Raw genomic sequence first — 72,089 nt, 5'->3', positions numbered from 1 at the left:
ACATTCAAACAACGAGTGCTTATGTTAATAAACTAACAACCAAATGAATCAGTGCTGTTCTGAATGTTAGAACTGCTTTTGATAGCCAGTATAAAAGGAGGAGGAAATATCCCACTTAAGAGTGAAGCTTTCTATTTGTACTACACTGAATTTGAAGTGTTGCCAGGCTGAGCCTATGCCAAATAAAGGCTATTTCCACGTGGGCTCTGTTGTGCTTCCAGCCCTCTACGGGAAATGGCCCTTAAATGTCTGTGTGAGTGACGATTTACTGCTGACCCCGTCTACAGAGTGAAGTCTTCTGCATACCAGTGGAAAATACAGATAGTTAAATAAGCAGTACTGGATGGAGGTCTGGATGTTCTCAGGAACTAGAGAGGTCATAGTGTCACAATGCAATGTGGTTTAGGAAACCTTTGGCCTTTTTCTCAGTAATGAGGGGGTGTGAGGTGAGAGTTTACAGGGACATGGAATGATAGGACAAGGGGTAATGGCTTTAAACTAAAAGAAGGTAGGTTTAGATTAGAAATTAGAAAGAAATTCTTCACTCAGAAGGTTGTGAGACACTGGAACACACTGCTCAGAGAGATCGTGGATGCCCCATCCCTGGAGGTGTTCAAGGCCAGGCTGGATGGGGTTTTGTGCAGCCTGGTCTGGTGGGAGGTGTCCTTGCCCATGGCAGGAGGTTGGAATGAAGTGAGCCTTAAGGTCCCTTCCAACCCAACCCAACCCATTCTCTGATTTTCTGATTCTGTAAGACTCAGAAACACTAACATCATGTCAAAAAGTGACAGATAATATCTGCTTTATGAGTCCAGATATTTTCTATAAGAACTGATGGATATATATGGCTCGAGACAAAAAGAGACCGATTTTCAGTTGTAGGCATGGTCCTTCACAATAACAGAAAACATTATTACCCATTATTATATTTAAATAAGAACCATAACTGCCTTCCTGGGACAAAGATGCTGACTTTACTGAAAGTAATATGAAAAGTTTTTCCCCTGCAAGTAAATAAACTAAAAAATGGATATGTTCACAGAAGCTATTGATTAATTGACGTCTATGGCAACTGAAAAGAAACTTGAAGGATACAGGGAAGTGCTGCTCTCAGAGAGGAAGACACTCAGGAAAAGAGACTGGCAAAGTAGTGATGTATGTCTTTACAACTTGTCTACATCTATTAGACAGGACCCCTCAAACCTCTCACCATAGTTTAAAACTAAAGTGACAGACCTGCCTTGTCCAACAAACTTCTAGCATTGTCTTGCCTGTATGCTTAAACCATCAAGCTAAACAGCATAACTGCTCCATGTTAAAAATTTTCATAATTCATGAAATTTAAGTGGTAGAGTGCAGATTAGGAAAATGTGTTCCTTTACAACAAGAATCATAGAGCACTAAGTATATTGTTAGCTGCCATGACTGGGGTTGCTGTAGGAAATCTGTGATGTAAGACAAGCTTCCATACACATCTGGAGGAAAAGCCACTCCTGTGGTGGCAGGCTGGTACCTTCCAGAGCTGACATCTCTCACTTGGGCAGAGAAGGTGGAAGCATAACAGTTGACACAGTGGTCAACTGTCAAAAAAGGCCTTCCAGCTCATCCTGAGAAGTAAGTTAATTATTTTAAGTTCAAAATCCACCACCATTTAAAATTTTCTTCAGTACTAATTAAGTTTAGATTTGCCTATTATATATATACTATATATACTATATATATACTATAAAAAAAGAAAAAGAAAAAGAAAAAGAGAAAGAGAAAGAGAAAAATGAAGAGAAAGAAAGAGAAAGAGAAAGAAAACGAAAAAGAAAATGAAAAAGAAAAAGAAAACGAAAACAAAAAAGAAAAAGGAAAAGGAAAAGAAAAAGAAAAAGAAAAAGAAAAAGAAAAAGAAAAAGAAAAAGAAAAAGAAAAGGAAAAAGAATTAAACCCTCTATGTTCTTCCTTCATCCCTTATTGTTGGCCTCTCTTACTCCCTTGCACAAGAAACAATCCTCTTCAGCAGCATTCAGCTCTCACAGTTAACATTTTTCATTCTGAAAGCTTTAAAACTATGCTTTTATTTTAATAATTTATATTTAGTGGGTAAGACAAATCCCTGACTTCAGAAATCTAGTGGAAAAACTGGTTGCATAATTGCTGGTTAATGTTTGATAAGCATCAGAGCAGTGAATAATGTTGCAAGCTTAGAATCACAGGACTGTAAGGTTTTTGTCCACATTATCATTTAGCTTTCACTTTATCCTTTAGAAACTGAGTGCTAAAAAGCACAAGCTGAAAACATCGCTAAAAGAGTTATTTACATATCTGAACTCTTCATTTTTTTCTGTTCAAAAACTGTATTTTTGTATTTCATCTTTGATATTTTTGTGGAAGTTCATTGCTTGCTGAATACAACATAGCTCCAATGAAAGTCTGCAATTTCTAGATACATGAGCACTCTAGAGAAGGTTAGATAATCTGTTCCTTTCTCTTGATCTCTAGGCATTAAAGAAAGTTTAAAGTCTGACTTCACAAAATGCACACTGCAGCAGATAACATTTCACCATACCAAAATGACTGACAGAGTAGGAAACCATGAGAAGAAGTGGAGTCAGAATAACCTGGATCACTTGATAACTTGTGTTCATGTAAACAGAACATGTTGTAAGGCAGCCCGATAAAAAAAATATGCCTCTGAAGCATGGTCTATACTTTTAACTTCACGCCCCGTCTTTTGACTTACAGTGTCACTGCACCTGAATAGTAGCACTGACATCTCTCTGTGAGTCTGATTATCTTCCACAGCATTTCTTTCCTGTCACAAAACTATTGTTTTCCAGACAGACTCCATAGATGCTCATGCCATGTGCACGTGTTTTCCCAGACAGTAATTTTTATTAATTATGTAGTAGTCCTAAAAAGGTATGCAACCTTTTACGGCATGACTGGGGTCCAAAAGATGTTGTGCAGCTCTCTAATGCAGAGATTACCTCATGAATGTTCATGACTGGGAGACTGGGAGTGCTTCAGTGCCTCAACCAGCATGTATTAGCACTGCAGTTGTGAAATGACACCCTCTGATCTGCTTTTCACCTTCCCTCTCAGTTCTTGGAGAGCCAAAGGTGACATAAATGTGCCACAGGCTTCAAGAGCAGGATACTGCCCCTGAAGAATTAGGAAGGGCCATGCCAGTGCCAAGGGTTGGGCTGGAGAAGGCGAAATGTAACAGACGGCACAGAAGACAGTTTTCAGTCTTGTGTGAAATTTCATTTTGTAAACAGTTTCACTGAGCTAAATTCAATGGTAGTTGCTAATGATGTCTCTTTTACTGTATGTCACTTCAAAAAATACAACTGCAAGAGTTATATCATGTCTGCAACCAGTTTTTGTATGGTATAGAAGCAGTAATGCTAACACCACATACCAATGACCTTAATTGTTGATATGTCTTCATCATTAGTCTCAGAAAACGATGTAAGAGAGAATTAATGTCAAGTTTATTTGCCAGTTGGCAGAAATACTTCCCAGTCTTTCTTAGGAAATGTTATGCTATCTTATATATTCCCTCCACATTTTTTAGACTATGATCTGTCCATGCCAGTAATTGTCCCATTCGATGGAAATGCTACGCTCCAGCAGTTCTGCAGCTTCTCCCATGCCAAGAGCTGTCCTTGCTTGGAGCTGGAGCTGGTGTCAGCATCTCTGCCACCTGAGTCAGGCTTCTGGGAAAACAGCTCAGCTGCAAGGAAGAGCCAAGTAAGAAATGTCTTGGAGAAGCCTTGCCTGGATCTTCCGCCCTTTGCCTCAGGGGGCTGCACTGCAGCATGGTCTCTTGCTCTGAGAGAGCTAGTTCTCAATCCCCATCTCCTAAAGTGGAACATTGAAAAACCTGATATTGACCAATCTCTTTAAAATTCATGGCAGTAGTCACTGCCCAGCACCAGAAGAAAATAGGCATCTTCAAGTGCCAAGTACAGAAAGTTTTAGCAAGTGGCTCTGTAGAAGATCTTTGTCAATTCAGATAGCTGAAATGGAGTATTGTATTTTATGTAACTTGATATTTGTCTTTTACAGCTATTCCACTCAAGCGGCAAAATTCCAGTGTTTCTCCAGTTTTCTCTGTAGATCTGCTCTTGATTTACAGCATAACTGGGAATGTTGCTTAGCCAAAGCTTGCTTTAAGAGTGCTCTTAGTATCAAAGAAACCTGTACTAATAGCTGAAATCATGACTATAAAAAGGGCTTGATTTCATTTGCTTTCATTTTATCTGAAAAGTCATAAATGTTCCATTTATTTCATCTGGAGCAATTAGTTTACTTATTAAATAGCTGATTTGAAATTCTCCCACACATAGCAGAAGAGTAGCAACTGCAAGACTATTAGAAAGAACTTTAAATTTTCTCTTCTGTAAACTAAGCTAATAATCAAAGTATTCAATAAACGATGTTCGTGAAAAACTTCAAAATAATTGTGCACAAATGGCTAAAAAGTGTAATTAATTAGGAGTGTCTGCCCCCCTGAATGGACCCAGAAAGAGCATTAATTCCATTGTTCTTTCAGAAGATCATTGAAGGAAAAATTCCGTATTACAGAACAATGTTTTTAGAAGCCATGAAAATAAGTATAAAGTTTTTTTTTTCTTTTTTATTTATTTATTTATTTTTTTTAAAATAAAAATAGGCTGTTTATAAAACCCTCGCTAATTCCAATGAACTAGGTTTCAATAAAAGTCATGTGAACTTCAGAGGAAAGACACCGAAGCATGCACATAGCACACCACAACCTTGTCCGATAACAAACCCAAATCAACTCTGAGCTGGCAGCAGACTACAAATGAAAAACAGCCCAGACAAAGGGAAAAAAGTTGTAATGGAACAACAGCTGTGTCTCTTGGTCAGGCAATTGGACTCATTGATCTTTCTAAGTCCCTTCCAACTATTCTATCTTGTCCTGTCCTGTCCTGTCCTGTCTAGTCCTGTCCTGTCCTGTCCTGTCCTACCCTATCCTATCATGAAGGACTGACTAGCTGACTATAGATACATTTAGGACTGTGATCAGGCTGTACCCAATGTGAATGTGCTCTTTCAAACCTTTGTATTGCTTATGATGAGGGTCCCTCAGAACCTGGTTGAGACACTGCATGCACATTGCAGGAAAGAATTTCTTTGTAATTCTATACTTAGGAGTGTCCATGTCCCCTTCCTTGGTCGGCTATAAAGGATCCCATGTACAGTACTTCTGCACAACCAAGACAAATTTCCCCATAGTTTTTGCATGAGGAATTTCGGGGAGCTATGGGACTGCATTCAAGATGATTCTTCCAATAACAGAGAGGAAGAGAAGCAAGAAGCACCACACCAGTGCTGCTTTGTGCCCCTGCTGGGGCTGTATCCATCTGACAGGACTGGAGTTAGCAAGCTGTCCAGAGAGGTAAAGAAGCTGAGGGACGCTCTTCTGAAGATCACAGCAAGCAGGTAGCTGTTAAAACAAACAAACAAACAAACAAAACACCTAACCAAATATTTCTGAAGCCCTATCAGTCACAAGAGAGCACAAGTCTCTAAGAGGCTTGTTCAGGAGGACATGCTCAACATATTGTATTTATTTCACTGCTACTTGTAAGTGTAAAGTTCATTGATCAGTTACATTTCTTTTACATTATTTTTTTTTTCATTCAGCTGTCTTGGAAAGTGATACTTACCATTGATTTTCAGGCATTAACACAAATATGTAGATTATATCTTGTTCCTCCCACTGACAGAACTAAATTTTTTCCATTTATCAAATCCAATTGACTTGGCTTTTAGTTAGATTTTAAATATGTGAATTTCAAGAAAAGGATCACCCAGCATTGTCCTCATGCCTAAGTCTTTACAGTAAACAATACCAGTAGGAGTAATACTGTTGGAGAAGATCAGGTTCAAGACCATCTAAGGAACCTGAAGGTGCACAAGTCCATGGGACCTGATGAGATACATCCATGGGTCCTGATGGAACTGGCAGATTAAGTTGCTAAGCCACTCTCTATCACATTTGAGAAGTCGTGGCAGTCTGGTGAAGTTCCCACTGACAGAAAGAGAGGAACCGTAACCTCCACTTTTAAAAAGGGAGAAAAGGAAGACCCAGGGAACTACAGGCTGGTCAGTCTCACCTCTCTGCCTGGCAAGATAATGGCACAGATCCTCCTGGAAACTAAACTAAGGCACATGGAAAATAATGAGGTGACTGGTGACAGCCAACAAGGCTTCACTAAGGGCAGATCGTGCCTGACAGATCTGGACAGATCTTCTACGATGGGGTTACAGCATTGGTGGCTAGGGGAAGAGCAACTGACATAATCTACCTGGACTTGTGCAAAGCATTTGACACTGTCCCCCATGACATCCTTGTCTCTAAATTGGAGAGATGTGGATTTGACAGATGGACCACTAGGTGGGCAAGGAATTGGCTGGATGGTCACACTCAAAGAGTTGCAGTCAACAGTTCAATGCCCAGGTAGAGATCAGTGATGAATGATGTTCCTCAGGGGTTGGTATTGAGTCCAGTGCTGTTTAACATCTTTGTTGGTGACATGGACAGTGGGGTCGAGTGCAACCTCAGCAACTCTGCTGATGACACCAAGCTATGTTGTGCAGTCGACACGCAGGAGGGAAGGGATACCATCCAGAGGTACCAGGGCAGGCTTGAGTTGGGCCTGTGTGAACCTCATGAGGTTCAGCAAGGCCAAGGGCAACGTCCTGCATGTGGGTCGGAGCAATCCCAAGCACAGGTACAGGCTGGGCAAAGAATAGATTGAGAGCAGCCCTGAGGGGAAGGACGTGGGGATGTTGGTTGACAAGCTCAACATGAGCCAGCAATGTGTGCTTGCAGCCCATAGAAAACCAACTGTGTCCTGGGCTGCATCACAAGCAGTGTGGCCAGCAGGGCAAGAGACGGGATTCTCCCTCTCTGTTCTGCTCCCATGAGACCCCACCTGGACAACAGTGTTCAGCTCTGGGGGGCCATGAATGACACGGACCTATTGGAGAGAGTCCAGAGGAGGCCACAAGGATGCTCAGAGGGCTGGAGCTCCTCTCCTATGAGGACAACCTGAGGGAGTGTGGGTTGTTGAGCCTGGAGAAGAGAAGACTGTGGGGAGATCTTATAGTGGTCTTCCAGTAGCTAAAGGGGCTACAGAAAGCTGGGGAGGGACTCTTGTTCAGGCAGTAGAGTGAGGGGAATGGGAAAGACAGGAAAAAATGGCTGATGACCAGAATAATATAACTCCTCTCCAGAAAAGGGAAAGGGCAGAGATGAACTCTGGTCAAGAAATAATGAATAAAATAAAATAAAATAAAATTTATTGCAAAATATTTGAAATTAGTTGCAAAATATTTGAATTAGAACTTGCTAGCAAGTCCTTGTTATTGTGCAAGTGATTCCTTTGAACCAAAGCAAAGCCTACAATTTTAAATGGTAATGTAAAATTTTAAGGGAAGCTGACATTTTTCTGTATTCAGGGTTGGTCATTTTTGTATATAGAATATCTGTAATTATTTCATTTTATTTCTTCAGTAGGACACATTTTGTACATGATTTTTATTGCTGTTTTTTTCCAGTGTATTGTTGTGGGGTGTTTTTTTCTTCCTTTTTTTTTTTTTTTTTTTTTTTTTCTTTCTTTCCAAAGAAGCATAAAAAAGCTGCTGCTAGAAGTATTCTTGTCATTTCTAGTGAAATGAGTTCAAGCCTTCTACTAATCCTTTCAGCGTTACTCTTTGGAAGCAAGTTTTCCCAAAGAGAGAATCAGTGCCTTCATTCCTGAAAATGATCAAACTCAAAGCAGCTGTGTTCTTAAATCCCCTTTTGTAGATGCCCATGGTTAGTTCTTATTTCTTCTCCTCAACAGCATACCACTCCGTGTGGCACTGCTCTGCTGTGCAGATTTACCAGGTTTATCAGCACATCATTATGGAAATGGATCCAATCTCAGAGGAGGCTGACAACCCTTCGCTTCTGCCACTGACACCATGCAGCCAATAACCCAGCATACCCCCAGCAGATTCCTGCTGCCTTAAGGGAAAGCTAAGGTTTGTCACGGTGCTGGTGGCATTCCCTCAACAAGCACAGACTGCAAGGGCTGCACAGCTAAAGTCACAGTCACAGACTTTGTTTTGGCTGCCAACACAGTATAGGAAGAGATCAGACTGTCTCTCCTCCTTTTCAGGGAAGGGTGTAGCTCCACACATCTGCCAGCTAATCTTCCATCTGCAGCTAAGCTGCCTTCTCCCAGGAGTTCTGTGTATGGGGTCGTTCACGTCCCTCCACTGCCATCTCTGAGTTTGGGCTGTCATGCTGTATTAAAATCTTGCAGCCTCATGGACTTTGTGATGTGTCCAGCTTCTGCCCATTCAGTTACAGAAAGTTCTGCTAAAACTAGTTGATTTGGCAATGTGTGCAGAACATTTCTTGAGTGAAGAGGAAACAAGTAATTTAAATTCTTTGCTGGCTATCGTTAAAACTTCTTATTTAACAAGAAAATTATACATTTCTTTTATGGCAGTGGGTGAATGCCAGAACATAGAGTTGCTGCTGGAAGCTTGTTTTCCAGCTGGATTCACTCACACAACCTGACTACAGGCAGCAGAGTTATTCAGGAGCATCCAAGGGCAGGGTTGGCTAGGAAAATTTATGTTTGAAATTGTATATATATGCATGTATATACATGTGACCTCTTAAAAAGCAAGAGTGAAGGGTTGCTTTGCACATCCTACTTTGCAAATAACAAAATCACTTAATGGTTTTGAAAGCAAATACAGCTCCCACCAGGCCCTCGGTGTGCTTTAGAAGGCCAAGCAGTTCATTCCAAGCAGCCTCTTGCAGACCTGGCCTCATTCAGCCACAATTCCACGTAACTTCACATGTTATGGGAGAATTGAAGGTCCTACAATGACACAGGAAACTCTTCCGGGTCTCAGAATTCAGCTATTCTTGATTACAAAATTTAGACAAAATATTTGGATTGACATATGACAGTAGCAGTATTAGATTTAGTATATCCATATTCTTGCACTTTTAAATGACAGGCCCTCACCAGCACCAACGTCACACACAGGTTTACTGTAGCAAAACTAAATTGCTCCCTATGTAGATTTGCAAGTGTGTGGCTTGACTCTCTAACCATGACCTCTGGCAACATCCATAAAGAAGACGCTTCTTTGTTAGTTCTGAGATTCATGTGTTTTCTTTTATACTTTGGGAGGAATGTGGGATTGAGCAGGGAGAGGTTGTCCTTAATTCATGCAACTGAGTAGTAGGTACATCTTCAGAATACTTTAATCCTTAGAGGACAGGATGTTATCTCAGGACAAACAGCTATATCCCAGTACAAATAGTCACACCTCAGTTTTTATTCTGTTAATGGGCAGCTATTCCTATATTAATTATTCTTCTTTAAAATGCTGAGTTTATTACCATGCACAGAAAGGCCTTAAGCTGCAGTGTTTAATCTGCTTTCAAATTGAAGCCAGCTGTAGGTGCAAGCATATGGCTTACATATGCAAGCATAGCTGCAGAAAGGCAGCTGGGGAACAGGGTGGCAGGAAGGCTGATCTCTGACTCAAGATCTCCACAAGCAACACAGACCACCAGCAATCCTTTTACAATTCCACCCTTTGTTTACACCACAGCAATTCAAAAGAATGCCAAGGGTTTAAAAATGTAGGTGCTCCATTACCTAGAATGTTTTGAAGTTTAAGCACCCAGAACACCAAAACAAACAAACAAACAAAAAAAAACTCACAGTGTAAATTCGGACAATGTATGACATTCAGCATCTAGATTGCTCACAAAAGCTTGTTAAGTGCCTAGAAGTAGCAACAGAACTAGAACTAGAACTCAGTGCTTTACAGAAACATTTCACTGTCTGCTGAACACTGAAATTCATTCCTCAGTGATATGCAGCAGCCAGAGAATTCTGGTCAGTTGCCTACAAAATAATCCTTTTCATAGTTTACTTTGTGTAGCTGCTCCAAATTCCTAGAGTATTCCATGTGTTTGAAAAGGAAAAAAAAGGAAAAAAAAGAAAAAAAAAGTCAGCAAATGCTACTTGCTGACACAACCAGCAGGATGAGACAGCTGTTGGACATCTAAGCATCCTGTGGTAGCTAGCATATTCCTCTTTTCAGGGAAAAGTCATGGGGTTTTTGCCAGGGGAAAAAAAAAAAAAAAAAAAAAAAAAAAAAAAAAAAAAGGATTACGAGGCTTTGAGAGTCATTCTTTGAGGAGGGACAGCTGGTTAGTTTTATCTTGCATTGCTCTGGAAGGAGGTTCATCAACCTGCCTGTCTGAGGTAATGAGATGGAAGATGTATGTGTGTAAAGCAGGAGCAGTTCAGTCCACACAGGCATACACATTTCCTTATCAAGGAGCAAGGATCCTACACACTAAGACTCTTCCCTTGCTGAAAAAACAAGAAGTTTGAGCCAGCATCAAGACTAACTAGCCACAGACAGCAAGCAAGAGCCAGCTGAAAGGAAGAGGTGGATTGCAGGCAGCTGAGATCCCCCAGGGGACTCCATGTCTCCTGGAGAGAACCTGAAGTAACAGAACCAGCCTCTGCTACAAAGAATAGATGTTTGACTTTTGACTTCTGTCTTCCAAGAAAAATAATCATTTACTTGCCTGAACAAAATGAAAACATTAGAGTTCTAAGTATATTAGGAGATCAGATTGCAAAACTGCCCTGTCTTAGAGGCAGAATTTATGTCAGTCTCTCATAAAAAAAACTGAACCAGCTTTCCAAACAAGGTGAATTACATTCTTCGTGTATACCTTGAGGAGAGGAAACCATTCATTTTGGAAGAGGAGTGAAACCACTGCCAGCTGGTAGTGTATGTAAAGAAATACCCATTACACAGAGAGGCAATTTCGATGTAATTTATTAATCACTTCAGAATTAAAACACTGTTCATACTGTGGCAAAAAAAAAAAAAAAAAAAAAACAGTTTGATCTATTGTTCCAAAATAGCTAGCCCAGGTCAGTGTTGGGGCCCATCCTCTTTAATTAATATCTTTATTGATGATTTGAGTGAGGGAACTGAGTACACTCTCATTTGTCTGCAGACAAGACCAAGCTGGGGGGAAGTGTCAACCTGCCGGAGGGTAGGAAGGCCCTGCAGAGGGACCTGTACAGGATGGCCGATGGGCAGTGGCCAATGGGATGAGGTTCAACATGGCTCTGTGCTGGGTCCTGCACTTTGGTCACAGCAATCCCATGCAGCGCTACAGGCTCGGGGCAGAGTGGCTGGAAAGCTGTGCAGAGGAAAGGATCTGGGGGTGCTGGCTGATGATCACTTGAACGTGAACTGGCAGTGTGCCCAGGTGGCCAAGAAGGCCAACGGCATCCTGGATTGTATCAGGAATAGTGTGGGCAGCAGGATCAGGGAGGTGATCGTCCCCTTGTATTCTGCTCTGGTGAGGCCACACCTTGAGTCCTGTGTTCAGTTTTGTGCCCTCACTACAAGAAGGACACCGAGGCCCTGGGGCATGTCCAGAGAAGGGCTATGAAGCTGGTGAAGGGCCTGGAACACAAGTCCTGTGAGGAGAGGCTGAGGGAACTGGGGCTGTTTAGTCTGGAGAAAAGGAGGCTCAGGGGAGACCTCATTGCTCTCTACAGCTACCTGAAAGGAAGGTGTGGGGAGCAGAGGGTTGGCCTCTTCTCACAGGTGACTAGTGATAGGGCTGGAGGGAATGGCCTCAAGTTGCACCAGGGGAGGTTTGGGTTGAATATTAGGAAGAAATCTTCTCTGAAAGTGTTGTGGGGGGCATTGGAGTAGGCTGCCCAAGGAAGTAGTTGAGTCATCAACCCTGGAGGTATTCAAAAGATGTGTAGATGTGGTGTACAGGGACATGGTTTAGTGGTAGATTTGTCACTGCTAGGTTAATGGTTGGACTTGATGAACTTAGAGCTTTTTTCTGACCTAAGTGATTCAAAGAATTAATGGCAGAAGTGAAATATTTGAGAAAGAATGATTTTATTCATATATTGGATTATTCAGAAAAAAAAAAGAAAAAAAAAAAAAGCTGAAAATGATTCAATGTTAGAAAATCCTCCACATCAAAGTGAAGTAAGTTCTAGTAATTCAATGACTGCAGGAAAAGTTAACACCATCCCAGCCAGACCCAGCACACCCTGGAAAGCTAAATGCTTTTTGGTATTTTTCTATACATAAGACAAATACAAACCAATGAACTAAAACATTTTGACATTAGTGTCTCAGATATGACATCATTTCATCAAAATATCTGAAGAGTTTATTTTATTCATTATATTTTAAAAGTGCACATGTTGGTGTTTTAGAAGAACGTTGTTGGAATACTTTAAACAATATGGTGTTGGCTAACAGAAGTGTCTCAGTTCTCAATATCTCAGATCAACTGAGCAATAATTTTCATTTTCTTTTCACTATTAAGTCACAAGATAAGAACATCACTAACAAGTATTTCATTCCGCTGAAATCTGGGAGCTGAGATGCTGTGTAAACCTTTCCCTTCAATCTCTTTTGCTCTTCATCTTGATAGCGTAACCAAAGATATAAAGTAATTTAAGTTTCTCTGCACTAAAAAGACTTTATACATGAGAACTCACATTCCTCTTTTGTTTCAAATCTGTTTTTGTTGCCTCCACAACCCCCATACCAGAACCAACTGCACATTTTCTGCTCTTTGTTGTAGTACCACTTCAGATCATAATTCTGACATTCTCCACTATCTCGAGCCAGGTCGCATGCATCTGGAAAAAGGAAATAAGAGAGAGTTTTAATGAAAGATTCCACACTGGCATTGGAATTTCAGGGAAAATAGCGTTCAGCACAAATTAGCAGTTGAGAGAGGTAGCCAGTGTTCAAAGTCTTAAAAGGAGTTGCTAAGTATCTACACACAAACCTACAATGTCCGTGAGGCCAGAGTCCCCTCTTATGATTGATTTGATTAGAAGGAATGTCTGAAACTAGATTTTCAGAGGCATAAACAGAAGAACTGCTAGAAGGTGTTCAGTCTTTTAACATGGATATTTTACCAACATTATTGTAAAATGATTATACCTCTTCTATAAAGCAGAGGCAAAGTTAGCACAAACTACTCTTCAAACTTTTCTGAATGTCCCTCTGCTTTACACCAGTATCCTTCAGTACATTTTCACAGTTGAACATACACAGATGGTTAAATTATCCGTAAGAGTCTCTTAGCCAAATCACAGAGCAATATAGAGTTAAACTGTATAAATGAGCCAAAAAGTAGGTGAAAGTTGCACACTTTGTAGCAATCTGGCATTAAGTAACTACAGATCACTACAAAGCACATTTCTCAAAAGGCAAATTCTCACACTGTGCTATATATTTTTAGAAGTAAATTGTTGGGTCACTAATTACAAATCAGGATTGAGAACTGCAGTCCACATATCTCCTGTAAGTGCCTTATGTCACCACCCCTGTGAGTGCAATGAGCCTGACTACTTCCTCACGGGAAACACTTCATTTGCAAAGTGAAAACAGTAACACATCTTCACTGTTAATGGAGAGCACTGATCCAAGAATGTAGACATGTAGTTAGGCCATGGGATCAATTCTATCTGTGCAGAGCAAGCCAGCCATGCACTGTGGATGTCTGGGATTTCAGAGGTATATTAGCTCTTAATTAAAAGATCCATCATTAAAACAGTTTTGCAAAAGCACTAGCCATCTCATTCGGGATGGGACTACCAGACATTCTGCAGAATCCTTTTTGACCGGAAAGATGAAAAACAGAGGGGTGGGAACTGTAGCAATGAGCAACAGCACCCAAAGTTATACAGACACCATTGCATTTTTCCAAATAAATTATCTCCAAGTATAGTCTACACAATACAAACACTTAATGGTGTTAAAAGGATGTTGGTAAGAAAACTGATCTCACAATCAGATTCACATACCTATTGAATCAAATGGCAAATCTGGAAAGAAATATGTGTAAATAGGAGGCAAAGTAAATATATATATATATTTTGACAGGATACCTCTGGTGAGGAATCCTGTTCTTCCTACAAGAACACATTGCAACAGAGGCATGTAATTAGTTGTTCCACATTGAGCTAAGTTAGCAGCATGAAGTAATTCAATAATTAAAGTGCAACTTCGGGATTTAATGTGTACAGTTGTTCTAGTAAATTGGATTATAACTTTATATTTTATTATCAATAAAAATTTATAAATCAAAGCTAAAATTTAAATGACACCTTCAGTTCAGTCTTTAATTACAATCTCTTACTGTATAGATCTGGACCAAATACAGACATGGCAACAAAAAAATTTGAAAAATGTAATTAATGGAAATGCTTCATACTGAGTAAATATTCAGCCAAGTCCTTCACAATTTAGAGTCTTTCTACAGAATTCAAAGAGATTTTTGTACTCTAAAATCATACCATAAACACTATAGTCAGCTCCAGTTTCCAGTGTTGCCTTTAGGTTTTCCTTTTTCTCCTGAGCTCCTCTATACTCTTGTGGCTTTTCTCCTTCAGCATCTTCCTCTGTGAAATACTCGTTCTCCTCAGAAGCATATCCCGTTTCTGGAAACGTGTATACAGGTTCTGTGCTAATTTCTCTACCTTTTTCCAGGACTCTACTTTCCATTGTTTCAATGTCATTTAAATAGCCACTTGAACCTGTTTCATCAATTTTGAAAAAGGGCATCCTGTGAAGGAGGGAGGGAAAAATAAAAAAATATTAAAAGAAAAAAAATAAAAAATCAAAACAGTGTTTAAGCACCAGTACGGCTATTAAAAGTACGTCTCATTCCTTCTGAACATTGCAAGATTTTTTTCTGTCAAAGCTGATTTGAATATAACTAGTAATCCAAAGGGAGATATCTTATGCCTGGAGATAAGTGTAAATATATAATTTTATCCCATACCCACACAACAAGTTTAATAGGCAGTTCCAAACCTTTCATTGATAGACACTCACTCTTGTTTGTCACCTCGATCTAAGTTTTCACATTCTTCTTGAAGTTCAGGAGGAGGATAAGTGTTAATTTTTTCTGTGGGGAAAGCATATGTGCCACAGGTAATTTTAAATTCCTCCAAACCCCAGTATGTTTAATAGAAAGCAAAAGCCAAAAACAAACAAAGAAACAAAAAAAAAATTTCTTGTGAACAGGAGATTGTATCTTTCAATAAGGAACACACCGTATCGACAAAGACTGGCACAATGTCCAGGAACACAGACATGATATTAGAGATCAGCTAGATGAGCGTGACCCTGCATCAATGGTTTATTCTTTTATCATGCTCTGTAATACACTACTTATCCTTCTATAGAAACTTTGATATCTAAGCACATGGTTATGATGGGGATTTTAAATCAGTGACAATTTCCTTCTTGATGTTCTCTTGCATATATTTCAAAGCACCTAAAAACTGCTCATCTACATGAATATGTCTTAGAAAGTTAAGAAGTACTTTCTCTGCTCTACAGAGGAGGAATAACTGCAGTAAAGAGAGGTTAAAGCTAGAACTGCTGATGTTTAACCTTTTATCTGTCCAAAAGCCTAAATAAGCATTAACAGGTCAGTAAATCTGGATCTGCCAAGGGTCTGAGGAGAAACGTAGCTGCCAAGGATCAGAGAAGAAATGGAGGCCTAAATCGGGAAAATAACTGTGCTTTCTTGGCTGAAGAATAGTCTTTCTTTAGTGACAGTTTAGTCAACATAGCCATAAAACTTAAGAAAAAACAAACAAACAAAAATACACTAGTTAAGATTTTGGCCTAAAGCACCGTTTTTGAATATATTATTCTGTAGTCACTAGCACTGACTAGTGAAAGACATTCCACTAAGAAAGACACCAAGGCTGTGGAGCATGTTCAGAGAAGGGCTATGAAGCTGTTGAAGAGCCTGGAACACAAGTCCTGTGAGGAGAGGCTGAGGGAACTGGGGCTGTTTAGTCTGGAGAAAAGGAGGCTCAGGGGAGACCTCATTGCTCTCTACAACTACCTGAAAGGAAGGTGTGGGGAGCAGAGGGTCGACCTCTTCTCACAGGTGACTAGTGATAGGACTAGAGGGAATGGCCTCAAGTTACACCAGGGGAGGTTCAGGTTAGAAATCAGGAGACATTTATTCTCAGAAAGAGCAGCCAGGCATTGGAATGGATTGCCTGGGGAGGTGGTGGTGTCACTGTCACTGCAAACTATAGATGAAAGACAGACTAGTTAGGATATGACTAGAAAGAATGATAGTGCATACACTGACTACCTTTTTCTACACAGCATTTTATCATTCTTTCTGTAATTTATGCAAACACCATTGCATACTACTTACGTTGTAGCAGATTTAGAAATGCCCGGCTAAACCTCTGCGCATATGCCATCTCAGATGTTGAAACCCTGCCCAATGTCAGTAAGTGCTGATCTGTGGGGGAGCTTGACAATTCCATCAGCTCATTGTCATTTACATTACTGCCAAGCGCAAGAGTGAATACAGTAAATCCTTGGCACTTGACTCCAAGTGAAATATCTTTCAGCTTCTGTCTGTCCCATGTGCTTGTTTTGCTTCCAGTTATTACAAATATAACCCTGTGTTTTCTTTGTCTGGGATCTTTAAAAAATACGTTTTCAACTGTCCACTGTAGTGCAGAAGCAATGGCTGATGACCCTTCCAGTTGGCGAACAGACTCCTGGATATGGTTCTTCATCAGATCTTTATTAATGTATGTTCCTAGATTAAATTCCAAGGCCACAGGGGTTTTGCTTCTGTCAGGCAGGAAGCCCCTGCGAGCCTGTTGTACCAATGCCACTCTGATGCCTGCATGTGATTCACTTGGCTGTGAGGCAATATCAAACTGATCTACCATGTCGCTCACAAAGTCTTTGACTCTCTGAAACTCTTCACTGGTGATGCTGTGAGAGCTGTCCACAATATAAGCAATATCCATATCCATCTGAAGAGGTAGAGAAACGGGCACTTCACAGTGCTTACTGGGCTTGCATTTATCTAGAGAAGAAGAGCCAATATGCAGCAAACTATTTAGCAATATAGCAAAAACAATAGTTTAGAAAAATACATTTTTGAGTCCTATTTACCTACTTTTTCTTAAATTTTTTATTTAAAAAAAAAAAAACACAATGAATTTAGCAATCAGAAATGTTGTTGTTCTTATTAGAAACAATGGATGAATTTTGTTAAACAAGGTTTCGAGATATCATGGGAAATTACTCAAGTATGAAATCAAAAAGTGTCCATAAGGTAAAAACAGATCAAAGTTCCCCAGAGAATTTTTATATCAAAAAATAAACATGGCAAAGGACACTGGAGCAAATTCTGTTTTTTACATCAGACCACTGTTCAACATGCTGAAACATTATCATCATTTAGCAATTTCTCCCCACCTCAAAATACAGAATTTATAGTAAACAAACATATTTTCCTAGAAACATGACATTATCTTAAGTGGATTTCTGTTATAATTAAATAGTAATTGGATAGCAATTAAATAGCTTTTGTGGTTTTGAGACTCTAATTCTTACTATTCATATTGCTCAGAAGAATTATTGCACTCTACAGGTAACTGAAAGGAGGCTGTAGCAAGGTGGCGGTTGGTCTATTCTCCCACATGCCTGGTGACAGGACGAGGGGGAATGGGCTAAAGTTGTGCCGGGGGAGGTTTAGGTTGGATATTACGAAGAACTTCTTTACTGAAGGGGTTGTTAGTCACTGGAATAGGCTGCCCAGGGAAGTGGTTGAGTCACCATCCCTGGAGGTCTTTAAAAGACGTTTAGATGTAGAGCTTAGGATTATGGTTTAGTGGAAGATTTGTTAGCGTTAGGTCAGAGGTTGGACTCAGTGATCTTGGAGGTCTCTTCCAACCTAGACTATCCTGTGATTCTGTGATTATTTTTTTCAAAAACATAGGATTTGCTATTGAAAGTGTAAAAAGCCCAATACAACAGCTGGAATATGTAAAATGTCTTACCAAAGCAAAGTGTACAATATATGATGCTGTCCAAACTCTCATCCTGTTGTCTTTTCCAAACAAATAATTGAAATCTTCCAGTATTATCACTCTAGGTTTTAAAGCAGACATAAAAATAATGTTAAAATGTGTATACACCAAACACAGACCACGTTTTCTCTTTGTTCTTAATTCTTAGTATCATTACTACTTTTCTACTGAAATAGATTTTGTCCCTAACTGGGTGGTTTCACTGCTATTGTAATACTGAACAGGCAGACAGAAGACTTCAGTTGCCACCTGGAGCATTCTATCTGCCCTGGAGCATTACAAGATCTCCATGTTCCTAAAGATTTAACACCATGCTATACAGAGATTGCTAAACCCTTGCAACTCCTAATGACAATTAACTGGTATTAACACTTTTAGTAGCCAGTTTAAGACAGTCATAATAGATCATTCAAAGCTAGCTCAAATATTTCTGAATGGTGTTGTACTTAAGTCCTATGTACACATTCATTTTATGCTTTGCCTTTCTACTCTTCATAGAATCTAGATTAGGTAGGGATTCAACTTTTATTCTCTGTATGCATAAGGTGGCCCATATCTTGATTAGGGTGGCTGTGTGCTACTATACTACAAATGAGGGGAAAAATGAGACATCGTGTGATTGCAACTGGAAATAAATGAAAGAAAATGAATGAAAGAAAAATCTCACAATTTCAATTCCTGTCATCAAATCTTTTATGTGCAGGTCACAATAGCCTTCCCTTGACAATGAAGAGCATATATTCCGGCCTGAGTAACACAGTCTTTCAAAAAAATGTGGAGGGGAGACATCTTTATAGATGTCAGTGGAAATCTCAGCATAGGTAAAACATACTAACACTTTTTGCCAGTGAAGGCTCACAACTTTCATTCTTTTCTTAGGAGGGTGCTACAGAGAAAAGGGCATGATTTTATGTCTCAGCTCTTTTAGAGAAAGAAAAATCCTCCTTGTGAAAATGCTTTTTTGGGAGATAAACTTCTAGCATTAGAACAACAAATATTTTGCCTGTGATGAACTGAAGAAATACATATTCTCCAGCAGAAAAAGTTGGTCACACAAAGGCTTGAGGAATCATGAAGATGCTTCACCAACCTCTTACCATTTTACTTCCCTGAAATAAACAAAGAAAAAGGGAGTCTGTATTTTTTTTTGGGTGGTGGTGGTGAGGTTGGTTACCATTCCATCACTGTAACCATAAAGGAGAGCTGGGCAGTGAGGTTTGCTTTTGTTTTTCCCATTGCTAAGCAGCTACTCATAGCTTTGCCTTGAAGTTGGCTAGGTTGCTGTTACTCAAGATTGCTCTGTATTCTAACATTTTCATGTGCTATTTAGAAGTCTGCATTGTTCACATCTCAGTATAACCTTCTATTTATTTCTTTGGGAAGTTTAAAATGCCCAGTCTAACCGTTCTTCCAGACAACGGGAAATATGGATTAAATGGAAAATGTGGGTGTTCTTTTTCTAATCTTTTCTACTCTTAAAACTGACTTACAGAAAGTTGGCACCTTTGTAAATAACACATTATATGCATTCAGATTCATAATCTGCTTATACTAATAAAACAAAATAATGATGCTTGCTCTTATTTAACCAGTGAAGCAGCCCAGGGAATAATCTTCCTTCTCATATGCCAACAGAATTCTTTCATTCAGATTAATTAACATTCAGCCAAACAAATATGTGAATTGTCTAATAGATAAGAGGCTACATGAGAAAAATTGCAATACAAAATATTAAAGAACTGACTTAGATGCTACTAAATCACAATTTGGCCTCCACCTCTTACATTTTTCATTACATGTAACTCAATTTCCTTCTGTAGGGATGACTGTGAAGAAACAGCAGTTAGAAAGAATTTATTTTTGAAAAAGTTAGAACTGAACACAGATGGTACGAAAAGAAATTGAAAAGAGAGATAAATATTTAATTCATATTATCAAACCTTAAAGAAACCTAGAATTGTTGTCCTTTGGTGCCTGGAAAAATGCAGTGCTTATTTTCTGTTTACTACCTTTTCATATAAAGTCATATTTTGAAAGGAAAGGCTTTACTTCCTCTTGTACTACTGGAAATACAGCTATCAAAAATGGTTTTGCTTTTGGAAAACAAATCAGTATACTGGAAGCCTTCTACTACTGCTCTTTCTAGAAACAAGGGCCACGGCTGTTCTTTTTGTCTGTTTGTTTTGTTTTTGATTAGTTAGTAAATGTCACAATTTCAAAAGAGAAACAACACGGGTAACTAAATGAAATTTAAAAGTTATTGAAATCATATGATTTGTCCCAAAACAATGAGTTATAAGTAATTCACAGGCAGAAAGAGGTCAAAAGGTGATCATTATGTCAAGTGAATCAGTATTTCTTTGTTAAAATAGTATACAACTTACTAGCTTGAGAGCATGCTTTACTCAAATATTAGTAGCTACTAAGCAAAAGGACAACTGATCCAATTTTCTGTAGTCAATCTACTTACTGAAAAGGCACGTTTGACATTTGGCACTTCAGTGAAGGCAATAACCACTGGAGTGATATCCAAGGCACTCAACTCCAGTACAGCTGTGTTGATAGCCATATCATCCTGAGACGGACCGTTGGCAAAAAATATGGCAACTTTTCTTGTGAGGATTCCCTGACGAACCCGTTTGAAGACATTTCTTGCAACAAATCTCATGGCTGCCCCAATATTACGTTTGCCAGTGGATCTCTCCAGTGGTATTCTCTGGACTGCTTGGAGCAACAAGTTGTTTTTTTTGAATTCTGAGAAGCGGATGAGATAACGCGTGTTGACATTGAAAGAAACAATGGAGACACGAGCGCCTGTTGGGCAATTGCTTTCGCTGATCTTAATGGTCTTCAGCAATAACATAACAATGTTTCTCATCCTTTCAAATGCAGCTGGAGTAACATCTTCAGACATATCAAAGGCAAACACCACCTCAGTTGGATAAAGTGGACAGGTGCCTGTATCTTGAAACAAAACATTTGTGTCAAAGTATTTCCACAACTCAAAATTTGTTATTTTTTTTTCAACTCTATGAAGAATGGGCATGCAGAGGGCTGATGGGCTTACCTGATGAGCAAGCTGGAATGAAGAGATGGAGAGGAGATAAATTATTTTGGAATCACATTCATGAAAAGAGAGACATATTCACTCTTTAAGGAGCCTGATCTAAAGCTGGGACAAGTATCAGAAACTGTTACAAGGGACAACACTTCTCTTCAACAATCAAATACTCAAAACAGTGCAATTTGACTGGATTAGATTTAAAAATGTTGTTCTAGGTTCTGCTAAGCAGAGAAGGGTGAGAGGGAATGAATACTTCTGAACAGGAGGACAGATGATATACAAACACATTAGTCTCTGAGAAGTGACCAAAGGGTGATTGGCACAATGCCAAAGAAATAATTTAATTTTAAATGTAGAGAAGAGAGATTTGTTACAATTTTTGTAATTACAAGGTAGGAAAAACAAGCAGAAAGTGTAAATCTGCTTTAGATACCTGCTGAAAAAATCTGACAATTAAAAGCTAGTAGTCAACATCAACCCAAGCCCTCATACAAACTAACAGTCTACAGGGCTTCCAGTGGAGGCTTTTTCTTTTAATGGTGACTAGGTGGAGTCAGAGTAAAAGAATATGCTCCCTACTTACGACAGTTTTTTCGTGTAAAATTCACAAGTTCACAAGGCTGCAGGAGCAAAAAGAAAAAACAATTAACAGCAAATCCCAGACTATTCCAGACTGGGAATTTTACTTCTGGTACGAGTTGAAGGTCCGATCTAAGCTGCTGAACTCTCACTTGGAGTCCAGATTCATACATTCCAGTTCCTCTCTATTTCAAATTGTACAGGGGCTTTGTCCCTGATGCCTGATGCAGAAATTAAGTTTTTTTTTCAGACATGCTCTGTTGGCATTTAGCTATGATTTGGAGTATGAAACAACTATTTAGCCATTTTTTATTTTGTGTAGTAATCATACCTAGGAGGTCACTGGGCAATGGCACTTCCAAAGGAGAATGAGTAGCAACTTGCAGAGGAAGAGGGAGGTCTGTGAAGAAGGAATGGACTTGTCCTCCCCTCCTTGGAAGGCAGAATGTACCTGCAGCAGTATTGCCTGCAGATACTAGTCTGTACAAGGGTTAGATTAAGCCTTTACTTAGGAATGTTCATCCTATATGGGTTAGGATTCTGAAGAAATCCTGCCCTGCTATTCCCAATGAAAATAGCTATTGTTGAGGAAATGCCTTTCTTTACAACAGGGTGAGAAATAACCCTAAACATGAGTTGGTGTTTAAACTGATGTGAATAAGGTAACAGATAAAGGAATATTAATGGCCCTAAAGTTTGTAAATAGTGTAAATTCATCTGCATATTTTTTTCCTTATTTGCCTAACATAAGGATCCACTGTACTCTGACAAGTATTTGAAAAGGATAGTGTTTTATAACAATTAAATGTGCTCATTGCATTCAGTGCATACAAATAGATGATGACTAAAACTTAGTTCCACGTACAATGCAGTTAGCTATGAGGTAATTACTTACTTCCATTGAAATGGTGCCTCTTGGTCCCTTCGCACCCTGAAATAAATTAAATACAGATCCAGAAAATCAGACTCTGATAACATATTTCCATCTATGACTCTGTAGGCCAAAGAAAATGCAGACACACTGTGTTTCCCCAGTAATCATTTGCTGATTTGAAATATGAGGAGGCAACACTGCTCAGCACAGATTTCCGAGGGCCTGAAAGAGTTGCAAACCACTAGTCGGACCTATTTCTCAGCACATTTTCCTTCCTGTTCTTTTAAATATTCACTACCTGTTGCTCTTGAGGACTAGTATCAATAAGGATTGGATCTCCTTTCTTGTGCCACCAGGCTGATTCAGTATTTTTTATCATAAAAAACACTATCAAATATTCCATTAATCTAGTAGTAAGTTTAAGAGCAATCTAAGAGCTTTTTTTAAAAAAAAGAGCTTTTTTTTTTTTTTTAAAAAAAAAAAAAACGGTACATTACCATAGGTCCTGATGGCCCTTTGTCCCCTGGATCTCCCAGAGAACCTGGTATGCCAGCATAACCCTGTAAATAGAAAAACAAAAGTTTTATTCTTTATAATTCCACATACAAGTGCAGAATTTCAGCACAGAAAATCCTCTAAAACTACACTGTGAGCTGGAAACACTCAGGGCATATGGGCTTTACTTACAGAACTCTTCAAAGAATTAACAGATTTATCATTCTTACCCTTCTACCCCTAACTCCTTTGGGTCCTTTAGCTCCTGGAATACCTGGGTCTCCATCTTCTCCCTGAAAATTAATGAAATCTAGAGCTTTATGTGAAAGGAGAAAACAGACAGATTTCAAACAAGAACACTGTAAAACAAGAAATAATGAGAGCAAGCATGTCCATTTAATCATACCTCTGGACCAGGATACCCTATGAATCCAGGTTCTCCCTGCCAAAAGAAAGAAAATAAGACTTCATAAGAATCTAGAACTTTGTGATATGCTTAGCATTTGATTTCTTTAAACCAAAAACTATTTCAAAATTATTCGTGGTGTTTGAGTCCATTCAAGTAGCATTGGCTACTCCTCTGGTGTCAAATGACTCCATTTTAGATTAACAAATTTTCATGTAAAGCAAGAGCATTGTAAATCATTCCAACAGTTTCTGAATTTTCAACAGCATCCCATTTCTCAAATAATGTTTTAACAAAAATTATTTATGAATCCTAGTAAAATACAGCAGAAATCTTATTCAGTGATCATGAGTAAAACAAAATATTCAAAGCAATGTTTAAAAGCACTTTCAGAATGCTGTACATTCCATACTGAGCAGTGATACCATAACATATTATTGGCATATCAGAAGTCACTTCATTAATTGTTTTGGGATACTTCAGTTCTTGGTATACTCTGCCTGTGTATCAAAAACGAGAACTCTCAGGAAGATTGATCAGAATGAAAGCATATCTTTCCTTGACATTAGAGTAACTAGCAGAATTCACACTACTTATGTGTGTCCTTGTTTTAAGAGTTCTTTTCTATGAAACTAGACATGGTTGTCAAACATCACAAAGCAATCAAGGTTTGCCCAGCAGATTTTTATCACATGACTTTATCCTATTATTTCTAGAAAGTTACATGCATATAGACCCCACATTATAAATAAGAGTGTAATTTAACTCGTGTACCTCTGCGATTTATAGCAGCCTTAAGCCTATGCACTTAGCTATTAGAGGAAAATCAGTTCTTTCTGGATCATCATTCTGGGTTGAATTATTTTTAATTTTATTTTTAATCTAAGCCCTGCCAAGCCTTGGGCAAATATATCAGTGTATAAGAAGGACTTTAAGTCAATCTTTTAAAACAATGAATAATGACAAGGAGATTTAGCAGAAACCTTTTCTCTTCATTTGTCAGGGAGGATCTTCCCTGAAATAAACAAGTGCTCCTACTTATTTTATTTGAAGAGATTAAAAGAACTAGTCTTGTATGTAACAGATGTGTAACCTGTGAAAATCTCTCATCAAAGGAAATTGTTGGGGCTAAGAAGGCAAGAAAACAGATTTTTTTTATTTTTTTTTTTTAACAAGAAGTGTCAAGAGTCATTTTTATAATAAGCCATTTGAAAAACAAAACAAAACAAAAGAAACAAACAAAAAAAAACAGGAAAAAACAAGAGATCATCAGTTGGAGAGACTCCTGGAAAGCCTCTTTTGCAGCTTCTGCAGCATTATTCTTCTCCCACAAAAAGATCAGAGAGTGAAACAGATGGGCCTCCAGTGAATCCACTGGATTGCTTCTGTTTCCCAAACAAGAGGAAACAAAGTTGAAAACAAGAGTGGCTAGTCAAGCAGACTGGAGCATGGAGAAAGCACTGGGTACTCCAAAAAGTTCAACTTACATCCCCATATTCATACACACCGAGGAAAGGGTGAGTGGATCTCAAAAGAGCAGCTCCTTCCCATTCATTCTCATGTGTTATCATCATGAGTCACCACTTGTTCAGAATGGGAGCATAATTCTCACTCCAGTCTTCAGTGATCACCAGAGTGAGTCAATCTGTGTTTGTATCAAACCATATTCCTAAGCTCTCATGTAACAGAATCGGAGGTCACAGCCACATTTGTTTCAGTTTAAGATAACCCTTTTCAGAATTTCTCACAAGGATGGATGTGGGAAGGCTAAGCCTCTCCCTGAACCTCAGGAGCACACTGTGGCCACATCTTACATCCCTCTTGAATCAGCTTTGATGGTCCTATTAAAAGTGACCTTGTGCAATGGAGACAGGGACACTCTGACTCCCAACACTTACCTTTGCTCCTTTGCTCCCTTCAGGACCACGCACGTTTCTGCCATCCATGCCCTGCAAAGGTTTAATATAATCAGTTAGCTTTTAATAAAGGATTGGATTTATATCCAGTTCCATTTTGGAAAAGAGACCTCCCATTTCAGTGCTGTGTCCAGGCTGCTGATACTGACGAAGTAGGACAAGCTATTATGACAAAGTCCAAATGATGGCAAAATCCATACAGAGAAAAAAGGGATTAAGGCCATTCTCCACTGTATGACCTACCTCTAGCATATTCTTTTTAGCACATATAGAGAACCTGAGTGAAAAGATATTATCTCTAGACAACAAGGAATCTGGTTTCCATAAGGAAATTGAGAATCAAATGTGAAATCATTTTAATTGCGTCAAACAGTGAAAATAGAAGAAGGGAATGAACTGAACTTATCCAGCTGAAAGAATGTTAAAGAACAGGGGTCCAGGACTAGGGCAGAAAGACTCACTTGTACACCTCTCGGTCCAGCTGGTCCCAGAGGGCCTTTCTCTCCAGGATCACCAGGTTCACCCTGTCATAATTGAAATGTAACAAATATTATTTTGGCTCATTCAGGAGAACTTGTTTCTGAAATGTAAACTTGTCTGCTAGACTGAAATGTGCTTATACTTTTTACAGGCTACGTGATGCAGATCAAAACATTCTGTTACATGCGATATTTGAGAGAAGGTTTCTTGGGTATGTAACTGGAAAGCACTGGACAAATCAGAAGACAATGGGAAAACCTCATGGGCTTTCCTCAAAAAAACCTCCCATTACACAGAACTTCCTGTCTATTGGCAAGAATGTTTTAGAGGAAAAGTTATATTAAAGTAGGCGGAACATATCTTGGAATTCTACCAGCATGAAAGCATCTGTTGGTAGCAGAGGATATTTCTCAGGAAGGCTGTTTGGTCTGTGTTTTCAGTCCTCTTTTTTCAGTCCTCTTGCAAGTTTTCTTTCCTTTTTTTTTTTTTTTTTTTGTTTGTTTGTTTCCACTTTCTTATTGAACTTTCTTCTAACAAGAACCCCAAATATAAACTACACAGAACCAGACTCTGATTCTGAGTGATTCCAGTGAAAAACAGTTAATATGGTGGCTACAGCAGAAGACAGGGTGATTAAATCCAATGTTTCTTCCTAACTTTGTCACTGTGTTTTCACACAGCGACTCTTTTCACAGCAGTACTCTGACATTCTGAGACCTCTCTGTACTGAATGTAATAACTCTTCAAAGACTAAAAAGGTATTCGCTATGCCTTCTAGATCCAGAAGTACAACAACACCTAAAATCATGTATTTTTATTTAATAGTCTCCTGTATCAATGCACATTAATTACAAGAAAGTAAAGGATAACATTTATTACAAGTAGCTGAGCCATAATGTGGACCATGTATTAGGATAAGCCTTTCTGCTGAACTTCATGCTTATTTAGTTCTTCTCAACATATTAATTCCTTTATAATAGCCATCCTAACAGTCAGGGGTCTGTGAACTGGCTAGGAATCTTTGGAACAAAAAGGTTAAAATGAACAGTTATGCTTCGTTAACTGGTACTTATTTTCAAAAAATTTACAGAGTTTAAGAATCTTAAAACAAGCTCAAGGGTCACCACAGCCATACCCCTACTACAGTTTGTGAGAAGCCAGGTCCCATCAAGAACCATGACCACAAAAGCAATTAGAACAGCAGTCATGCTGAGTAATGGCTTCATAGTATAGCTCTGACACTGGTAAGTGACCTTGAACACATTTCTTGCCTTCCCATGCAGTTTAAAAATTCTTACAAAACTTAACATTTTTTACATGTTCCACATCAACAACACAAGTGTTAATTCATGCTTTTTCAGTCAGATTCTAGAATGACACGCTCATATTGCTGCGATCATATGTTTTAAAAAACGTTTACCTTTGCTCCTGTTGCACCTAGCTTTCCAGCAGAGCCAGGTAGACCTGGGGGACCCGGACTAGCCTGTAATCAGAAATATCAGTAAAATGGTATAGGATGAAGAATTCAAGGCTTCATTACCCTCGAGGTTCATTCACTGCTACTTTAAATTATTGTAGAATCAATGTAGACACTAGAACATAAACAGAATTTGCCAAAGCTTTTGAGGACCACAATAAGTTATGGATCAAGCTATCATTCAAGTTATTTCCTGGTTTCTGTGTGACTACTCTAAAACTTCCAAAATGTTATTAAGTATGATATAAATATTATTTTCTATCTACATAGCTATTACGAGTATGACAGTGAAAGCACAAGCAATATGAATATATATATATATAAATATGCACACATATAAATGGGTACGTAAGCTTGAACATGACTAAAGTAGATATCCAAATCTGACATAGTCAAATGTTCTAATCCTGAGTTATACCGGTTTAATTCCAGAATAAGACCCCCCCAAATCAACAGCATCACATAAATGCAAGGAAGATCAGAAGTCAGTGCTCAATGGTTAAAACCTCATCATACCTTAGCATTAAATCTCACGTCATATTTTAATGAAACCACTGACAAGCTGAATATCTAACTATGCCCTCAACTCATCCAGTGGACCTGTAGGTGCTGCAAGCCATGGTGTTACTCCTGATACTATGGAACTGAGAAAGGAATATAAAGCTAAGGAATCTAAAACTAACTCTGAAGTTCTCTTCCTATTCACCCACCTAAACTTATTTAACAAGATTTGCAGCCTCATAAGACCATCAGTGTGCTTAAGAAATATACTGAAAAATCTTCAGTTTCTTTGCTCTGTACATTTGTTAAAAACTCATTAGAAGAATAACACAAACACTGAAAAATGAAAAGCCCTAAGGTGTGCAGCAAGGATATATTATTTATTTAAGGCTAACCTGAGGGCCTGGCATTCCCTGTGGTCCTGGAGGTCCTTTGATCCCTTGCAGTCCTCTTGGGCCCTGACATAAACAGACATTGAAAGAAAAGTCAGTTCAGTGCTCATAGCCTTTCAACGAAGATTAGATTACTGCAATGACCAGAATTCAAGGGCCTGTTTGCAAGCCTCAATGCACAGTTGAAACTTCTGTCTGTTGTACGAATTAGACCTGGTGAAGCAGCTGAGAAGGTCACTGCCTGAGGGCTATACTCAGAGAGTCTCTATGGTGTCTATGATACCAAGAAGACGTTACGTAACACACTACTAGGTGTGCTTTCTCCAGATGTCGATATTGTCAGTGGATGGAGAATATTAAAACTGGAATCTACAATAAGCATTCTACCACTATGGTTCTCTTTAAAATAATTCCACAAACCTTTTTTTTTTTTTAAACTCTGAAGTTTTTTTTTTTTTTAAAAAAAAAAAAAACTCTGAAGTTTTTGTTTGTTTGTTTGTTTGTTTTTGTTTTTTAAAAAAGGATTTTCTCATTGGTTTTGTCAGTCAGTATATGATTTTCATAATTTTAAAAACACTTTGGAAATAGAGTACATTCAAAAATGCAATAGATTATGTACTTATTACTAGCAATTTCTAATGAGTTCATTTTGAAGATCTGCTTGACATTATCCAGGAAGCTAGAGACATTTTGACTAAATTATTTATTCTGGCTACTCATTTTCCTCTTGATTTCACTAGAAGCCGCATTTGCATAAACAAAATAGAAACTTGGCCCATTTAATTCCTCAGGGCCACAGAGATCTGCCAAGGATTTTTCCTCATAATATTAATTAGTTGAATAAAACAAAGCATTCCAAAAGAAAAACAAAAGATTAAGAGTGACAACTCATTTTCTGCACAGCTAACATGTACACCATTTCTAAAATTCTTTTAGCTACCTGTGGGCCTTTAAAACCAGGATCTCCTGGGTAACCTGGTTCCCCCAGATCTCCTTGTCCACCCTGCAGAACAAAAGGAAACGTTAAAAAAAGAAAGGAGGGGGGGGATGAGGGAAGAAAAGAAATTAACACCTGTCATATACATATCAACAGGTAATCATTTCATGTCTGCACAGAGTATTAGCTGACAGAATGTTTTCCAGTGTTTCTAAGCAGCTTTCAATCTGCTTCAACTTCCAGTTAAGAAAACTCAATTGAACAGTAAAATAATTTAATAGCTTCTTTTTTTTTTTTTTTTTTTTTTGTATATGGTGTGTGATGAACACTTGAGGTACAGAGCAAAATGTCAGTTGCATTTGCTTCGCATTTTACACCACAATCTCAGAAATATTCCTGCATTCCTGCAGCCTTTCCATCCATTCCTCATCTTTAGCAACAGTCTCTTTTCTACTTGTGTTCCCAAATTTGCCTTAATAATAAATGAGACTGTCCTTTTATTTCAACAAAAGTTTTGTTTTCAACAAAACCTTTCCAGTTCTAAATCTTTCAAGCCAGGAGTGCCTCACCCGAGGCTGTCTTGGCTTGAAATACACTTGTTGTTGCTGAATACTTGTATCTTGGATCACATTCAAATTTCTCCTGTAAAGAGGAACAAATGCTCAGGCTGGACATATAACTGCATGTAAATAGGCAGAAACAGTGTTAGCCACTCACCTTTACACCTGGAGGGCCTCTTTGACCTTCTGCTCCCTAGGAAGGAATGGCATGAGATTACACCCGGAACACCAAGCAATGTGAAACAACAACTTTTAATTAAGTAAATACATTCAACTTACGGAGACCAGAGACTATTTCCAAAGAAAGAAAAATCCCATTTGTTTAAGGTAAAAATGAAAAAAAAAATGGATTTGGGACAGAAATCCTTACACAAGTATTACCCTCACCAAAGAAAAGGTCCTTAGTGAGTGAAGAGGGAAGACATCTCAACAGAATTCTGGAAAACATATTCCCAGTCAGCTGCTCCTTGGCTAAGATAAAAAGAGTCATCTCCTCTACCTTTGAGCCAAAAGGTATGCACTGCTTCCCTCTGCACACTGTTCAGAAGCACTAGTGAACATGATTGTTAAACTTAACATCACTAGCAACCTTCAAGATGCTTCTGCAGCTTGGATGAGAAGTGATCATGATCTTATAAATTAGCATTAGGAACCTTTCTAACAGACTAGAAGCAGTGATTTCATAGGTTCCAGTCCCCAGTGGATGAAAAAGAGCAGCAGGCACATGGACCTTACTGTCACAGGGAGAACGGAGGGATAAAAATATATATGGCAAAATTACCAGGCTATTAAGCCTCACAGAAAAGGCTGCACTGAATTTAAGGCTTGCAATTTCAGATGAATCAGACCTGAAATTAATTTTATAGCAAATTCCTGATTAAAAAAACAAAAAACAGAAACAAACAAAACAACAGCAAAAACCACTGCAATACATATAAGCTAGTAAATTTGAAGCCAAGTATATCGAACTATGAAAATTGTAGATTTACTTTCCCTCTCATTGCAGGAGTTTTATATGTGGGATAAAAGGAAGAAGTGAAAAATTGGTTGTCTCAATGGGAACACCACTGCATCTTAGATCAGTTATTTTCAACCTGTATTGATTACTATTCTTACATTAGGGCCATCATGACCCTGCTCTCCTCGGAGTCCATGTGGTCCTGGGTCTCCCTGCTAAACAAAGTAAAGAACAAGCACTTTAAATAGTTTCTTTTTTCTTGTAATTACACATTTTTCTTTTTATGATCCTTCTTTTATTCTTCTCCTAAGTAATTTCACTTCAGTCAGTTGCATCACGCTAAATGCTGACTTGTTTTCTGCAAACAATTCCTGATCATCAATTATAAATGAGATAGACTATGCTTGTTTTGAATTTCAAACCATTATCCACCATCAATTACAGATACTTTCCTACTACTTATCTTTGCTTATTGTTCTAAATTAAGTGTGACAGTCAATGGGCTGTGCTCTTGTGTTAGATTTACTTTCTTGCAGTATGGCTCAAAAACCTAGTAAAAATTAAGACATCACTTTATCAGCACGTAACCAAGTTCTTATGTTCTACTGGTCAAAATGGAGTTTTTATCCATCACCATGAGAAAATAAGAGTTACATTGTAAAGTGGGTACAGCATGGTGATATCCAACACATTTTTCCCAGCAGGGTTTTTAAAAAAATCCCTGCAACCCATCACTAGGAATCTCTCTATTTGGTGATATAAAATCGAGCTAGAATGATATATTTCTAGTGAATCCATATCTTCCCTTAGCTCAAGCCCAGTTTGATGATGTATTCCATGAGAATATTACCATAGCCTTCATTAACTGTTTTTTATTTTTTTTTAATGAAAAAATAAAACAAAACAAAACCCAACATCATGCCCATTTTAAAGTTTTCTGTGTTGCATATACACACTAAAGGCAAAATGAAAAATGAAAGAAAAGAGCTGTTTGTCAATGGACAACCAATACAACTTGGCAATTATCCAAACCCTTACTCTTCTTAATACAGAATTACTTGCTTACCTGCCATTCTGAGTCTCCCTTTTCACCCTTAGGACCAGGAATATTATTGCTGATCCCAGGATCTCCCTGGAAACGTTAAGCAGAAAGTTCAGCATTTTCAGTGACTATACCTTTGTTACTTTAACTACACAAGATATGTAAATAAGATTAATGACATTTATCATTGCAGCCAAAAAGGAATATAAACGTTATTTTGAATGACCACACTTGCAAGAACACTATAGAAGCACTTCTGCAAAGTCTACAGTTACTTCTGCAAAGAGGTAAAAATAAAAATTTCCAGTGGGCAACAAAGCAAACCTTGAAAATGTGAAGCTGTTCTGTTGATAGGGTATTGTTAACTGAATTAAGATCACACCTAGTTACGGATTCTCATATGGAGTCATATTAGAATGGAGTTTCATTTAGCCACTTAATGCTAGACACATGAAATCCTGCTACCTCAAAGAGGCCAAGTTACCATGGCACCTGATTTATTTTATAAACGTTAGAAGACAGGAGTCATCACATTATCCTTGACTCTTTAGAACAAAGATCTTTGAAATATGTATAAGACAACGTTGTGATACAAGAAGATAATAACTCCACTGAAATTTTAGCCCTCAGAGTCTGCATTTATATAGGGAGCTCTAAAGCATGCATAGAAGAAATATCAGCATGAAGAAGTAACTTGCCTTTGCATCATTATAAATTTGTAACAAAGAGTCAGTTCACTTGGGTTTTAAGTGATAGAGAAATCCCTCTATTAGGTGAGAACCACAAGGTAGGACTAAACAGCTCCAAAAGGAGTTATTTGTCCATGGTAAAAACAAATAAATAAAACAAAAATGCAAGGAACAAATTGGAGACCTGAAGCTTAAACATCTGCTTCCAAGGAACGCATCAAAGTCCATCTGCATCTGAAGAACACAGAACTCCTGGAATATGCCATACTCTTTGGAAAGAACACCATCTAGGATCATGGAAAAACTCTTCAAATAACTTATATCTTAGGCAGCTCTTTCAGGAAATACAGGCCCAAATCAGTGCAACCTAACAAAAATGAAGAAATACACTTACATGATCCCCTCTTAGACCAGGTTCTCCTCGTTCACCTGGTTCTCCTCTGGGACCTTTTCTGCCCTAAAGTTATAAAAAGAGTACAAACAATTCTGGTGTGGGTAGAGACAGTATCTGTGGTAGAGAGAGGCCAGACAAGATAAAACAGATCTGTTTAAATCAGTGGAGCTAGACTGATTTGTAGCAGAGACCTCATCATATATGAGAACAGGCAGCTATATATATTAGATATTCAAAATATTAGAGAAAAAGTCACAGGCATTACACTTCAGAAAGACATTTTTGTAAAATCTTGTTACTATAAATGATACTTCACCCGTCTTCCAGGGCTGCCTTTCTCTCCGGAAAGCCCAGGAGGTCCATTGTCTCCCTAGACTCACAAAGAGGGAAGAAAGAAATTATAAAAAATAATGAATGTTCTTTCTGATAAATGTGGTTCACAAATTCTGTCTGACAGGATCCAACTTCTATCAGACATGCAACTCCAAATACTAAACTGATCTTCTGTTCACGTTTAAAGCCCATTCAAAGAGGCAGAAATCTGTGCTTTTGAACCTTGAAATAGGTTCAGAATAGGTTAAATAGGTTTTTAATTGAACTACATGTTTGAAGCATAGCTTACCTGCTCTCCATCAATGCCGTCAAGTCCACTGTCGCCGTGTTCACCCTATAGCAATAAGCAAAAAGCCATCATATTAGCATCAATCCACTTGTGTCCTTGATCAAGGAAAGAGGTGTTGACTCTGCTTTTGGATACTTGAAAAAGAATAGTGTTTTTTTTTTTTAATGGCTAGCAGGAATAATTAAGAATAATAACTAGGAACTAATAACCAAGAATTTAAAAAGAATTATTAACTTCTAAAAGAGTTCATAGTTAAGAACAGTTAATAAGAACAATTGTTGTTAAAACTACAGATCTTATCCAGGATTTAAATTGTGCTTTGCTATATGCTAGTTTTTCACAACTGCAGCACCTTCAAAAACGAGGTATATTCTGAAATACAACTACCTTATATGTCTGAATTGTTTGTTTTTACAACTCATTTTATTACTGTCAAATGTGTATTGAAAAGCTAAAAAGAATAACCTTGATAAGAATAATTACAGAAAATTAATCATAGGCTTTTGGACATGTTAAAACAAACAAGCAAACAAAAAAAAAACCAACAGATTGTTTTGGCAATGTAATGATTAATTCCATCAGGATCAATCCTGACAACTGTGATATAAAATAGTATTATTCAAAAGGTCAACACCTCCAAAACTACTGAAGGCACTATTTGCCAAGGTATTCGTGGAATCAATGTAGCAACTGTACAATTAGCACAAGACTAATTGTAGTCTTGCATAGCAAGCTTGAGAAGACAACACTATAAATACAAGTAAGAGGGCTGCTTCTGACTGATCTAAGAAAAGAGATTAAAGAAAAAGTCAGCCTATCTTGCCTTTTGTGCCACATAAAGAGGAACCCTACTCCGATGCAAACAAGCCCTGCTCTTCTCTTCCCTTTGCAGAAATCAATCACCACATTGCAACCATTTATGGAAGTCATTTTCTCATAAAAATACCTATTCAAACCTGAGGGAGTTTGTGATGTTAACTTGCTCCGGAAATAAAGAATGAAGTTGCTGAATAGAGTTATAGCTGTCAGAACCTCACTTCATTTATGCATCCTCCACAATGTTTCAGATCTGGCCATGCAGTATATTCATTTTTAAAGATATTTTGAAGTACTTCCCTCTTTAATTACTGGATATAAGAAAAGAATTAACTGTGATGTTCTTATTTTTAGTAATAAATGAAATTTGCTGAGACTACAGTCATTTTACTACCTGAGAACTGAAAAAGCATTCAACAAATCACTGAATGTGGCACAACAGCATGCTCTAAATGACAGTTAAACCAACTGGAGTCTCAGTATGACAGAGTCTAGAGATGCAATAGCTTTGTAGGTTTTGAAGTTGAATTGACTTTTCAGAACCACCAAGGTAAAGTTCCTGAGGAAAAGTGTTATTCATTTTTAACAGTTTTAAATGTACTACAAGAAAAATCAGGTGGCTGTACATTTTGACAAAATTAACATCATAAACAAAAATTTCTTGAATTAAGTATTCAAGAAGTAAACAATCCTGACTCTTGCTCTAGTCTTATTTTCTCCCTCACTCATTTCCTACCTCAGACAGCCTGATCTAAACTTAATTGTATTACATATTCTGTATTGCCTTTTTTTCCAAATAGTTGTACTAAAATTCCTTGCAGACTTCAATAAACGTATTCAGCCTAACAGTACTAGATTATTTTTTTATATGCTGAAAGTTTAATATTTTTAGTTGAAATAAAAAGTGGATTTGATGACACAACACAGTGAAATATTCACATTTTCATTAGATTTCAGTAGGGATTTTGCTCCTGGTAAGTCAATTCCCACTGTACAATTCAAGATGAACAAATCAAAACTGTCAGCAAGTACCCTCCCTTCTGTATAATGAGATGTTTCAGATACTTAAAGGAGGACAAATTATTTCAGGGAACAGAGCAGAAAATGGAATAGGAAAGAAAAATATATAAGAGGATTTTAAAAGTCAGTAGAGAGCAGTACTTTAAACAGAGCTGAGGTATCAAAAAACATTTTTAGAACTTCCTTACATGTGCAGGTTCTCAGGATGGAAGTAAATGTCTTCCGAGTCTCTGAGGCTCCTAAATCTTTTCTATGAGTGTTTTTGTCATGAAAGCATGTCATACAATTTAACTGCTCTAGCTTGGAACCTAATAATTCCACTGTCTTCCAGAATTCACTTTTTATTAACAAATTGTTAACAATCTCTCTTTGATGAATAGGTATGTTTGAAAGGCTAAATAAGTAGAGTTGCAATATCAGTGAGTGACAAAAATAGCTGAAAAGAAGTTTGGATATTGAAAAAGTGTCAATAACGACTGAAAAATACTGCCTAAATCCGCAATAAATATCAGTCCGTCTTTCGCCCTCTTTCTTCTCTGCTTCTTCAACATTTAGAATATGAAATTCAGCTGATCTAAATTATTCCTTTGACAGATGACTAAAATAGGAAGTAAATTCTTTTCTTATCATTTAGAGTAAATCAATTATGACTGCAACCATCCTAAACTCTCAATACAAATAAGACTTAACATCTCATACTTAAATCCACTCTTATACAGTTATGTCAATAGTATATTAAATACTCTAAGCTTTTTATGCTACTCCTTCCTTGCTAAAGTGTTTATCTTACAAATAATGAAATAAAATGAAGCAGAGCATAGTTGTCCTGAAAGAAAATTACACATGAAAACACATACCTGACTTCCCTGATAACCTCTGTAGCCCTGAAATTGAAAATAAACATGAATGAAATTTGGTGTCAACTTTTTATTTTTATTTTTGAAGTCAAGCTTCAGAAGTAGGACACAAGTTTGCTATGCAGAGGCCAGATGGGCTCAGTATTTGTAACCCCTATTGGAAACCATTCCCTTCCTTCCACACAGGGGATTGACCCCCTTCCTGTAGGAAGATGGTACAGCCTTCATTTTCATTCTCATTCTGTAAAGCTTAGTAGTTTTACCTTCAGCCGGTCTGGAGTTTGTGATAGTAAAGACATTGGCAATTATTGAGTCAGCAAAATCCCATGCCATTTGACCAGACTTTGAATATACAAAGTACCTCTCAAAAAGTTCTTTTGAGACAGCAAAAATTGTCTGTTCTTGCAGCTGGAGGTCTTGCTCTCCATCCATACCTCAGGAAGACAGCACAGTACAAAAAACAGTTTTGTGGAAAACAAGATGAGGAAATGCTTCTAAGTGACATACTTGCCTTTAGGCCTCTGGCACCTGTACATCCCCTGTCTCCTCGAGTCCCATTGAAACCAATTGGACCTCTGCCCCCCTTAAGAAGCAAAAGGGAACATTAAAATTCATCCATACGAAGATTGTTACCAGTTATATCATGAAATAATGTATCTTAAATATTTCTGTGGAAATTTTCTGTAGAAACTAGTTACAAGTGATTTCCAAAGAAATTGTTAAACCACCATCCCAATGCAGTTTCTTGATAATCCTAGATGACAACTGCTCTTCTCCATTACCATTACTGTCTTCCTCTTAACAGGGGGTTGGCTTGCCCTAGGTAGTTTTGCCAAAGGCAAATTCAGGCTGACCAATCTATTGTAAGAATTGAAACTACTCCAATGCAGACTTTACAATTAGGTACAGAGATAAATCCTTGGCTTGTTCTTGTTTTGCGGGCTTCTCACCTGTAGTTAGGAGTGACATTCATGTAATGGGTGCAGTGCTGTAAACCTAGTTCTGTGCTTTTAATGCTAAGGAAGTTACTTATTCTTCATAGGATTTTTGTTTATTTTTAGACAGCAGAAGAAGAAATACTCCCAGGGGACTGTACTTTGGCATATGTACATTATGCTGAATTCTATGAAAGGAACAGCACACTGCAAAGGATTTAGAACGTCACCAAAACACTACAAAATTTAATTTTGTTACCCAGTTATAAGATATTCAGTCATGCTAAGAAGGGAAGAGATGGCTCCGAGATTATGACACAATCTGGCTAGAGTCTGTCACGGAAAATGATCATATATATTTCTCAAAAATATAACACATAAGATGCTGTTATGTGATTCTTTCTAACCGATTCTGTTCTTGCGTTAAAAGCTATTCGTTATTATGTTGAAGTACAGATACATAGAGAATTAAGTCCATATATTTACCTTAAGATACACTTTGCTTAAATACATTTTAGGTTAATATTGATGATGCTGTATGAATGAGTAAATGCAGGCAGATTTAGGCACCAACAAACATGATTGCAGCAGGAAAGAGTTTACTTACAATCCCACCTTCCTCCCCAGGATGACCAGGAATTCCTCTGTAACCGGCACTTCCCTGAAAAAATGGGAACATAAGAGATTATTATCTCTTCAAGTTCTCCAAGCACATGGGTTCATTAGTATTGGATCAGTCTGCACGTACAGATAAAAAACATTTCTTGGAAACTAGATCTGGTTATGTTGGAGAGGGTAGGCTTCTCCAATTGCGGTTATACAGCCACTCTGCACAATTCCAGAATACTTCACATGGTTGTGGGGAAAAAAAATAAAAATAAAAAAACAGTGCAACTATGTCCAATATAAGAGTTCAGTATACTACTTCATGAAACTAATTAATGAGTTAACACAGCTGATTGTTTTTGATCAAACTAAGTATCTTCCTTTGTGATTTTGACATGGAAATATTATACAGTAATGAAATTCAAAGGTGAAATGGAAAATATAAGGAAGTGGAAATTTGTTAGGACAAAGGTTTTTCAATACCTTACAAAGACTTTAGGAATATTGCGACTTTGTATTTGAAGTGATGCAAACATCATATCCTTAGGTTAATATATATATATATCTCAGAGAAATTAGAACAGGCAGAATTTCTAGGAATGAAAATGAACAAGAATGAGACAAATTTGTGCTGCAAGAATGTGCTTTTAATGTTGTAAGTTGTGCAACCCAAGGCATCATGCCTGTCTACCTGCAACACAACTACATGTACATTCTGAATACTGCTTTGTCTGAGCACTATAATCCAGACATTTCAATAAAGCAGGTGTAAGAATATCAACAAGACTAATAGAAGAGATTGGTAAACTGTTTTATGAATACTTATTGCAAGACTATACCCTTGCTAAGAGATAACCAAAAATGGATTTAACTGAAACCAGGTAATTGAAGAGTGTAAACCAGAAATACAAGTTATTTAGTGTGGTACTGGAATAAGCAGAAGTAATGGAATGAAAAGAACAGAAGACAAATGGAAACTACATATACCAAAATCCTTAATAATGACGTCTACTATTATGCTGTAGAAGTGGTAAAAACTGCAACATTTAAAATGAACAATAAAGGAGACAATATAAAAGCTAAAAGGAAACACTGTAAATTAGTGCTGTATTGATCAGGAGAAACTTACAGTAGAGTATATTCAGAATAACCAGAACACACAAAAGGATGAAGTTCACATCTACTGAAGAATTATTATTTTCTACTTTTAGGTTGGCAACTGGAAGTTTATTATTCACAGTTAGCTAAAAAGGCTCTCAGTTAATCAGAAATCTCTCATTTTGAAATCTCTCTCTACTTTCTGATGAATTCTTCAAAGAAGATTGCTTAAAGACTTTTATGTGTCTGAATGATTTTCACTACAAAAATAATTTTGCAATAGGAACACACAGCAGACAAATGATCACACTGCATGTTTCTTCTTCATCTATCCTAAGGGCAAGGGCTGTGGGCACCTGCATGCATGCTTCAAATGACCACAAAACACAAATAAACCTTGAAATAATAAAGAAATTCTGATGTAGCATCTGCGCAGCTCTCCTACCTTGCTTCCAGGAATTCCCTGGGCACCTTTTTCACCTATTTCTCCAAGGCATTTACAAAAAACATCACAGCATTTTCTTTCTGCAACAGTATCCTGAAAAAAAGAGCAAGCAACATAGCATTTGTGTAAAGTTGATTGCAAAATAAAAAGAAAACAATATATATTGTTTCCCCCATTTTGTTTAGATCACAAAAAGACTTACAAGGTTGTTCTGCAAGATGCGTGCAATATCCGCAAATTCAATACTCAGAGGTTTGTTTTTTTCAAAACCTCTGCCAAACTCTATTTCTCGAAGTTCAGTCAAGTTCTGTGTATTGTCCAGACCAACTAATAGAAGTGCATCAAGGCCTTCAACATAAGCACAGATTAAAGTTTGTGAATGCCTGAACTATATTATGTAACCAACAACATGATGGTTAATGAATGATAGCAATTCTCTATGAATAACAGCAATTCTCTAAAACTTAAATTTTATAGCATGTTGAAAGAAATCAAGCCATTGAGACCAACATATGAGACAAAAATTAAGACTAGTTATTTTCCAGTTAACTTCTCTCCCAGCTGATAGACTGAACTGCTACTTCTGCTCAAGATCTAACCTCAGTTTCCAAAGGGAAATGTAAAACTCTTCTCTTCTGCAGAAGACAGATTTGGGTCTAACACCTGGCACTACATCTGTCAGTAAGAGGGACTACTCTAGCTGCTGAAGCAGGAAAATCTCAGGCCCTCTGCACCCTGGAAGTGTTTCTTCAAATATCTATCAACCCATGAATGGAATGGTTCATAGGGATAACAGTGGGAAGAGGGAACTAAAGCTTGTTCAAGTCATTTCTTCAGCTGGAGGCCAGTCTCAGATGATCTGTCTACCTTTACCTACTGAATTACATATTCATACAAATTGATTTCAGGGTTCCTCAGCTTCCATTTATTTAACCTTTCCTGCTGACAAATAAAGTCAGGATTCCTCTTTAGGTCACAAGAGAATTATATTGTATTTTACATCACGCATTTTAATCATTAAAAATTTTCATTAAAATCATTAAAGTCATTAAAATTTTAATCATTCAAAAATGTCATTAAAATCATTAAAGTCATTAACATTTTCTTCTTATATGTATCTTCTTAGATATATCTTTGGCCTATCTTACAGTAGAATGAAGTGAGGTCAGTTTTTCCTTTCCTCAAATGCTATTTCTCTGAGGAAATCTCTACCCTCCTCTTAGGTGGAAATCTTTTTTCATCACTTTCTACTCTTTCTACCACTTGCATTTAAGGCAGTGGGAATCTTGGAATATGCAGTGGTGTGACAGAAAAGGTTCTAACCAACAGCCTCTGTTTGATGGCAAAGCTACAGAAAAGTACAAGCCAAAGAAACACAATAAAAGGAAGGTATCTTGCACTGAAAGAGTAATTTTCTGCAGTGGAATTCATCCTGAAGTACTTCCAGAAGCTAAGTGTCAACCCTATGCTTAGAACCAGCCTCTGCTTTATTTCCACTTTAGATCAGTAGTGCAGAATATTTTGACATAGGTCAAACACAGAAAAAAAAATCTGTAGTTTAAAATAATAAATAATAATAATAGAAAACAGTCTTCATTTACTACATTAAAATATTAGCTCAAGAGTACAACTAAAGATGAAAAACCCCATGCAAATACCCTAGAATGGATAATAGTTCTGAACATCACAAACATTGATACACATGGAGAAGCAAACACTCTCCCAGTGACTTCCAAGGAATACCCTCAATGTGGAGAGTCATGTTATTTAGGAAAGTTGTAGTGGCAGAACAATACATTGGTTCATGTGTCAGTAGGAGGCCAGAGCATTGATATGCTCTAATACCTTTGGAGTAAAAGGAATTGGCTGCTTTTCTGAGATCTTCCAGTGAATCGTCCAGTCCATCTGAAAACACTAACAGAACCTGTCAGGAAAGGGAATAACGCTGGATCACTTAAAGATATTAAAAGCTGTGTCAGTGTGAAAAGTACAGTCTGCATTAAAAACTGACTACCAGGTATTTCAAATTCCACTACTTCGTGGTAGACCTAAAACATGCATGGTGAAAAAAGAGCAAGGAGAAGAATACAAAACACTCTTTTCTCTGACAGCACTCCTATGTGAGGGATCTGTCTTGCCACCCATTTCTTAGCATTGCTATTATTGTATTATATCTGTCATTTTCTTAGTATGCTAGCAAGAAGACCAGCTCTGCTGTGACTTAAACAATGAAGAGTTTTTGCTGATGTCAGAGGAGGTCTCCTATATGTGAATGTGGAAAAGAAGTTTGAAGAAGCAAAGATTTTCTTTTCCGCAGGATCACCTTTAGTTGGATGCCATCTGAGCTGCATCTACTGAATCATCTCTGGGTAACAGCCAGGACAGATGACCCCCAACTGGCTAGAGGGATGTCCCATACCACAGAATCACAGAATATTAGGGATTGGAAGGGACCTTGAAAGATCATCTAGTCCAATCCCTCTGCCGGAGCAGGAACACCTAAATCATGTCATACAGGAATGTGTCCAGGTGGATTTTGAAAGTCACTAGAGAAGGAGACTCCACAACCCCCCTGGGCAGCCTGTTCCAGTGCTCTGACACCCTCACCATAAAAAAGTTTTGTCTCATATTTAAGTGGAACCTCCTATGTTCCAGCTTGCACCCCTTGTCCTACCATTGGATGTCACCGAGAAGAGCCTGGCTCCATCCTCCTGACACTTACCATTTACATATTTATAAACGTTAATTAGGTCACCCCTCGGTCTCCTCTTCAGATGTATTTGCCCTTACAAGGGCAAATGTGTCTTTCCTCAATCAGGTGTTTCTCAACAGAGGCCTTAGCAACTGAAAACATTCAGACAGCTACTACACAACATGCCCAGTGCATTACTGAGTCAGCACCTCATTAAAAGTAAACTGTCAAGGCAAGGATCCTGAAACATTCCAGTGAATTTTTTTTTTTTTTCACTTAAATGGAAAGATTCCTTTCACTTCAGAAGAGATTACGTCAAGCTTTTGAGACCACCAATTCCTGAGCTACTTTTTTGCTTCCCTGTGGTAGTCAGCATCAGAGTCAACAAACTTTAAACTATGTAATTTTTCCAATTTGTATATTCACACCATTAAATTACCTTCACTTTAGCAGAGGTTGCGCTAAAGAACTTCTCCTGAATTGCCTGTAAAAAGTCCACATTCAGGTAAGTGTCCACTGTGGCCTGTGCATCTAAGAACTTCCGGATGATCCCTTCATTGTAGTCCTCAAAATCAGACTCAAAGATTATTTTTTTGGCCTGTGCCAATACTTGGAATTTGAACCTAATGTTGACTGGAAAATCAGCTTTACAACAGACACTTGGCCGTGATTTCATTTGGAATAAAAGATTGGGGAGGAACGTTCGCAATTTCTGTTTCAGAAGCAGTGAAGATGCTGGCTGTGTATGCCTTGAAATATCAATTCCTATAGAAAGGTCCATATTGCAATCTGTGAAGAAAGCAGAGGAAGCAGGAAATTATAAACATGCAACATTTATGAACTTTGTCTTTCATCAGGATCGTGGGAGTGGAACAAAAATCAACATGGTAAATTTAAAACCAGAAGTCGAAGTCAGTGAGATGGTGTTTTATATTTTCTGAAAACCTATCAGACCACCAGTTTCAGTGGGGCTACATAAACTTGCAGCTACTAAGGCCTGATCCTGTATTACTGGACACATGTACACACACAAACCGCAAAACAGTGAAGAAGAGCTTACTGCTCTTCTTCAGCTGCCAAATGGCCTCAAAGGGCTTAATCTTGCAAGTTTTTCCATACACTTTACTACCAACAGAAAATACACAATACATATTCCAATTGCAATGCAAAGCTCGATGGCTAATTGTGCTTTATCATTTTGCCACAGGATCAGATACTACATGCAAACGTAGAACAACACTTCGAAGAAACAAAAGTGATAGTGGCAGTATCCTCTACAGGCAATATCTGACAGCCACCGTGAATAACAGCTGCTGTGAGGGCTACCTCAGTTACAGAGTTGCTTGGATAGTTCCTGGTAATAACAGCAAATATTGTGATGTGGTCTGTTACTCCCCTGCAATTTCTTGCCCTAGTCAAGCAGCCCAGCTACTTGGCTTATTTCTTCTGTACCTTGATTCTTCATGTGTTATGCCAGATTTTATTGTGTCCCTAGATGCATGACCATCCAACATTGCATCTCTGCAAGGTAGTCTGAGACATGCAGTTTTATGCGTAAAACAGCACTTGCCCTAATTTTGTTCCTTCTTCACCCACTGGCTCACCCACTTATCAGACACAAGGTTGTTTTCCATGTTTGCTACTTCGGGCTAATTCTTATGGGCAATTATTCCTTAAAAATTTCATTGCAGTGTTGTCATTCATAGCTCTGTTTGTAGGGGGAACCAAGGATATTCAATGAATGAATGCAATTCAGATAGTACACATACGTAGAATTGAAAATAACAGCAATTGAATTTGGTTTTCCCATTTGTTTTAGTCACTACAGAACCAGGGAGAAAAGCCTTGGGAAAGATGATTGTGTTTCAGCTATTTAACCAAATAAATTGAGAAAATTTCAGCTCAGAGTAACAATTGTTATACTCCAGTATTCATGCTTGTGGTACAAACTACCCCCAGAGGGTGTGATTTGCTGCTCAGGAGCACAAAAATCTTTAAACGTAGAAGGTCGTGGTGAATGAGTTTTTATGGCTACAAAATCCAAATGACATTCAGGTCTTGGAGCAGCATAAGAAATCTACACAGCTTTTCTGTGTAGTTCACAGCAAGTAAATATTTTTCTTAAACAGTTAAATATATCTACACACACACATACACAAACACAACACAATCATGCCCCTTCACCAGAGTTTGTGAGGTTGCCCATCTGATTTCAAGATTCACAGAACACCTGTAATGCAAAGGCCACCATCAGCTTAGGAAGAGCATTTTTTTCTAAATGTGTATGGATTTCCTGATGAGGCATTTCCATGGACATTAAACTTACTTACAAGATATTTTTTCCAGAATGTGTTCACATCCAGTACACAGAAAATACGTTTTCTAAATGAGATTACTATTATTTTTTAAAACCACATCCTTTGGAGGGAAGGCAAAGGGCAGCCATGGACTCACGAGTTCAGCCCTGATCATCCACACTGCTTAGCTCTTAGAAGCATTACCTGCAAACTCCTCATGTATCAGAAACAGTACCAAAACAGCAGTAAAGCATTCACTTCTGTTATGTTGTATTGCATATGAGAATGCATAAAACAGCTTCCATACTCTGCCAATAGTCCATTTATTTGCAGGACTAAATAATTCTGTGTAGCTAACTTGTTTTCCTAATCACCTGTTCTCCCCACACATATCCACTTTGTTAAATTGGCCTATCTTTGTCTGCAAAGGTATCTTTTTCCCCCCTGTTGACTTTCCATACCTGGAATGCAGTTCTTTAAATTAAAAATCTGGCAGTTTAGAAGATGATGACTAGAGAAAGCGGAAATAAGAACTGTTATGGGAAAGAAGATCAGTGAATACAGGAAAACAGATTCCCAGTCAAGATAATGCAGGCTTCATAAGACATTCATCATTGGTTTATGAGACAAGCTGATCTAAAACTTAAAAGCATATAAATCAGTAAGATCAGAGCCAACATTTTTTCCTTAATTTTGTTCTTTCTAAACTTAAAAAGTGTGCCTGTAGATATATACATTAAGTTTACTGTTCCATCTTCCATTAAATCTCCCCGTTCTCTGGCCATGAGACACCAGGAGATGCTAGTGCCTCAGTCATGGTATTCCACATCAGTGCACTCTGCTTCCCCAGCAGCCCTTTGTTTGTTTTCAGGAGCTAGGGGATGCCTTTTCAGGTGGAGGTTTGCTCTGTTTTTGATGGGGAAAACAGGGGTTAGGGCGCAGAGCTCATACTGATAAAGGCCAGGCTATCCTCTCTGAAAACCACCTGAGCAGATGGCATTAACATAGAGAGCAGCTTCTGGCTTTGGGAGGGAAGATCCAACTCTTTTTTTGGACCCCACCATTCCAGCAAGTATCAGCCAATTTTGCTGTGTTTAAGATCTCTTGAGCCCAGGGTGCAGCAGAGTTACCTTTATTTGCTCCATGTTTTTGTGAAGTTATTTCTATTTGTTTAACTGTTGTTACAAACAGCCTTAGACAAGCAGTGTGGTCATCACAGTATGCCTTCCTCACAGTGAGTGTCTGATCACTAGGAGAATTAAACCTGGAGAGCTAGGTATTATCAGTTCTATGATATAACAAAGACAATAAACAGCATGTATCTGACTCATGTAAAATGTTACCTCTATGGTAAACATGCAGGGGAGACAAGGAGCTTTAAGGACAATCACAGTCCCTTTAAGAATGGGATCACAGAAAGAGAACTGCTCCAGCACATTTTCTTCCTGCTGTCCCTAATCAATCTCATCCATTTACACCCCAGTAGGTCCCTTCTTTACCTTCAGTGGAAGAAAATTCGTCTTTTTGATTCGTCATTTGCCACCTTTTTCTATTGTAATTTAACAGACATCTACAGTATTATCCTTCTGTATAACTGGCCTGAGCACAAAATTTTAAAGAACAATTTTGTGGGTTTTCTGCCTCCATCTTCCCGTGACTAGGTGACTGATACTGCAGCACCATGTTAGAATAAACTCAGATACAAAAACAGCATCCAACATCTGTTAAAAGTTGCTACATTAATCAAAGGCACAACTGAACCTTTTGTTTTCTTTGGGGCTGAGAGCGTCTCAGGCTGTGCAGCATCCCTGGAAGGGCATCTAATCTACTGTTGCCACCAATTAGATGTAGTAGGAAATATTGCCTCCTGTTTCTTATGTAGGGGAAGCTTTTGGGTATCATCTCAGCATTACGGTGAACTTGCTGCTTACACCATGCCAATACCTCCCACATAACCAAGGACGGATTTTCCCACACCCCCTTCTCAACAGGGCCGGTGTAGGACTTTCGTCAACAGCTGCTACTGACAGTCCCTTTGGAATGGTCATGGAAAGCTGTACATGACAAAATTAGTTTTTTTTGAAAGGCTCCTTTACAAATATCACCAAACTGTATTTTTTTTTTTTTTCTTTTGGTGTGATTAGGATATTGAGAGCATGTCTTCTCTGTCTCCTTTTAGACACTGAGGAGCTATGAATGTGAATGCCAGATGCGAAGCACTGTTTCACCTCAGAAACTGTATAGCAAAAAGCATAATCGTTCTTGACTGAAGAAAGTGCAAATTTAGAAAGTTACAAAACTGAGTAACCTGAGCAGAGCTCTTTGGTAAAACAGCTGCATTGCTTCCCAGATAGCTTTGGTAATTTTGTCAGGGACTGCATGCAGCCATGTAGATATTTACCGTTATATACCCAAAAACCATTTACATTGCTTACCCGGGATAGGATCATCTCTGCATTCACAGAGCTCATTGACAACACTCCTCTCAATGGTTTTCAGGGCATCAAAGTTCTCCACTGTGAACACTCTCTTTGCATCACCAGCTATTCGAAGCAGTTCAAAGGCATTTATAATCCCTACGCCAACTGCAAAGACATGTATCCCATCATTTCTCAAAGCCACTGCTGCATCCTCCACATTGTCAAGAGATTGCCCATCTGTAATCACAACGAGGTTCTGTGAAACTCCTCTCTTCTTGCGGCCTCCGTGGGCAGGCTCAAAAAGACTATGAACAAACCTCAGCGCTTTCCCAGTGTATGTAGAAGATTTCAGTTGTTTGATTCTGTCGATGCGTTCCTTTATGATGATGTCATTATAGAACTCATTAAGAGAAAATTCTTTCTGGGGTTCTTCGCTGTATTGGACTACCCCAACATGTACTTTGTTCCTAGAAATAACAAAGCTGTCCAAAACTTCCTTCATGAAGGTCTTCATGACAGAAAAGTCACTTTTTGATATGCTTTCTGATCCATCCATCAAGAACATCAGGTCTGCCACTTGTTCACTGCAAACTTAGGGAAAAAGCAGGGAAGGAACACAAAACAACAGCAAAATTAGTGAGGAACATAATTCTGGCATTGTTTAACTTTTTCCTTTTTCTCTTCAGTGTAAGCCTTTACTCACAAAAGCTGTTCACAGAGAGGTCATGCAAGGACATCATCTATCCATCATCTACCTTCAACCCTATGGACTTCCATGCATAAACAAAAATTCATCTTTTCCCAGCATTAACTTGCAGAAGAAAACAGTTCTCTACATATCAGCTAAAAGACTGGCTGGGGGAGTCATAACAAAACAGAACTTGCAACCACTGTCAATCCCTCAGCTGAGGAATGTCAGAATTTACCTACCAATAAAATTAAATCAGTATAACTACCTCACTCAAAATATTCATCCTCTCTTGGTACCTGAAAGGCCGCTATGGGGAAAAAGCACTTGAACTGCATGACTTCTGTGGAGAAAGTTTCTCCCTGAAGTGGAGAAATTTCTTGCCTGTCATTTTCATTGCCTAAGCAGAGTTCCCCTGCATATTTATTGGCAGCTTCTATTCAAGGTGTCAGAGATGTATTTCACTGGATCTAATTGCTTAGTAGAGAGAACCTGATACTGTTTGTTGTGCAGCAAGAAAAAAGGATGGACAACAAGCCATCTTTCAAGCCATCATGGACAATTATTGAGCTGGTCTGCCTGATTAGCGGGAAGTTTACCCTTCCAGCATAGCCATGATGCCTGTCTTTACCCTGGAAGCACTACAATTTGTGTCCTTTACATTTTTTCCCACACAGAATAAAGCAAAAGTTTGATTACAATAGCTTTCCCTTGCTGGGACCTAACAGTGTACCATCTGAATGTTGTATCATATCCATCCTAACACTTGAGGGAATGCAGAAGGCATCACTGCACAAAATCTTACTGATTTGGGTGACTACAAGAAAGAAATCAGAAAAGGGAAATGAGTGGAGAGGAGTGGAAACTCTTTGCCTTTAAGGAGTAAATCTATCATCAACCACTTTTCCATGCACAGATCAAAAATAGTCAACTGTGCCCCATAACAGAATATATGCAGGGATAAACACCATCTCACTTTTAATGAAGCTTTAACAATAAACTAAAGACACTGACTGTAAACTACTTATCTTCTAGACAGAAAATGAGGGAAAGAAGAGTAGAACGGAACACAGAGAAACAGGGGCTTCAGGAGAGAATGGACTCAATATATGCGGGAGCCAGGGCACTGCTCAAGTGTAGAGAACTGCTTTGTGTTAATGAAAATTAGTTGCTAGGACTTAGAAGAAATCTGCCTCCATTCATCAGTGTAAGCAGCCTCTTGAAAATAGCTGATGGAAGCCCATCAGTAGAAGATATTTTTTGAGATTGCATTTAATGTGTGCTGCATTTTAAGCAGAGAACTGTCACCAGACTTTTCCACTTATCCTCCTATTATGTCCACAAAATATATTTAACACTGATCTTTGCTTTTAACAGCCTGCATCAGTTGTAGAAAAAGACCTGGTAGATCTATTCATAAGTATCCTTTACCTGGCTTAGATTTCTCACATACAATTTGAGTAAGGTTTTTATGTATGCTTTCCAGTGCATCATAGTTCTGTGCAAAGAATAATCTTTCTTGATTTCCAGTAATCTCTTTAAGTTCTTCTCTGCTTTCTTTGCTTATTCCAACAGCAATTAAGTTGATTTCATCTTCCTTCAAAGCTTTTATGGCCATGGGAAGGTTGGCTTTATCTGATGGTACAGTTGGTTCATCAGTAATAAGAACAAGGATCCTAGTGACAGCAGGAGACGATGGACGTCCACCATAGTTCACACCAAATCTCTGCCTGGCAAAGTTCAAAGCTCTTGCAGTAAAGGGCTTGCCTGGCAGAGGCTTCAAGTTGAGTATTTTTTTTCTAATCTGAGACTTGGAGGCACGTGCATTCAACAAGAAGGACACCTCTGGTGCAGAGCTATAGACCATAACACCAAACTGAACTTTGTTCTCCTCAACCACTGAGGCATCAACTACTGCTTCTATAAGACGATGCACATTTTTGAACTGCAGGTCTGTAACATCAGATGATCCATGCACTACAAAGATGATATCAGCTACTTCTGCTTTCTTGCACTCCATTACTGGAAACAGAAAAAAAAAAAAAAAAAAAAAAAAAAAAAAGGTTAAACAAGGTTATAATTCTCTCTCTCTCCCTCAGCCCTTTTCTTGCACAATATTATAGAAAACAGAAGAAACAAAGAAACAAGGTTATAATTCTGTCTCTCTCCCTCACCTCTTTCTCTCCTTCAACCCTCTGCATGGGGACTTTTGTTTCCATGTTCCAGCTGTAACCTTAAAGTGCAAAGACTCTGCAGAAGCCTGAAAGCAAAAGCTTGGGTGCCTTCCTTAAAGAAGGGGAAATATTTACCTACCTTCCCATAAGAAAAAGAATGAGATTGCACCCTATAAAAAGAACAAGTCTATGTTCTTATACTGCATTTAACTCCACTGCCACTGTGTATCATTATAGAGAACAGAGCTGTATATCATACCATGAACATGGAAAACAAAATCTTGCCTTACAGAGAATTAACAGGAAGAAAAAAAAAAAAATACAGAGATGGATATCATCACTACTTACAATTCTGTTGATTACAAATTTCAAAGAGAATCTTCTCTTGTAAGCTGATAATGTCATTCTCAAAGAACACTTTGTCTTGACTGCCAGTAATCTCCAAAAGCTGGGAATTGTTCGCATAGAGCATGTCGATAGCAAATATAGTTACACCTTTCTTCCGTATGGCCCTTGCTGGTTTTTTTACAGAATCGTGGGCTTCCCCATCAGTGATCACTATTAGGTATTGTTTCAATTCAGGACGTCCTCCTCTAAGTTGATCAAAGTAAGAGGCAGCAAGGGTCAGTGCTTTCCCAGTCAGTGTTCCTGATTTAATCTGCTTCATTTTCTGAATGGCTCCCTGCATATCAGCTGCAGTGTTATATCTGTCAAGCTGGAACTCTTCTCTCAATTTAGTGCTGAACTGAAGCACGCCAATTCGAACATTATCAAGCCCAACATTTATGTTGTTCACAAATGACTGCATGAAATCCTTTACCTTCTGAAACCCATCTGCACGGACACTCTCTGAGCCATCCACAAGGAAAACAACATCAGCTTTCACGTTTTTACAGACTAAGGAAAAAAAAAAAAAAAGACTAAAATCACAAATCTCTTCTCACCTGCACTTTTAACATTTTAACTGGATCAAAACCCAAAAGCCAGTAAATGACAGAATGGGAAGATAGATGTTGTCAGCAGATCTGTCAAAAAATAACTGACTGCAGAAGGTGAACTGGAGGCTTAACAGCTAACATGTAAACAAAGGCTGGAGAGTGCTAGAGATGCCTTTGTTCATCCCTCAGCTTCAAGAGAAAGAATTCTGCTACTTCATATATCCGCTTTCCTCCAAGCGATTATGTGGTGCAGAAAGAGACATACACAATCCCTGGATAAAGAGTAGTTTGCACATGTCAGAAAAACATCTCCTGACCTGGGTATTGAAAAATCAGAATTTATCTCTTTGTGACAGACAAGTGTTCTGCAATGCTCAGACTGCTTACACAAGTACCCGGTGTTAGAATGCAGGCAATTATCACTGAGTACTTTGTCTCTTCTCACAAAATGTAGTTGGGACAAGACAAAGAACAAGTACTTAGACTTTTACTATAGGGCACTTTCCCAGTTGAAGATTTTCAGTTTCTGCTATTCAGTTTTATTTTATATTGCTCATCGACTAGTAAAATCTGTACATTGAAAGAAGGTTACCTAGTCTTGACATGGCAAAGTGAAATTACCGACACACAAGTCTATTTCTGATATGTAGCAATATCATTTTCAGTATTAACAAAACATATAAGCACATTCTAATACTAGCTGCTTGGAAAGGATCAAGCTTAGGAGATGCTCTTACCATTTGTTGAACAGATACTTTGCACAATTCCATCTTTAATATTTTTCAGGGAATCAAAGTCATTCACGAAATACACTCTATCTTTTGTTTCTGCTATTTCCTCCAACTGTTGTTGAACAGCTTCCTTGATGCCGATGGCATAGATAGTGATCCCTTGTTGCCTCAGCTCACTTGCTGCTTGCTTCACCTCATCTTCAGATTTACCGTCTGTAATCACTACCAGGAACTGTGGAACATTTTCCCTAGATGCCTTTTGGAACAGACTTTTCATATATATTAATGCATTTCCAGTTCTGGTACCTCCACCTATTTGCTTAATATTCCTAATTGCCTCTACTAACGTCACCATTTGGTTGTACTGGCCAATCACAAATTCTGTCCATGTCTCAGATGCATACTGAACCACACCAATACGAACATTGTTGGCACCAACTTGGAACATTCTGATAGTCTCATTCACAAATGTTTTCATGTCTTCGAAATCATTTGGATATATGCTGCCAGAGCCATCAATCAAGAAATAAATGTCAGCTTCCTCTGTGTCCACACAACCTAATTAGCAAGAAAAAAAAAATAAAGGGGGGAGGTAAAGCGGGAGTTACAGAAGTTTTGACACTTCCAAGAGTGAGAAAAAAAACACTTGACAACTTTGCAATCCTCACAAGTAGGTACCTAAACAACAAAAGTAATTTTATTTGAGAAAAGTCTTTCAGTTCAAAAGCTTTTAAAATCTTGGGTGTTCAACAAGTTGGATAAGAGATGACCAAATTTCTGTACACAAACAAAATGTGTCAAGACGATAAAATGGAGTAATGAAACCCATTGTTATTGGCACTGATACTTGTAAAAGGGTAGTGAGCAGGATGAAATAGAAGTCAGGACTGCAACAGTTATTAAAGTGAGGAAAACAGAATAAAAGCAGATATGATGAGGTACAGTAACTGTGACAGCCTGCAAAGACAAAAGAAGGAAGTGTAGCTATAAACAAAGCAAATTTGAAAAAGAATGGTAAGAGACTTTACTGGAAGACACTGGGTAGAATTTAGGTATGAAAATAAAAACATTACTAGGATTTGTATCATTATGAGACTAGCCCCCTGAACTGTTATTAATAGCATGACCTACCTATTCCTAGACGTGAGAGAGAACAATATATTTCAACAGTGTCAGAATTCAGAATCACTATAACCTTCACATGGTATTGACAGGTGCAAAGAACATTAAAGGAGAGGTGTCATGGAAAAATCACCTGGATTCAAGTAACTGAGACATGACTTAGTCTACTTGCAAATGTTGCTAAGCTGTAGAGACCACTACAACTAAACCGAAGAATCCTAAGTAGAATCATGTTCACCTGAATGTGAGGGAGACTTGGAATTTGCTCAAGTGGAAGCAGCAAAGGCTTCCTGCAACTTGCTTCCACAAAAAGGCAGCAATAAATATGGGAGGGTTCCAAGCAGGGCAAATCTTAGCTGGAGGACATTTGGGTTCATCATGAACAGAATTTTATAAACACCTCTAAAATCTTTCTGAATTTTTATTTCCTCTTACATTAAGTACAGAAGGTATAACAGCAACAAGCCTGGCAGCACTGAAATGTCATTTTTATGTGTTTCTTACCTTTTTTCAGATTCTGTGATTGTAATGAGACTACAAACGTCTTTTTCACAATCTCATTACAAAGCTGTTTCTTTATTTTCCATGTGATATTTGACAGCTGTAGAAAATACTTCAGGGTGTTGACATGATCCCGTGGGGGATATGTTGCAATTTTATCAAGCTTGCTTCTCTCTGTGGTATTCTGGATGCCCACAGCATAGACAGTAACACCTTTACGTCTTAGTTTAGATGCCGGTTTAGCATAATCATCCAAGGACTGACCATCAGTGATAACCACAGCAATTTGTTGCACTCCTCGTTTCTTCCTACTGCCTGCCTCTCTTGTAAAAACCTTATTCCTTAGAAATTCAATGGCTGCTCCAGTGTATGTTTGTCCACCTCGATATGGTAAATTCTTTAGGTAGTTCAGGATTTCCAGTTTATCCTTGAATGTGTTCAGGGTGAACTCTAGTCTTGGTTCATCACTGTACAGCACTAGCCCAACTCTTACATTGTTTGGACCAATATCCAGGGCATCAACAACTTTTAAGAGAAATGCTCTGATCAGCTGGAAGTTTTTTGACCCAACTTTGCTGGATTCATCCACAAGAAACACAATGTCTGCAACTGTTGCACTGGAACACACTAAAAGCAAAATAAACAAAAGGAAGATAAGATTAATGTAGGTCACACTGTGGGATAATTGGTAAGACAGTCAGAACACTTTGTTACAAAAGAGACTCAAGGTAATATGCAAGATGCTGCTACACTAACACATGAAATCCAAATCCTAAAAGTGCTGAAGAGCAGAAATTTATACATTGGTTTTCAGTCAAAGAAATCCCTGAAATAAGCACGATCACTTAACTGCCCCCTTTTGCCCACTACAGCAAACTTTGCAAGACAAGTGGCTTTTCTCACTGTACTGTAGAGTGACTGCAAATCAGGAAAACTCAGGATATTAGGGAAGTTATTCTGTGGTTAAATTCAAACTATCCTATGGCCATTTTTTGGAAACAAAATCCAAGGAAAATTGTTCCCTCAGTCAGAAAAGGCAACTCCAGTGCAGCCAACCCTTCAAGACTACCACCCTGTTCCCCGTAGTTAATACAGATTTACAACTAACTACACATAGGCAAGCACTGCAGCCACACAGGTAAAGGTGGTAAATATTTTTTCAATAGAACACCTCCATAACAGCACAGCTGTCAGCCATTTGCACTCTGTTTTTCTCTAACAGCCACCTGAGAAGTTGCCCTGGATTACCAGTGAGTTAGAAGCTACTCAGGCTGCTAGTTTTGCTATTTTGATACACCATACCTGCTGGTGCCATTTGATCAAGTCCATAAAAATTCTGGAGTGAGGTATCCAAATCAGTAACAATTCTCTGTTGCACAGACTCAAAGCTCTTTTCTTCGTAAACGTGGTAAGTTGCATTAGAGTGGTAGCTCACTGTTGTTTCTGCCCTGTCAAAGTATCCAACATCAACTGTGACAATTTTCACCCCCAACTCCTCTAACATCCAGGCTGCCTCCATGATTTTTTTTCTGGATCCAGAGGACGTGAAGACCACTACAACCTGTGGAGTGCCTTCGTTGATCCGGCTTCCAGCACCATCCGTAAAAAAGGTTTCCTGCAAAAACTCCATGGCAAGTCCATTCTGCGATGAGTCTCCAGTGAATGCAGTGGTGCGCTGAATGTGATCAAGGACCTCTTCTTTCTTTTTATGAGTGTTCAGCAAAAACTCCGCCTGTCCTATGCCATTAAACTGAGCTAGGCCAATCCTATACTCGTTAATCCCAACATCTAGCTGTCCAACTATTTGGGAGATTAAACGTTTTACTCCCTCAGATGCTGAGTGCTTCATGGTCTCAGCAGAGTCAATAAGGAAAATAATGTCAGCATATTGTTTTGCAAATGCTGCAGAGAGGAAAAAATGTAATAAATGAGTTGCTGAAATACTGTCAACCTATATTCAGACCTGTCTTTGAATGTAATCTAAACAAGAACCTTTTCACTGATCTTCACAGTTTTAAGTTTGGATTTAAGCTCTACATCTACAACATACGATGTAACATGCTTTACAATTACTGTAGAATTATGTTTTGAAAAAGTAAACAAAGAATTCTAATGAAAGCAACCTTCTAAAAAATGGCTTTAAAATGCCTTAAGAAACTTTCACACCTGACAGTATTTATATAGATATAAGTTTCATCTTCCTCCAACCAAATCTTCTACTTACTACTTTGGGAGTGAGATTCTATGTTTTACCATTCCATTCTAGTGATATTCCATTAACCAATGTCCTCTATATCACTTCTGGAATCTAGGTTGCACTTAAGACTTTGACCCAACTGAACACTTCAGAATAAACTCACCTTCCTAACAATCCCATGAGCAATTGTTCCAAAAGGCAGACAGACCCTTTGAATATCAGAAGAGGCACCAGAACATTAATAAAATTATTCTAACTTCACTTAAAGTCATTGGAAAGAGATACACATTTCAGGACGGCAAGTCAGGTGCAAGTCAGATGAAGCTGGGCCTAAACACACCCTTCAGTATAACAGTTTATGATGGAAAAGGGGAATAAAACCAACTGCCTAACTACCAGCACAGACTCTAATCCCTAACTTTTCTCATTGAGAGAACCACATTGACCTCTGCAAAACTAGGAAACAACATAAAGTATTTATAATTTAAATTTTTTATTTTAAATGTTTATAATTGATATAAACACATATTTTGTTTTGATTTTAGTTTTGCTACCTTGCTTCCTTCTATATATATATATATACATATAATATATATATATATAAATTCCTCCAAAATTCATTTTCTGTGAATTCCACTGTTCAGCAAGTATGCTGAAAGGATGGGAAAATATGGCTCCCCTTCATTTTTGAACATTCTAGGAGTGACAATCTTTTAACTAGTTTTTTGGAAGAATTAAGATAGTCACCAAAAGCATAGCTTGATTGAGAAATAATTCAGTTAAACTGCTCAATGACATTAAAACAAAATGTTATCTATAAAAGTTTCTACCAGCTCTAAAAACATTAAATTGAATGTATTTCATAGAATCTGTGAATCTGACGCTGATTTTCTTTGCAATACATTAAGGCTCTGCTTACAGAGAGCACCAAGTATAAGTTTAACTTCTTTTTTAATAATTAAACCTCAATGACTTCAACACAGGCACTGAAACATGTTAAGAAGAACAGGGATGTCCATCCTGAAGAGTGACCTAACTAAAATTATCCCCATTATTTTCAAGTGAGTTATAGGACAGTAACGCTGGTGTAAAATAACATCAAAACCACATCCACTTTTCTACACCTTTCTCACAATTACACAGTATGAACAACTGAAATGGTACCACTATAAGGACAACTGCTTACCTTCAATCTGGCTTTCAATTGCAAAGCAGAAGTTTTTCAAAAGCCTTGTGGAGAGATCTGGAAGGTCATCGAAACTATTGATGGTATACAGATATTTATCAAAAGGTTTGCTAGCTATTTGCTGAAGCTCAGATGTATTCTGGACACCAACTCCAACAACATAAATTGAAATGCCTCTGTGTCTCAGTTTCTTAGCAGGCAATTCTACTTCATCACTGGATTCTCCACTTGTGATAAGAATCATTAACTGTGGGACATAAACCTTAGCTCTGCTACCAGCAGATTCATTGAAATACATTGTGCTGACAAAATCCAGAGCTCTCCCTGTGTAAGTTTCTCCACCCTTATATGGTAAATTCCCAATCTGCTCCAAAACATCAGCTTTCGATGAATACTGATTCAGCAAGGACACTTGGTAAGTTTCATCACTGTATTGTGCCAGCCCAACTTGGATCGCACCATGGCCGATGTCAAGACTTGAGACCAATGAGGAGACGAATTTAATCACCTTCTGAAAATTTTCCTGGGCAACACTTGCTGAAGTATCCACTAAAAAGACAACATCTGCCAACGTGGCTTTTCTGCAAGCTGCTCAAGGGAGATGACATAAAAGAATGAATTATTATAGTTTCTTTATCTTTGTTCATGAGCAAGGAAGAGGCAAATGTACATTTTATTGTTCATGAAATAAATTCTGTGTTTTGTGTTTCTGTCTTTCTATTCCTTCCCTCACCTCTTCCCTCCCCCTCTCCCCTCCCCCAGTAATTTTAAATATTTTAAAGGTAGACGTGCTCAAAATTCATTAGTTAAAAGCTGGTATTATTGACAGCTAGTTAACAACATATGGAAGACACAGGAAATTAAAACCTATATTTTGGCAATACACCGCAATTCTATATGCTTTACCTGAAAAAAAAAAAAAAAAAAAAAAAGCTTAAAAAATTGCTCTTTCAGGATATATCATAGGCAACCTGTGCAACTGGTCCAGTTACCTCCTCTACCAAAGTACAAAGTATTTGCAAGTATTTGCAGAATATGGTGGTAGAGTCACTGCAGATCAGCAAAATCTTCCACTTCATAGACATCAGTTGGTTCACCCACTATTTCTTGAAGCTCAGGCAAAGTAGAATTTGTAATGCCTACAGCATACACTGTGATGCCTACATCCTCACCTGCTGTGGCTAGGTTTTGAATATTATCTTCAGCTTGTCCACTTCTCATTTGAGGAACCCCTTCTTTTTTTTCTTTCTTTTTTTTTTGGTTACCAGCATTTGCTATGAACTCATTCCCTAGCATTAATTGGAGGGTGTGCCCAGTTTTGTTGCCTCCTTCTTTGTAATGTAATTTCTGTATCTTCTGTAAGGTACCATGTTGTTACAGTAAGTGTTCAACAAGAACTCACTGCATGGCACATCACTGTATTGAATCATGTCAATACAGATTTTGTCTTCCCTAATATCAAACCCATTGACTTTTGTGCACAAAAAACCTTGCAAAATCTTGGAGTTCTTTGTCCCTATGCTCCAAGATCCACCTGCCAGGAAGGTAATGTCTGCTATAGAAGCTTTCCTACAGACTGAAGAAACATTGTTTAATTTCCCTGTTTTCCTACAGAATGTGTAATCGAATAAAATTGCAATTTTGCTTCCTATTTGCTTTTCAGTATCTGAGACCTATCGGTCTTTTGCAGAAAACTCTTCCATCTGTCCTAGTAAATTTTCAGCATTCATTAACTCCTTCTTTCCCCCCGTTCTTCACACAGGGTGTCTGAGGCTAAAAACAAATTTTAATGAGCTATTGCACATTATTTTTCTGTTTTTCAGACAACTCTCCTAACCTAGTATAAATATATGCTTCATAAAAATATATCATATCATCCCTCATTAAACAAAGAATAAACTGTCACCAATTCTTCATCTTTCTCTTCAGAACTGGATACACATGGGGAAAAGAATTGTTATGAATTTGAAGAGACTTTTCTTTCATGTATTACCAGTCTGCTGTGCATCCACAGAGCAGAAGGTGGATACAAAGAGAAGAACAAGAAGAGGCTTCCAGTTATCCATTTTGAATGTCTCCCTAGAAAAACAAACACAGTAGGAAATACAGAGCATTATTTCCTCAGAAAAAGTTTACTAATTGTGGGGAAAATGTATAGGCACATTTTATTAACATCATGGAAGCTTTCTAGCTGTATACATTCAAAGCAACACTTTAAATTCATGTTTTCTTCTCACAGGTTGTAACAAACATCTTTTGAACACAGAGCCGTTAGTTTGACACTGATGTACAGGATATAACTGAAATGAACCATTCACAGACATACTATGTTCTGATTCATACAGCTGTATTTACCACAATCCCAAATTCAGGTGAAAGCAAGCTATTCACGAGGCAAGATTAGCGGGAATTAAACATCCAAGATTCCCTGCTAGCCTTGAAATTCCCCACCCACACGTTATTTAAAATAAATTTTTTATGGCTGCCTCTATATAAGATAGACATAGATAAAAACAAGCATTCATTTACAAATTAAATGTGCCAGTTGGTTGGTAACAAAGACATTTGGCATATAATAGAGCCAAAACTCAATGCTAACAGAAATGGGAATGAAAAATCTCAGCAAGAAAGTACAAAATTAAGCCACATTAAGCTTAAGCACGCTAAACAATGAAGAACACAGTTTTGAAAAGCTTTCAATTGTAGAACACATGTACACTAAACAGCTTAAATAATAAAATAAAATAAGCCAGGGCATAATGGTCTCTGTTTCATTTCCTATGTCTTTCTTAATAATACCTAGCACTTGCTTGTATTTTTTAAATGTTACTTAGCTGACCTGTTCATGGGAATACCCACCTTAATCTCCAGATTTTCCTTCTGGGAAGAGTTCTTACATCCTATCTATCAACTGACATAACTCAGATATCATGTTCAAGCATGTGTTTGACAAAAACATTCAATTTTATGACTGAATTGACTGAAAAAGGCATTCCATTGGGGTTACCCTAAGAATCTGATACTTAATATACAGCTTGCACTAGAGGCATATTTGAAAAATGCATGGCTTCTTATCTTTATGTTCTACCATCTGTGTACAACAAAATTTTATACCAAGCACTGCTGAACTACCAGAAATATAGAATGATCCAAACTCTGCTTTGTCTCAGGCTATTGTTTGAAACTGTTGGCTCATCCTGGCAGACACCCAGAACAAAGAGATAGATTGAGCTACCTATATTTGAGGCTCAGGTTTGACACAGAGTATAACTTCAGTAGACCCTTTTTTCTTAAAAAATAAATAAAAATCAGGACTTCTGGAACTCTGATGAGAACAATTCATCTATAATCTAATTTCAGAGCTGACTTGAACACAAACTTCCCCAGCATCTGTCTCTCTAACATTGCTTTAAGGCCTAATATCTATGCTGGATTAGATACTGCCTAGACTTATTAGTAGCAGAGGAAAATGTATGAGATGACACACAGAAGCAATCAGCAGGCAAAAAACAAGCCAGATCATCCTCCCAGCAGCTGGAGGGATTCCTCGGCACACTTGTTGGAATCCAAAAGCATCTTTCTCAGAAACAACCCCTCTCAGTCATGGGTAAATTCCTGTAGTGAAATGATGAGGAACTGAATCTAAAAGAGGGAGAGGATATCCAAGATATGGCTACAGCGTAACAGCTTAATTCACATGTTAGACTTCTCAATATCTTCAGGGTATGTGCTGGGGGGCAGGATATGTACATTTACATGCATATTACTTCTCCTTATTTCTGTCACTTTTGTTTGATGTACACTTGCCATTAGTGTCCAAAAAAGTCATATCACAATAAAGATCCATCTTGCCCAATCCCTTATCTTTGACAATGGCTACTAGATTAAGGAAAGAGCATAAAAAGAAAGTTAAGCAATGCAGGGATATTCTCCCTTCTCCATGGACTGTTTCAAAGGTTTTCAGGTTACGTTTGGGTGAAGAAAACACTTTCCATAAGTTCTTCTAATTTCTTTTGAAACCAGCTGCAGTTTTATATTACTGAGCCAAGTTGTTTGTTTATCATATTCTCAACATCAGTTATGTTCTACTGGAAAAGCAACTCAAGTATTTGTGAAAAGACAGTTAATGACCAAATTCTGTTGTTAACACTTCATTACACTGGATTTTAGATTATATCTTGGATCTGCAAACACAATTCAGTGGAAAAACGGCATCTGGTCTTACATCATAGCATGAGATTATGTTCCAGGTTCCTAAATTAATGGCATGCAGTATTATTTTAGGTCTTGTAAATAACAAAAAGCAAAGAATAAAAATAATCTGCTTGAGTTTGTATTCTACCCTTAGGCAAAGACGGAACATCATTTCCAGGTATCATGACATTAAGCCACGTTCTAGTTCTTGGAGGGTTCATTGGAATGTCTTGGAGGAGCAAAAAGCTACATCTGCTGTATTTCAAGAAAGCTATCACATAGGGACACTTTACCTCTTACTAGTACTGTAGAACTACACAGAGATTCCAGATGTAACTGGGGTCCCTATGCACCAGCAGGTGTTCCAGGTACTATATGGCCCTTAAAAAAGACAAGGGGAAAGCAAAACTGGATTTTGCACTTTGTGGAAAACTTCAGTGTCTCTGAATATTGCAGTTTTCTTTAATAAGCACTTATAAGAAAAGGAAAAACTGCCAAAATAAAACCATGCCAAATAAACCATGCCAAATAAAAATGTTTTGCAATCAAAAAGTCATCTTCATATTTAAATTTTACATAAATTTTCTGTATATATCCCTGATAGTTACAGACCCTCCTGAGTTCTTCCTGAACACTTTGACAGACTTTATTACCGGTTATCTATGTTCACTACTCTGCATCATTACATCAGCCTTTTTTACATGTTAATGAGCAAAAAGCTTAAATGGAGATAGTTAAATATTTTAATGACTTCCAAAATAAAAAGAATCAGTACTCATTAGGGTATTGTGTATATCTCCATTTATAGCAAAGTAAATGCACCAAAGCAGCAAGCATCTAGAACTATATGATTTTTAGTAAAATGTACACACATCTCTCAACACAGCTAGAAAACACCTATTCAAGGGCAGAAAATTAAAACACTGTCAGTAATTCCAAAGTTTTACTTTCCTGTAACTACAGTGGTGGAAATTTTTAGAGCAAAATACTGAGTTTGTGAAAAACTCAAGGGCACTCACTAATATCACTGCAGTCACATATGCAAAATATAGTTGCTGTGTTAGCAAGGGGCTAGAATTTCCACAGTAATGTAACCATTTAAATTTTGTACCTAAATCTACCCCTTGCTGTTACACAGTAAGATACACAATAATCGGTGGCTATTGAGCTATGCAACTATTTCTACACTTCCTGATAGCTTTAGTCTCTGTTGAAATCCTCCAGCTTCTTCCAACTTTACGACTCATGACATTCCCTGCTCTTATGATCAGATACCCTATGCCTGAAAAACTTCTGCTCTCACTAAACAGCAAGAGGAGAAGGGAACCTGTTACACACTTGCTACACACGTGCAAATGAATATGATCATGTAACTTTTTCTTACCTCTCGAAGCACCCCTGTTAGGTTTCTCCAGCTTTTCACTCTGGTTTCATTGCTTCTGAAGTCTTTTGGAAAAAAAAAACAAAACAAAAAAAAACAACTGGAGTAGAGCAGACAGACAGCTTTGCCTCACACACCCCTTGGTTATTCCTTTCTTCCTAACCCTTTTCTCTCACTGAAGAGAATTTAAAGCCTAGGTTCCATTTGTGTGAGTTCCCGGTTTCACCAAACAGCAAATCCAAGAGAAATTCATCCCGCCCCCGCACCTGACTACTCTCCTCATATGTCCACATACTGAACTTTAACTGCTGAGACACAGCAATACCAAAAAAAAAAAAAAAAAAAAAAAAAAAAAAAAAAAAGATAAATGTGGTTGTAGGAGTTATGCAAAATATTTACAGTGAGCTGACATTTGGAAAACAAAGAAATCTTTTTATCAGTTATCTCCTCTCTACACTTTTTTTTTTTTTTTTTTCTCTTATGAGTACATTATCTTTTCATTAGCATTGAAATATCTCAGAGAAAGATGCAGGTTCACTTATTCCAGATTCTTCACAGGAAAGCTGAGTTTTCTAATGATTCCAGGTACAATCAGATGGCCAGACACTCATTCAAGCACAGAGTCCCAGGGTGACTTACCTGACTTTGGAGGTCACTGTGATCAGCACAAAGTTCCAGATGTTCCAAAAGGTGCTTTCCTTCAGAAGGGCTTAGAAGCCACAACTGGAAGAGATGTGGCTATAAGAATTGAACACCTCCCATGTACACACACATAAGGTGCTAATTTACAGTTGTAATCAGTAATATCTACACATATATAGATGTATTTCACAGCAAGGTGGATTTGTCTCCTACTGTGGGCTTTATTAAGAGAGTAAAGGAGGACACAAGAGCTCCTTAGCGTGAGGAGTACTTTTCACAAATCAGGAAGTCCTTATGGAACAGGACATGTGTTTGTTATCATTTTTCTTCTCTCCTTCCTATCAGCCCTGGCTTTAGATCTACTTTGTGTCTAGCATGGCAATACCAAGAATCATGTTTGCTTATGGAAAAGAATACAATGGTGACCAATAAAAATGCATTAAAGCAGGAAACTAAAACCATTTGTCAGGTCTTGTAAAATATGCCAGCTAAACTCTGTGGAAGATTCAAATAAGTTGTAATATCCTTGCCAGTTCCTTTGACTGGAAAGTAGACAAACGTAAACAGCATATGGACTAAAAATATCAACTCTTTACCTGCACGTGCTTCACTAACTCATTTAGTAAAGGATATTAGGTGATCTAAGCACAAACCTTTCATTCATAAAAGCAGCTTCTCAAAGCCAAAAGTGCTTAGGAGACCTAGCAGATGTGACTCTCTTGCTCCCAGGAATACTGAGTGGGAAAGCATCTTATACGCAGGACTAAATACTCAAACCCAGTCTCAGCTGGAAAAAATTACTTTTATAAAAAGTCTTGCTTTGGAATAGCAATAACATAAGTCACCTCACATCAAACTACCACAGAGGGAGGAGTTCAAAATCAAGGGCAACACTTGATTTCAGTTCAGAATGCTAGAACACTACCTCAGTTCACAATGAATGCTACATAAGTCTTTGAGCCATCGATACATTACCTACTAACATACGTATCTTTGAAGTAGGACTTTACAATAGCAAGATGCAGATTCTTATTTTAAGAAAGCTTTAAGCAAGAAAACTGTGACCTTGCAACAGGCATAGATGCAAAACTTACGTATATATCACATGGCTTTAAAAAAAAAAAAAAAATAAAAATAAAAAAGTTATTTCATTTCTAATTATGGAAATATCATGTTGTTTCTAGGAGAATCTACCACTTCTGATAGGAGGAAAACACAAAGCTAGAGAGAATCAAGACTTGTATCTTCACAAGATCTGCTCTAAAAACAACTGAAAAACTGTTGTTTTGTAGCTAAAGATGTGAAAGGTATCTCATCTTTCTCTCCAGTTCTAGGCACTGATTTTAAAGTAAATAAAATTTAAGTAAAACTTTCACTGAGATGCAAAAAATACATACCCTGCAATAGGAAACAAAGTAGGATGCTGTTCATTTTAATATCTCCTCTGAAACTTTCCAGTGTTTTTCTCATTGTGACAACTCTTGGAAAACTGAGAAAGCAACAGCACCTTTTCTTGTCCTATTTTTCCTTAGTGCAAACCACCAAAGCTATCACATCATCCGTAATTAGTTCAAAACTCATCATGTCTTGCCAAATGAAATGTCTTTCTGATAGCAACAAAGTAGAGATTTTAGACCTAAGATATTACAAAAGCAGTGTCCACTTTTTTTTTTTTTTTTTTTTTTTTTGGTAATACAGCAAAACCAAGCTTTTAAATGCTGAAATAAGCTAAAACAAACAAACAAAAAATATTATTTCAAAGAAATAAAAATACTTGTCAGTGTTATCAAAAAACATATCAATGTCACTTAAAAAAAATAAAAATAAAATAAAATAACCTAATTACTTGCAGCATTTGTATTTAAATGGAAGAAAGCATTCTGACAGCATGTAGTTCTGCCATGCTTTCTCCAATCTAGTCTAACTGATATTGTCTCAGTACTAGATATCCCTGACCTTGTGCAAGCACATCTCTAAGAGTAATATAACGAAGTCAACACAATCCTAGGTCGCCCTTTCTTAGAGAAAGGTCAGTAACATGAATCAGGGAAACAGAGAAAGCTCATGTGCTTCCAAGTTATCTGAATGAAGAAGAACAGCTATTTCACCTAGAAGCGAAAACCCTTGGCCCAGAGTGCACTCCACTTCTACCTGCATGACTTCACACAGGCTCATAGCTGCTAGGTGATTAAGTTAGAAACCAGAAGAAAGAGCAGACCCTGCCACAGACTTTAAGAGAAAAGATGTGCTCTGTTAAAGTTTGTTCCATTGATACATGCTTGGCAGACTGACTGTAGCATAGGACCTGACCCCAGATGCCTTGTAAACAATTAGGGAAAGTAGAGTAACTCAAAGTCAGGAAGTTGCTGACAGTAGGAGCCACAGAGGATGGCTTAAAGCGAAGAAGCACACCACAGTTTGTGCTGCTTGGAACGTCTTCCTGCTCCCTTTCAAAGTCCACAGATGTTTTAAAATTTGTTTCCAACTGTAAATGCAGAAACAATATAGTATAACACTATAGGGTCAGGGTTTGAATACAAGAACTCAAAATTACTCTAATCACTGAACCTTACATCAGGAACCTGATTTGGGCAAGAGATCCAATAGACTGCCAGGGCAATTAATGTGTTGTTCTAATCTGTTGTAGTATAAAAGTGCCTGATTACTTGACATGAAAAACATAGCATCTCCCCACTGTTTTGTTTAGAATCTAATGACTCTGTACTAAACATTTTCACCAAAACATTTAGACTTCCATGTAACACAGCACTTCTTTGCCTGAAACTACCTAAACAGTGTATGTGAAAATTCTCCTTAGCTGCAGGTTATAAACTACATTCCAGGACTCTGAACAGTTTTCCCTGAACTGCAATTCAGGTACAGCCTGCTTGAAGGTCAAATCCTTTGGAAATACAATTGCAAGACTACTTTAGAGTTTTGTTACCATCAAGCAACACATCTAAATATTGCTGTTCTTGTCCCCTTCAAGAAGGATTCTTCTGCATGGCTTAGGCTGAAAATATATACTGTATAAATTAAAATGTATACCAGCACTAGCCAGCCCATGTTATACTTTTTGCATAGATTTCCAAGGTTATTACACACAATCCTGTACAGGAATTTTCCTAGCTGGAAGATAAAATACAATATTGAAGGACTGACGCAAAATCTTTTCTTTCGAGTACGGTACAGTACCCACCTGAACTACTAACCAAGGACTGCCTCATCTTATGCCCACTGACACCAACTAGAGTTTCAGTCTTGAAATAACAGAAAAGTCCTGAACACTTCTCAGGGAATAAAAGCTTTCTTTATGCCAGCCCCATTTCAACTGCAAAAAGGCCCACTTTGGTGTTGGTGTGAATATGCAATATTACATTAACGTGTATTTTCTTCTTCCCTTTATAGGAATGGAAAAGTTCTGCAGAAGTGCCTTACAAAAGCAGTATCCACAACTACCCTAGGGATTAAATTCCTAGAGATTTTTTCTAAAGAAATAACCACTAGCTGTGAAACATGCTGTTTCTTTTCTCCAAAGAATGGTAGAGAAAGTGTGCTATGTTTGAGATTTTTAAAATTATTCAGTTTTAAAAGTTGCAAATACGCACAATTCAAAGCATATGTTTTCATGGCCCTTCTCTTAGATAATGCCATTTTAGAGTCTTTTTTTTTTTTTTTTTTTTTTTTTTAATATAATCTGGATATCTATAGTGCTTTTAGTGTTTTAAAGCATCATTCTGTGAATAAAGCAGAGGTAAGCATCCTCTGGAATCACTGATTTGTAATAAAGGCAAATTACTAAATTTCCACCTTCAGTCAGGAACAACAGAGCTGCTGTCAGTGGATTCACCTTTGTTCTAAGAACTCTTCGTATTCCTAATTTGTGGTAGAGAATATTTACTCCTAGGTTAGAGAAGGACCACAGCTACAGAAGTCCATATGTGTGAGAACAGATGAAAGCCTATTCCAAAATCTTGATGTATATTAATGTTCAAAAAGAGCTTTGAGTTTTTCACAAGTTCAAGCAAAGATGTATGTGTGCTTAAATGGAATGATCAAAATGATCAAAAGAGGTTGCTTCAGCTGATTTATGGAGATAAAAATAGGTATTTGTTACTGAAGAACTCATGTGAAGAGGCAAGTGTTTTCTCTTCAGAGCACTTATTTAACTCAAGAAAGCTTACATAACTTATGCAGAATTGTCCAGCATGAAATTAAATTAGTGGATCACTTCCATTTATGCTGGTTTTCCCATGCAATGTTTCCAAGAGTCTCTCTTTAAAACCATACTATGTATAGGGGATCATATCTGCTATAGTGATGTCGTAGATTTCAGTATGATAACTCACAGGAAGCAATATTCTTTTTGTTGTTGAAGGAAGGCTGGCAGAAGAACAACATACTATGCTAACAAAATCAAAAGAACTGCAGCTAGATCACACATTAGTGTCTCCCATCTCCAAAGAGGACAACTTAACTAGAATAAATATTATTCAATGATTATGATAAGTCAATTATAAATGTGTGTGTGTTTGTATTGCAGGGAATTGGGGGAGGAAAGGAACTGTATTCTACAGTATTCAATAGTCAACTACCAGTGATAATGGTGTTTTCTCTGCATGTCTTCTTGCAGACAAATCATTAGTGTTATTAATGAAACTAATAAACTGAGAACATTGTTTTAGTAAAATAGTTTTAATCAGCATTTAATGACAATACAGAAAGTACCTAAAGGTGATCGTGTCTGTGTTCGGTTTCACATGCACCTCTAGAAGGAGTTAAGTGGATTAGTCATTCCTGTGGATGAAAAAGAAGTCTAGACTAGACTAAACACAAGCCAAGATGAGCTATGTTGGAGAAAAAAAAAAAAAAAAAAAAAAAAAAAGGAACAGTCTGGGACATGAAATAGTCTGCTTGTGCACTTCATGAGAAAAGTGTAAGTCTCCAGGATACAGCAGATGGAGTGGATAGCTAGAATTTATGAATAAAATATAGTGAAAAAGTAGATTAGGGCTAAGTGAACAAGCAATAAAGACACAGACAAGGAATAATATCTACTGAAACCAGTGGGACACCTAACTGAGGACTGGAGAGCTGTGGCGGCAGGGAGGATATGCTGACAGGGTTTTAACTTGCAGGTGAGAAGTGGAATTGACTGGGCAAAGAGAATGACACAGACAAAATGGGAGAAGAATGAAAACCAGAAGAAACTGCATTTAGGAGCTAATAGTGAAGAAGAATTAAGCTAGGACTAGAAGAATGAGGTGTGAATTGGAATTTGGACCAGCTGGATAAGGAGGCTGAGATAATCAGAGCGGTGGGGAGACAGGTAAATCTGGTAGCTGCAGGGTCAACCCAGAACACAGAGATCTCAGTAGGCACAGAACAAGAAAAAAGGGTTTAGAATTCAAAACCATAAAAGAAGAAACTATATCCAGGTGAAGAAAGATAAATTAAGCTGGTTAGGTAGGTAGAGGCAGGAGAACAACTGAAGAAACACAGCTCATTGCATACTTAAAAGAAGCAAAGCCTGATTCCTGAGCAGTTGCTTAAAAAATTGTCTCCATTGTTCAATGAGTGATTTTAGGCCTTTTTCACTGAATAATAATTAAATTCTGCCCAGAATACTACATTATTTACACTTCTGGAAGCTTTACTGCAGCAGTGCTTTACAACAGAAATTTGTAACCACCACTTTGTCTTGCCACATCACTTGTGAAATGAGGGTGCTTTTTGCTTCATTTTATAGATGGGAGACAAAGAACAAAGTTGTTAAAGACAAAAAAATCTTGTATTATGGTGCACCCAATTTCAGGTGTGACATTTAAGAACACCTAACACTCAAAGCACAGCTCTTACTGACCTCAGTTTCAGTCAGACTCCAGGGTACAAAATCAGGCATGCAGAGAAGAATAAATGAAAAACACCTATAACACACAATCGATGACTACCTGCAAAGTCTGTCATATATGATTTGTCAGTATTATACAGGAATGCCTTGGCATATACAAGAATATAATTGGAGTCTCTAAAGGAGCACCTGAGATGCTGAACTCTCTTTAGAGCCCGGTTTCATTTGTTGCAATAAATGAAACAAGAATTGTGCACATAACCTCATTTTCTACATTTTTTGTGTTAATCTTCAAAGCAAGTTCTTCATGTACACTGAAACTTCTGTACAAAAAACATATTGAGATAACGCACAGTTAAACACTGCATATGTAATTCATACTGCATATACACATGGAGTCAATCATGGAAATTTGGCCTCTACAACACCACAAACAGAACAAACCATTTTCTTAGGATCACACAAAATAAAACAACAAATTTAACAACATTGTTTTTCCTCCCAAGTTTTATTAAGATTTCACAGCCAAAGTTTCAATTTAAGTTTACCATATACCTTTGTTTATTGTCCATGTAAGAATTCTAATCAGTAAATTATGTTTCTACCTTTTAATTTTGCTTTGGAAGGCTGTAGATTCAATTCAGTTGCAAAAGGCTTTCTAAATACATACCTCTACTACTTGTTGTGCCAGGAAAGCTTGAAAAAACTCATCATGTGAAGTCACTCTGTATTTCCCCGACACAGTGATATACCCTGGCTGCAATCCAGCCCCTTATCAAAGCATGCTAATTACTTCCAGATACTGAATGTTGAGATAATGGGATTCTCTGAAAGTTGGGCATGAAAGTGTATCCCAGGACAACTTGGACTCAACAGGTTGTGAATATCCCTTCAACAAAAGACAGAAGCAATCATGTAATCAAATCTACCTGGAGTTGTTCTGGGTAAGAAAAATGCTTGTACATGCTGTGGAAATATTTGAGATGTCTCAGAATCATAGAATCATGGAATATCCAAAGCAATCAAGGAATATCCTCACAAGAGTCATCAAGTCTAGATCCTGGCTCCACACAGGACCACCTGAAAATTAAACCATACATCTGAAAGCACTGTCCAAATGTTTCTTGAACTCTGTCAGGCTTGGTGCTGTGATCATTTGCCTGGGGAGCACACAGAATTTTTTCTCCTACAATGGTGAATGGCATCTCTGTAGCCCTTCCGTGTCACTTGACCTTGCTTCCAACATCCAGACACTTTCCTTTTCCACCTAAGCTTTAGGAGATCCCTGTTCAGCCAAGCCGAGTTTCTGCCCCACCTGACTTTTGGAATTGCCTACTCCTGAACTCTGAAGAGGTAAGCAGTTTCCCAGAAGACCTTACCTATTAGTTCCCTGAGCAGCCTGAAGTCTGCTCTCTCCATAGCCAAGGTCAAAGTTTTGCTGGCAGTTTTTCTCCCATCACCAAAAATTTTAAACTCAACTAGTACATGGTAGCAAAGACAGCCACCAATCACCACTTAACTCACAAGACCCTCTCTGCTCACATACATCGTATCTATAGGGGCACCATAACTAATCAGCTCCCTTAGTACCTGTATCAAGAAGTCATCTTCAACATACTTTAGGAATTCCCTGGACCTATTTGCATCACATGTATAGCATTCCCAATTAACACCTGGAAGCTCAAGTCACCCATAAGGACAGGACAGCTGACAGAGATCTCCCTTAATTCTTTATAAAATAATTCATTGGTGTCATTATCCTGGCAGGGTGGCCTATAGAAGTCTCCCACAACATCTGCTTTATTTGTATCTCTTAGTCCCTACCCAGAGGCTCTTAGTGTCATTGCCAACTGAAAGCTCCGTACAATGCAACCCCTACATCACATACATCACTGCCCCCAACCTTGCTTGCCCTACCTACCCCTCCTGAAGAGCTTATAACCCATCCACCACAGCACAGTCACAGGACTCTTCCCAACAAGTCAGATTTAAATTGGAAGGAAAATGCTGAAAGCTCGCTTGCCCAGATCAGAGATACTGACTTAAGACAAAATTCCCTTAGAATAACCAAAGGAGAGAGAGCACAAGCCTAGATCTTAGAGAGGAAAAAATACATTTAATTTGAAAAAAAAAAAAAAAAAAAAAGCTTCACCTTGTATAGTATCAAAAATAACATTCCTCCTATGCATCTCATCACTTAGTTGTACAATACCCCAAACTTATGCTCATCAGGTATATTAGTACATAGGACTTCTCTTTCTGATTCTTTAGTTAATGGATTGGGGATGGAAAACAACAACACTTAAATTGTTTCCACTGGGGTTTTATTTTCCCTTATCATCGTTTTCCAATGTGCTCATAAAATGGAACATTTAAAAGGAAAGAAGTCCTGGATTCCCACTCCCTACTAATTACTCTAGTCCCAGGATACAAAGTGTTTTGAGTGTTTTATGAAGGAATTCGAGTTTTTTTTTTTTTTTTTAAAAAAAAGTATTTGGAAAAACTTAAACAGATTGGCTAGCAGAATGGCAGCAGGCAGGGTGTCTATAACTTCATGCATGTCCATTATAATAGGTACGGCTCAGTAAAGATCAGTCCAACCTCACTGCAGTCTTCTCCTTCATACTCCCAGACAGCCCCTTATCATTACATCTAAAAATTTAGCAAGTTGACAGCTTTCATAACAGTTAAGAGATATCCTTCCAGGATATGTTCTCTGGAACTCCTCTGCTTTTTACTGTTCCAAGAACAACACACAAGGAAACAAATCAACTGTGGCAGCTAAGCTATTGACAATTTTTCTGAGCATTTAAGATGCCACTAACTCAAGATCAGTCATATGCCTGATAATCAGGACCAAAAGAATACAAAGATGTTTCATGCATTGTCCTGAACCTCACATCACCATAGCCTTATCTGCTGGTACCCAGGATTAGGCTCAATTTTGGGAACTGTAATCATAAATAGAAAGAGTTGGAAGTTAACCTTCAGCCTCAGATCTGCATTTCCTACTGTAAACACTGAGTGTAGTTTTACACGGCCTTTAAATCCATTTAGGGGGTTTTAATGAATGTAATGCATATTCTACTCTGCTATGACACAGTGGTATGTTTATTGTAACAACTGCAAATATTCACAGTATTTACTCTTAAGCTAAATTGTAGTCAAAATAGAGTGCAGATGTCTAACATGCAACACTAAAACAGCCAAGCCTATTCATATTGTTTTTTCAGTGCAATTCATGTTCACTTTTTCTCTGGTACCTGTGAAGATGAGCACGATAAGGGACATCTTCAGCTTTCACTTCTCTTGTACCAGTATTGACATTCCAGAGGATTACAAATTGTTGCAAGAATATCTCTGAAATCTTAAATTCAGGTAAGTGTCATTTCAAAACTCACAGTGTCTCCAGCTCCAATGATACTCTTTTCTCAACTAACTACAAAGAGCAAGCTATGACAATGCTCTACAGGACTGCCTGATCTTAGGCCCACCAAGTTCAACTTGAAAGGGTGGGAGTGGGGAGCCGTACTATAGAAGTAATCTTGCAGTCAAAAATAACCTTTTTTTTTTCTTGTGCAGATATTTCTCAGCTTGATCACCTCCTTAAGCCAGTTCATCACTGAGCTGCGAGATGTACCCGTGCCTAACGACACATGATAATGAGACAAAGAAGAGAGGAACTATGAGTGCCTGTGAGGAAAGCGAAGCTTTTTTGTTTGTTTGTTTGTTTGTTTGTTTGTTTGTTTGTTTTGTTTGTTTGTTTGTTTTTGTTTTGTTTGTTTGTATGTTTGTTTTTTGTTAAATCACAATTATACCAAAAGTATCTCTCTAAAGTATGCTAACGTAAAAAGCTTTACTTACGTGACACATTCTACACATCGACATAGGAGTAAGGGAGAACACGTCTCTTAAA

At 37.9% G+C, this 72,089-nt stretch overlaps 1 protein-coding gene across 1 annotated transcript; it reads right to left on the bottom strand.

The window, feature by feature from the left end:
* Positions 1 to 12,269: 12,269 nt before the first annotated feature.
* On the bottom strand, positions 12,270 to 64,448 carry COL6A6 (collagen type VI alpha 6 chain). The gene is made up of 41 exons (XM_035318618.1): positions 64,431 to 64,448; positions 62,320 to 62,403; positions 61,684 to 61,745; positions 58,099 to 58,184; positions 56,106 to 56,693; positions 54,025 to 54,624; positions 52,726 to 53,349; positions 51,106 to 51,657; positions 49,779 to 50,327; positions 48,688 to 49,278; positions 46,584 to 47,159; positions 42,291 to 42,640; positions 41,005 to 41,083; positions 39,362 to 39,507; positions 39,160 to 39,252; positions 37,618 to 37,671; positions 36,587 to 36,658; positions 36,076 to 36,102; positions 33,383 to 33,427; positions 33,077 to 33,130; positions 32,761 to 32,823; positions 31,702 to 31,767; positions 30,794 to 30,847; positions 29,835 to 29,870; positions 29,121 to 29,183; positions 28,184 to 28,246; positions 27,231 to 27,293; positions 25,792 to 25,854; positions 25,313 to 25,363; positions 23,415 to 23,450; positions 23,239 to 23,301; positions 23,011 to 23,073; positions 22,535 to 22,570; positions 21,644 to 21,680; positions 21,064 to 21,075; positions 20,467 to 20,960; positions 17,967 to 18,057; positions 16,316 to 16,987; positions 14,965 to 15,037; positions 14,424 to 14,692; positions 12,270 to 12,755 (listed from the first exon to the last, which is right to left on the bottom strand). Exons 4-41 carry the CDS (start codon positions 58,169 to 58,171, stop codon positions 12,583 to 12,585), a joined length of 7,614 nt encoding a protein of 2,537 aa, XP_035174509.1. The 5' UTR covers positions 58,172 to 58,184; positions 61,684 to 61,745; positions 62,320 to 62,403; positions 64,431 to 64,448; the 3' UTR covers positions 12,270 to 12,582.
* Between the last annotated feature and the right edge of the window lie 7,641 nt (positions 64,449 to 72,089).

The sequence above is a fragment of the Oxyura jamaicensis genome, chromosome 2 (genome assembly GCF_011077185.1).
Source record: "Oxyura jamaicensis isolate SHBP4307 breed ruddy duck chromosome 2, BPBGC_Ojam_1.0, whole genome shotgun sequence".
NCBI classification, from domain to species: Eukaryota; Metazoa; Chordata; class Aves; order Anseriformes; family Anatidae; genus Oxyura; species Oxyura jamaicensis.
Note: the sequence above shows the minus strand (reverse complement) of the source record. Positions and strands in the feature narration are given on the sequence as shown.

What these genes read in the sequence shown, in the direction of transcription:
- COL6A6 (XM_035318618.1), bottom strand. Translation starts at nt 58,171, where the DNA reads ATGGATAACTGGAAGCCTCTTCTTGTTCTTCTCTTTGTATCCACCTTC. An exon ending in CAGGTGCCAGAGGCCTAAAG is followed by an intron (nt 36,103 to 36,586) that starts GCAAGTATGTCA and finishes TTTCAATTTCAG; the next exon opens with GGCTACAGAGGTTATCAGGG. An exon ending in GAGGCCCTCCAGGTGTAAAG is followed by an intron (nt 29,184 to 29,834) that starts GTGAGTGGCTAA and finishes TTTGTTCTGCAG; the next exon opens with GGTGGACAAGGAGATCTGGG.